Source organism: Oryzias latipes, chromosome 3 (assembly GCF_053564925.1).
Source record: "Oryzias latipes strain Hd-rR chromosome 3, Olatipes_Hd-rR_3.1".
NCBI classification, from domain to species: domain Eukaryota; kingdom Metazoa; phylum Chordata; class Actinopteri; order Beloniformes; family Adrianichthyidae; genus Oryzias; species Oryzias latipes.
Genome location: NC_136239.1, coordinates 10,344,289 through 10,416,377, shown reverse-complemented (window position 1 = coordinate 10,416,377; position 72,089 = coordinate 10,344,289). Strand labels below are relative to the sequence as shown.

General features: G+C 43.5%; 1 long non-coding RNA gene across 1 annotated transcript; it reads left to right on the top strand.

The window, feature by feature from the left end:
* The first annotated feature begins 51,827 nt into the window (after positions 1–51,827).
* Positions 51,828–52,592, top strand: LOC144991094 (uncharacterized). The gene is made up of 3 exons (XR_013654998.1): positions 51,828–51,842; positions 51,957–51,991; positions 52,173–52,592. It is a non-coding gene; the product is annotated as an uncharacterized LOC144991094 (long non-coding RNA).
* Positions 52,593–72,089: the final 19,497 nt, after the last annotated feature.

The following is a 72,089-nucleotide window of genomic DNA, read 5'->3' as shown; positions in this document are numbered from 1 at the left end:
TCTATACATCCAATGAAATTAAACTACAAATCAACAAACACAACTGATAACAAATGTCTCTAAAAAATGATGTGTATATTTGCAGAACCTTAAAAACACCAAACAAATAACAAATGCTTCCCAATTAAAGCACAAAAAATGGAACACAAAATGTAAAACCCAAGTTAGAAATTGCAATTTGAAAAAGATACTTTTTTCAGCAGCTTTTCAAAATCAATCACCAATTCTACTCTTCTGTGGATGAAACAAAGAACTCCAGAACAATGAAGCCATTTCTCTAAGTCTCTCTCACCTTCAGTTTTAAACAAGGTCTGTGAAAATCCACCATACATTGGTCACATGAACTCAGAGACCTACTAAAAGTGCACAATTGTAAAAGCTCTTTTATATAGACAACTGTTTGTTTGCTTAGAGCTCTAAATATAAAAAAAAAATGCTTTTCTATCACCTAGACACAGATGGAGAACCATATCAACTGGATTAATAACAGGGTGGCATGTTTAGACAACATGAAGCTGTCCATCACATTTTTGACCTAAACATGTAAACACATCCTTGGCTCTGCGGTTAGGAAATGGTATTTGGGAATCTCTTTATACCAGGAGCCAGCCTGGCCATTGGAACATCGCCACAGTGCCCATCCAGACTGGGACAGCAACGGGGTCCACTTCAGAGCCGTGAGCTGCTGTGTTTAACTCCAGCTGTCCCAGCAAGGGAGACAACTGCAGCAACATCCACTGACCAAGCTGACAAGCCCTGGCAGAAAAGATCCCCACAAGAAAAACACTGGCTCAGGCAGGCTGGTCAAAGAAAAATAGTTTTGCCATTGTCTTGCAGCTCGCAGATCAAGTGGTTTAGTTTTCCAGTAATGTCAGTCAAGAATGCAAGTTCAGATTCACATTGTTCATATTCACCATATTCAACAGACATCTCCTCCAATAGCACCTTAAAAATCCTGTGCTGTTTTGCTTTGCAGCTGAGGTTGTTTACGATTTTCAGAATAAGAGTCATTATATGTCCAGAGCCAATCACTTCTGCACATAAGGCCTGCTGGTGAATGACGCAGCAGTAATGCAGACATTTTGGAAAGTCTGGGTCAGCTTTACAGTGAGTGATGAAACCTGTTTGTCTATTGATCATAGCAGGAGTCCCATCTGCAGTCACTGCTACCAGCTTTTCTAATTGTACCTTTTTCTGCACAAAAACTCCTTCACCGTGTTATACATTTCAACTCCTCTTGTAGTTGTCTGTTAGGGCAGATGTGTCAGGAGTTCTTCTCTTGTGGAAACCAAAAGCTATGCTGTACTGTTGCCGTCCACAGACTCATCACACTGGACGTTAACCACCTGCACTTTGCAAGATCCCGGTCCAGCTAATTGGCCAAGTTATCAGACATAGCTGACACTCATCTAGACATTGTAGTGGAAATTGAATGAGTTCTATTGTTCTCATCCTTAGGGACAGTGATAGCAATTATCATCATTGCTTGAATTTTTTTCATGCTATATGCAAAAGTCTTTGTCCCTTAAGGCAACAGATTACAGCCCCCCCCCCCCCCCCCCCCCAGGCTGCTGTCGTATTAACAATAGCTTGGAGCTCCAGAATGGACAAGAAAAAACGACGAGAATGGCTCGAGCAGGGCGTTGCTCACGGGGCTGTCGCTCGTGCCGTGCGGTCGCACGTGCTCGGGCCCGCTAAATGCTACTTGTAGCTTTAATTATTATTATTATTAGGGCCCGAGCACGGAGTGCAAGGACCCTATTGTATCTGTTAGGTTTATTATTATTATTATTTTTCTTCTGCCGGAAGAATCGCATTTTTGAGGCCTTTAACATACCCCAAAACTCACCAAATTTGGCACACACATCAGGAGTCAGGAGTCGCGAAAAATTTCGTATTTTATGGGAAATTGGCATGGGTGCGCAAAAATGGCTCGACAGCGCCACCTACAGTGACTTTTGTCCCGACGCCCCGCATACGCTTTAACGTACAAGCTTGATTTTTACAGGGCATGTTCTTCAGATGGAGACCTACAAAAAAGTCTGAAAGGACCCACCTGTCACTCGCACAGGAAGTCTGATATATTGAGGTCAATATGTCATTTTTGCTCTATTTTGGACATTTGCAGGCCTCCTTCTAGAACGAACTCCTCCTAGAGATTTGTGAATAATGACTCCAAACTTTGGTTTTGTAAACTAAACACATGTCCGATGTTAAATTGCAAAGCTTTTAAGTTTTTACAGAAGTTTGTGGTCGTGGCGGCGCGTAGAAATTTGACGTTGTTTCGAAAACACGCCATGAAAAGAAAAATGGCCATAACTCAGCCATGCATAATCCAATCTGATCAAAAATTGATATGCATGATTGTAGTCTGACTCTGAACACATCTGCAGTGAAAGAATCTGGAAAAAGTGTAGCGCCACCTGCTGGCAAGAGGAAATGACATGTTTGACTTGGAGCATCACTGCTCCGAGTAGGATGAGCCGACACACCTGAAAATGACGTCCACCTGTTGAAAAGCCATTGAAGTTTACTCTGACAAAAAACCATAACTTTCAATGCGGGGGTGTGGTCGTGACAGAGCGGCAAAGTTGGGCATCTCGCTATGCACACAAAAGTTGCTCTCACGTGCACATTCCTTGTCCAATCTCACTGAAATTCAATGGATATGATGAAGCTTCTATTCTGAACCCATGGATATGACAATCTTGGACGAGCTCTATAGCGCCACCTAGTTATTGCATTGGGCACATTCTGCCCTGTATTTTCTCTTTGCTTTGTCCGATGTGCATGAAATTAAAACTGGAGATACTCAGAAGGGTCCTCTCTCATCATGTAAAGTTTCATGGGTGTACACCTGACGGTGCCTGCGTAACAGGAAGTGGTCGATTATGTGCACCCAAATAATAGAAATTTATTATAAATCAGCCGTTTGTCTCAGGAAGCTGAGATTTCAGAATTAGATGCCTTTAATAACCTCCAGCTTTGATATGTAACACTATAGGGTCTACGAGAAACTTCATCACTTGATTTTTTTAATGAAATTTTGGACTGAACAAAGATTTTTAGCATAAATTCTGTTTAGGTTATCAGCACCAAGAATTCAACTTTCATAGGCATTTATGTGCTACTGCTTCCTAAAAAAATTCAGAATGATTGAAGTTACAGGTGACATCTTAGAGAGCATTACATCCAAAAAGGTCCGAAAACGTCTTTTTAGGCAAAACTACAAACACCTATTTTTTTTCATAACTTAATCATCATATATCAACACCATTTATTTTTTCAAATGTAGGGATCTGTGTTTGCTGCCTTCCATATTTTTTTCAGAAGTCCAGGTGAAACAGATGATTTTAAAAAAATCCTGATTCATCCCAAAACCTGTGCTTTTTCCGTCTGGACTCCAAACAAGTGTGTTTTAAAATTACTTATGCTTCAAATATCCACACCAAGTTTCACACGCATATAGCTGAACATGTCTAAATGCTTCTTGAATATTCTTTACAGATATAAAATGAACTGGTCAACTGTAGGATGTCATTTCCTCTTACATGCTTAAGTCTTTTCCTCATGCTGCAGCCTGCTCCTCAATCATCCCTGTTGCTGGAGTCAAATTTCACCCCCCCCCCCCCCCCCCCACACACACACACCAGCTGCCAGTTCATATGCTAACTAACCCAGAAGTGAGGTGACAAGAGTTTAGACACAAGAGGGAGGGCAGACTGCTTTTTCATTTGTTTTGTATGTCTTTCATAGATTTTTATGAATAATCATTGCTTTTCTAGTCATGTAAAATGCAATTAACCTAATATTTTATCTTTTTTTTTTACAAACAAAACATATGAATGTGCTCCAAAACAAAACCCAACTCTCAGTACAGTTCTACAGATGTAACATAAGACTTAGACAGTAAATGTCTCTTTTATCCTTTTTTAATCAATGCTGCAACTTCTTTTCCTTAATATAAATCCAATGAAATTAAACTACAAAACCAAAAAACACAACCTATAGCAAATTTCTCTAAATAAATTATGTGTATATACAATATGTAGCACTTTTAAACAAAATAATAACAAATCCTTCCAATACAAGCACAGAAAAATGGAACACAAAATTTAAAACCCAAATTTGAAATGGCAATTTTAAAAAGATAATTTTTTCAGCCTGCTAAAAGTGCACCATTGTAAAAGCTCTTTTATATAGACAACTGTTTGGTTGCTTAGAGCTCTAAATATAAAAACAATGCCTTTATGGACGTGGCACGGATGGCACGGATGTTCAGCAGGGTAAACCCCAGGAAAGCGGCGGGACCTGATGGAGTTCCCGGAAAGGTTCTGCGGGCCTGCGCCGATCAACTCTCCCAGGTCTTCACAAAAATCTTCAACCTGTCGCTAGCTCAGGCTTTCATCCCTGCTTGCCTGAAGTCATCCACTATCATCCCGATACCCAAAAAGTCCTCATCCACAGCCTTCCTCACGGACTTCCGCCCAGTTGCACTCACTGCTGTCATCACAAAGTGTCTGGAGCGGCTGCTCCTGGGACACATCAAAGACTCCCTCCCTCCAATCTTCGTCCCCCACCAGTTTGCTTACAAAGCAAACAGATCAACGGATGATGCCATTTCCATCACCCTCCACACTGCGCTGAGCCACCTGGAACACAGAGACACCTACGCCAGGATGCTCTTTGTGGACTATAGCTCAGCCTTTAACACAATCATTCCTGACATTCTGGTCAACAAACTGTCTGAACTAGGACTCCACCCACTCACCTGCTCGTGGATCAAGGACTTCCTGACAAACAGACCACAGACAGTCAAACTTGACCCCCACCTCTCCTCCACCCGGACGCTGAGCACAGGCTCCACACAGGGATGTGTGCTGAGTCCTCTGCTGTATACACTGTACACAGCAGACTGCAGACCAGCCCACACCAGCAACACCGTGGTGAAGTTTGCAGACGACACTACTGTGGTGGGGCTGATCTCTGGGGACGACGAGACGGCCTACAGAGACGAAGTCCTGAAACTCTCAAGGTGGTGTCAGGCTAATAACCTCATCCTGAACACCACCAAGACCAAGGAGATCATCCTGGACTTCAGAAAAAACAGAACAGATCCACCCCCACTCTACATCGATGGAAACTGTGTGGAGAGGGTCCACAGCTTCACCCTCCTGGGCACCACCATCTCTGCTGACCTCACATGGTCTAACAACACCATGACTGTCATCAGGAAGGCCCAGCAACGCCTGCACTTCCTGAGAAAACTTAGGAGGAACGACGTCAGCCAGGAGCTGCTGGTAACGTTCTACCGCTCAACCATTGAGAGCATTCTGTCCTATGGCATCAAAGTGTGGTTTTCCCACTGCACTGAAGCAGAACGGCAGAGCCTCCAGAGAGTGGTAAAGACAGCGCAGAGGATCATCGGCTGCCCCCTCCCCTCACTGAAGGACATTTACCAGTCTCGCTGCCTCAGCAGAGTGACTAGCATCACCACTAACTCCACCCATTCTGCTTTCCCTCTGTTTGAACTGCTGCCCTCTGGAAGGAGGTACAGGTCCATCAGAACCAGGACAAACAGACTAAGAAACAGCTTTTTTCCACAGGCAATTATCATACGGAATGCACATACGTCCACCAACCACACCTCACTCTAATTTTACTACAATGCGTGCAATATCCTGACTGTCTAACCGGGTCACTGTGCAATAACTTGATATTTATTAAGCTGTGCTCACAGCAACTCATGTAATTCCATTCTATTTTATTCACAAATATTTAATATTTAACAGTTTCTGTCCATATTGTTCATTTTTTGTTAAGAGTTGTAAATACAGTATTTCTTTTTCTATTCTATTTTTATTTTTATTTTATGTAACTCCTTCACTCCAAGGCTGCTGCAATTTCATTGTATCCCCATGTACAATGACAATAAACGATTCTGATTCTGATTATATCACTTAGACACAGATGGAGAACCATATCAACTGGATTGGTAACAGCAACAACCACCGACCAAGCCGGCAAGCCCTGGCAGAAAAGATCCCCACAAGAAACACTGCAGGCTGTTCCATAAAAAATATAGTTTTACCATTGCCTTGCAGATCACAGTTGAAGTGGTTTAGTTTTCCTAAAAAAATTCAGAATGATTGAAGTTACAGGTGAACTTTTAGACAACATTTGATCCAAAAAGGTCCGAAAACGTCTTTTTAGGCAAAACTGCAAACACCTATTTTTTTGCATAACTTATCTTTCAAATATCAGCACAAAAAAATTAAAAACGGTAGGGATCTGTGTTTGCTGCCTTCCATATTTTTTTCAGACTTAAAAGTGTAACAGATGATTTATAAAAAATCCTTTTTCATCCAAAAACCTGTGTTAAATCTGTCTAGACTTAGTATTAAAAACTCTCCAAGATGAATGTGCCTGACTCCACCTGCAGGTGGATCACAGACTTCCTGACGGACAGACAGCAGTATGTGAGGCTGGGGAAGCTCGTCTCAGATACTCGGACCACAAGCACCGGATCCCCCCAGGGCTGTGTCCTTTCACCCCTGTTACTCTCCCTGTACACAAACAGCTGCACAGCTGGTCACCTGTCTGTCAAACTCCTGAAGTTTGCTGACGACACCACACTCATCGGCCTCATCTCTGACGGAGATGAGTCGGCCTACAGGAGTGAAATAGCCAGGCTGGTGTCATAGTGCAGCGCTAACAACCTGGAGCTTAATGCTCTGAAGACAGTGGAGATGACAGTGGACTTCAGGAAGGCCCCAGCCCCCCTCCCCCCTGTCATCCTCTGTGACTCCCCGGTGACCTCTGTGGAGTCCTTCTGCTTCCTGGGAACCATCATCAGCCAGGACCTCAAGTGGGAGCAGAACATCAGCTCCATCACTAAGAAGGTCCAGCAGAGGATGTACTTCCTGAGGCAGCTGAAGAAGTTTCACCTCCCTGAAAAGATGCTGGTAGACTTTTACACCGCCATCATCGAATCCACCCTCACGTCCTCCATCACAGTCTGGTTCGCTGCGGCCACGGCCAGAGACAAGGCCAAGCTGCAACGCGTCATCCACTCAGCAGAGAAGGTGATCGGCTGCCACCTCCCGTCTCTCCAGGAGCTGCACATCTCCAGGACCTGGAGGCGGGCAGCCAGGATTGTAGCCAACCCCTCTCATCCAGGACATAATCTCTTTCGGCCCCTCCCTTCTGGCAAGAGGCTCCGGTCCATCAGGACCAGGACCTCGCGCCACAAGAACAGCTTCTTCCCCACTGCAGCCAGCCTGCTGAACAGAACCCCAACTCCCCCAGGTGACCCCCCTCCCCCCCCCCGCCCACCAAAGGACTGTCGGTGCCACTTACAGGCCCCACCATCCCAGCCCATCTGTGCTCCCACTTTAATTCACCTTACTCTACTGTATATAGTGTGTTGTTGTTGTTAACTTAATTTTTAACTTATTCTTAATTGCACTATACACCAAGTCAAATTCCTCGTTTTGTAAAGTGCGCTCTACTGAACCTGGCAATAAAACTTTTTCTGATTTCTGATTCTATTAATCATTGTTTTTTATTCATTCAAAATGCAATTAAATCAATATTTTATCTTTTTTCTTTTCCTTTTTCTTTTTTTTATCTCTTATATCCTTTTTTATAATCAATGTTTGAACTTCTTTTCCTTTCTATTGTCATGGTTTCAGTTTGTTGTCTTTTTTTTCGCTTTAGTTCTTGTTCTGTCTTGTTTGGTTCTGTTTCCTGTTTTATTTTGAAAGGTTTCCTGTCTTGTCATGTTTTTGAGTTTTACTTCCTTTGGTCCCCATCTGCCCTAATCGTGTTCACCTGTGTCTTGTCTGCCCTGTCTGTATATAAGTCTTGTCTCTGCCTTCCTCCTGTGCTGGTCCATTAACTTCTGCTCATGTTGATCACGTCTTCTTGTCTGGCGTCCATGTCCCTTGCCATGCCACAGTAAGTTTTTGTTTTTAGTTTTGTCATCCTGCTCTGCAGCGCTTTTTGTTAGTTAAATAAACCCACTTGCCCTGAACCCGTTTGCCTCCCGTCTCTGCGCCTGGGTCCTACCTGCTGTCGAGCCTCCCCCCCACACGACATCTATACATCCAATGAAATTAAACTACAAATCAACAAATACAACTGATAACAAATGTCTCTAAAAAATGATGTGTATATTTGCAGAACCTTAAAAACACCAAACAAATAACAAATGCTTCCCAAATAAAGCACAAAAAATGGAACACAAAATGTAAAACCCAAGTTAGAAATTGCAATTTGAAAAGATACTTTTTTCAGCAGCTTTTCAAAATCAATCACCAATTCTACTCTTCTGTGGATGAAACAAAGAACTCCAGAACAATGAAGCCATTTCTCTAAGTCTCTCTCACCTTCAGTTTTAAACAAGGTCTGTGAAAATCCACCATACATTGGTCACATGAACTCAGAGACCTGCTAAAAGTGCACAATTGTAAAAGCTCTTTTATATAGACAACTGTTTGTTTGCTTAGAGCTGTAAATATAAAAAAAAATGCTTTTCTATCACCTAGACACAGATGGAGAACCATATCAACTGGATTAATAACAGGGTGGCATGTTTAGACAACATGAAGCTGTCCATCACATTTTTGACCTAAACATGTAAACACATCCTTGGCTCTGCGGTTAAGAAATGGTATTTGGGAATCTCTTTATACCAGGAGCCAGCCTGGCCATTGGAACATCGCCACAGTGCCCATCCAGACTGGGACAGCAAGGGGGTCCACTTCAGAGCCGTGAGCTGCTGTGTTTAACTCCAGCTGTCCCAGCAAGGGAGACAACTGCAGCAACATCCACTGACCAAGCTGACAAGCCCTGGCAGAAAAGATCCCCACAAGAAAAACACTGGCTCAGGCAGGCTGGTCAAAAAAAAATAGTTTTGCCATTGTCTTGAGGCTCGCAGATCAAGTGGTTTAGTTTTCCAGTAATGTCAGTCAAGAATGCAAGTTCAGATTCACAATGTTCATATTCACCATATTCAACAGACATCTCCTCCAATAGCACCTTAAAAATCCTGTGCTGTTTTGCTTTGCAGCTGAGGTTGTTTACGATTTTCAGAATAAGAGTCATTATATGTCCAGAGCCAATCACTTCTGCACATAAGGCCTGCTGGTGAATGACGCAGCAGTAATGCAGACATTTTGGAAAGTCTGGGTCAGCTTTACAGTGAGTGATGAAACCTGTTTGTCTATTGATCATAGCAGGAGTCCCATCTGCAGTCACTGCTACCAGCTTTTCTAATTGTACCTTTTTCTGCACAAAAACTCCTTCACCGTGTTATACATTTCAACTCCTCTTGTAGTTGTCTGTTAGGGCAGATGTGTCAGGAGTTCTTCTCTTGTGGAAACCAAAAGCTATGCTGTACTGTTGCCGTCCACAGACTCATTACACTGGACGTTAACCACCTGCACTTTGCAAGATCCCGGTCCAGCTAATTGGCCAAGTTATCAGACATAGCTGACACTCATCTAGACATTGTAGTGGAAATTGAATGAGTTCTATTGTTCTCATCCTTAGGGACAGTGATAGCAATTATCATCATTGCTTGAATTTTTTTCATGCTATATGCAAAAGTCTTTGTCCCTTAAGGCAACAGATTACAGCCCCCCCCCCCCCCCCCCCCGGCTGCTGTCGTATTAACAATAGCTTGGAGCTCCAGACGAGAATGGCTCGAGCAGGGCGTTGCTCACGGGGCGGTCGCTCGTGCCATGCGGTCGCACGTGCTCGGGCCCGCTAAATGCTACTTGTAGCTTTAATTATTATTATTATTATTATTCTACCGGAAGAGTCGCCTTTTTGAGGCCTTTAACATACCCCAAAACTCACCAAATTTGGCACACACATCAGGAGTCGCGAAAAATTTCGTATTTTATAGGAGATCGGCATGGGCGCACAAAAACGGCTCGATAGCGCCACCTACAGTGACTTTTGTCCCGACGCCCCGCATACGCTTTAACGTACAAGCTTGATTTTTACAGGGCATGTTCTTCAGATGGAGACCTACAAAAAAGTCTGAAAGGACCCACCTGTCAGTCGCACAGGAAGTCTGATATTTTGATGACAATATGTCATTTTTGCTGTATTTTGGACATTTGCAGGCCTCGCTCTAGAACGAACTCCTCCTAGAGATTTTGGAGTAATGACTCCAAACTTTGGTTTTGTAAACTAGACACATGTCCGATGTTAAATTGCGAAGCTTTTAAGTTTTTATGGATGTTTGTGACCATGGCGGCGCGTCAAAATTGGAGGTCGTTTCGAAAACACGCCATGAAAAGAAAAATGGCCATTACTCAGCCATGCATAATCCAATCTGATCCAAAATTGATGTGCATGATTGTAGTCTGACTCTGAACACATCTGCAGTGAAAAAATCTGGAAAAAGTGTAGCGCCACCTGCTGGCAAGAGGAATTGACATGTTTTACTTGGAGCATCACTACTCCGAGTAGGATGAGCCGACACACCTGAAAATGACGTCCACCTGTTGAAAAGCCATTGAAGTTTACTCTGACAAAAAACCATAACTTTCAATGCGGGGGTGTGGTCGTGACAGAGCGGCAAAGTTGGGCATCTCGCTATGCACACAAAAGTTGCTCTCACGTGCACATTCCTTGTCCAATCTCACTGAAATTCAATGGATATGATGAAGCTTCTATTCTGAACCCATGGATATGACAATCTTGGACGAGCTCTATAGCGCCACCTAGTTATTGCATTGGGCACATTCTGCCCTGTATTTTCTCTTTGCTTTGTCCGATGTGCATGAAATTAAAACTGGAGATACTCAGAAGGGTCCTCTCTCATCATGTAAAGTTTCATGGGTGTACACCTGACGGTGCCTGCGTAACAGGAAGTGGTCGATTATGTGCACCCAAATAATAGAAATTTATTATAAATCAGCCGTTTGTCTCAGGAAGCTGAGATTTCAGAATTAAATGCCTTTAATAACCTCCAGCTTTGATATGTAACACTATAGGGTCTACGAGAAACTTCATCACTTGATTTTTTTAATGAAATTTTGGACTGAACAAAGATTTTTAGCATAAATTCTGTTTAGGTTATCAGCACCAAGAATTCAACTTTCATAGGCATTTATGTGCTACTGCTTCCTAAAAAAATTCAGAATTATTGAAGTTACAGGTGAACTTTTAGACATCATTTCATCCAAAAAGGTCCGAAAACGTCTTTTTAGGCAAAACTGCAAACACCTATTTTTTTGCATAACTTATCTTTCAAATATCAGCACAAAAAAATTAAAAACGGTAGGGATCTGTGTTTGCTGCCTTCCATATTTTTTTCAGACTTAAAAGTGTAACAGATGATTTATAAAAAATCCTTTTTCATCCAAAAACCTGTGTTAAATCTGTCTAGACTCCAAACAAACATTTTTTTATGGTAACTTATGTTTCAACAATCGACACCAATTTTCACAGACCTATAGCTAAACATGTCCCATAGCTACCTGAATATTTTCATAGATATAAAATGAACTGGTCATTCTAACATCTGGCATTCTAACATCTAACATCTTACATGTCAAAGCCTCTCTCAGCCTGGCTCTGCTGAAGGAGTCGTGTTACAACCCCGCCCCCTCCTGCTGGGACCCCTGCTATGTAAATTAGCAAGCAGTGAACAGAGAGATGAGAAGTAAGAATGGCCATTACTCAGGCATGCATAATCCAAAGACAGCCAGTTAAACACTGAAAGACATATTTTTTCGGTATGTCTTTCATACATCTTTAGTATTAAAAACTCTCCAAGATGAATGTGCCTGACTCCACCTGCAGGTGGATCACAGACTTCCTGACGGACAGACAGCAGTATGTGAGGCTGGGGAAGCTCGTCTCAGATACTCGGACCACAAGCACCGGATCCCCCCAGGGCTGTGTCCTTTCACCCCTGTTACTCTCCCTGTACACAAACAGCTGCACAGCTGGTCACCTGTCTGTCAAACTCCTGAAGTTTGCTGACGACACCACACTCATCGGCCTCATCTCTGACGGAGATGAGTCGGCCTACAGGAGTTAAATAGCCAGGCTGGTGTCATAGTGCAGCGCTAACAACCTGGAGCTTAATGCTCTGAAGACAGTGGAGATGACAGTGGACTTCAGGAAGGCCCCAGCCCCCCTCCCCCCTGTCATCCTCTGTGACTCCCCGGTGACCTCTGTGGAGTCCTTCTGCTTCCTGGGAACCATCATCAGCCAGGACCTCAAGTGGGAGCAGAACATCAGCTCCATCACTAAGAAGGTCCAGCAGAGGATGTACTTCCTGAGGCAGCTGAAGAAGTTTCACCTCCCTGAAAAGATGCTGGTAGACTTTTACACCGCCATCATCGAATCCACCCTCACGTCCTCCATCACAGTCTGGTTCGCTGCGGCCACGGCCAGAGACAAGGCCAAGCTGCAACGCGTCATCCACTCAGCAGAGAAGGTGATCGGCTGCCACCTCCCGTCTCTCCAGGAGCTGCACATCTCCAGGACCTGGAGGCGGGCAGCCAGGATTGTAGCCAACCCCTCTCATCCAGGACATAATCTCTTTCGGCCCCTCCCTTCTGGCAAGAGGCTCCGGTCCATCAGGACCAGGACCTCGCGCCACAAGAACAGCTTCTTCCCCACTGCAGCCAGCCTGCTGAACAGAACCCCAACTCCCCCAGGTGACCCCCCCTCCCCCCCCAGCCCACCAAAGGACTGTCGGTGCCACTTACAGGCCCCACCATCCCAGCCCATCTGTGCTCCCACTTTAATTCACCTTACTCTACTGTATATAGTGTGTTGTTGTTGTTAACTTAATTTTTAACTTATTCTTAATTGCACTATACACCAAGTCAAATTCCTCGTTTTGTAAAGTGCGCTCTACTGAACCTGGCAATAAAACTTTTTCTGATTCCTGATTCTGATTCTGATTCTATTAATCATTGTTTTTTATTCATTCAAAATGCAATTAAATCAATATTTTATCTTTTTTCTTTTCCTTTTTCTTTTTTTTTTATCTCTTATATCCTTTTTTATAATCAATGTTTGAACTTCTTTTCCTTTCTATTGTCATGGTTTCAGTTTGTTGTCTTTTTTTTCGCTTTAGTTCTTGTTCTGTCTTGTTTGGTTCTGTTTCCTGTTTTATTTTGAAAGGTTTCCTGTCTTGTCATGTTTCTTGAGTTTTACTTCCTTTAGTCCCCATCTGCCCTAATCGTGTTCACCTGTGTCTTGTCTGCCCTGTCTGTATATAAGTCTTGTCTCTGCCTTCCTCCTGTGCTGGTCCATTAACTTCTGCTCATGTTGATCACGTCTTCTTGTCTGGCGTCCATGTCCCTTGCCATGCCACAGTAAGTTTTTGTTTTTAGTTTTGTCATCCTGCTCTGCAGCGCTTTTTGTTAGTTAAATAAACCCACTTGCCCTGAACCCGTTTGCCTCCCGTCTCTGCGCCTGGGTCCTACCTGCTCTCGAGCCTCCCCCCCCACACGACATCTATACATCCAATGAAATTAAACTACAAATCAACAAACACAACTGATAACAAATGTCTCTAAAAAATGATGTGTATATTTGCAGAACCTTAAAAACACCAAACAAATAACAAATGCTTCCCAATTAAAGCACAAAAAATGGAACACAAAATGTAAAACCCAAGTTAGAAATTGCAATTTGAAAAAGATACTTTTTTCAGCAGCTTTTCAAAATCAATCACCAATTCTACACTTCTGTGGATGAAACAAAGAACTCCAGAACAATGAAGCCATTTCTCTAAGTCTCTCTCACCTTCAGTTTTAAACAAGGTCTGTGAAAATCCACCATACATTGGTCACATGAACTCAGAGACCTGCTAAAAGTGCACAATTGTAAAAGCTCTTTTATATAGACAACTGTTTGTTTGCTTAGAGCTCTAAATATAAAAAAAAATGCTTTTCTATCACCTAGACACAGATGGAGAACCATATCAACTGGATTAATAACAGGGTGGCATGTTTAGACAACATGAAGCTGTCCATCACATTTTTGACCTAAACATGTAAACACATCCTTGGCTCTGCGGTTAGGAAATGGTATTTGGGAATCTCTTTATACCAGGAGCCAGCCTGGCCATTGGAACATCGCCACAGTGCCCATCCAGACTGGGACAGCAACGGGGTCCACTTCAGAGCCGTGAGCTGCTGTGTTTAACTCCAGCTGTCCCAGCAAGGTAGACAACTGCAGCAACATCCACTGACCAAGCTGACAAGCCCTGGCAGAAAAGATCCCCACAAGAAAAACACTGGCTCAGGCAGGCTGGTCAAAAAAAAATAGTTTTGCCATTGTCTTGCAGCTCGCAGATCAAGTGGTTTAGTTTTCCAGTAATGTCAGTCAAGAATGCAAGTTCAGATTCACAATGTTCATATTCACCATATTCAACAGACATCTCCTCCAATAGCACCTTAAAAATCCTGTGCTGTTTTGCTTTGCAGCTGAGGTTGTTTACGATTTTCAGAATAAGAGTCATTATATGTCCAGAGCCAATCACTTCTGCACATAAGGCCTGCTGGTGAATGACGCAGCAGTAATGCAGACATTTTGGAAAGTCTGGGTCAGCTTTACAGTGAGTGATGAAACCTGTTTGTCTATTGATCATAGCAGGAGTCCCATCTGCAGTCACTGCTACCAGCTTTTCTAATTGTACCTTTTTCTGCACAAAAACTCCTTCACCGTGTTATACATTTCAACTCCTCTTGTAGTTGTCTGTTAGGGCAGATGTGTCAGGAGTTCTTCTCTTGTGGAAACCAAAAGCTATGCTGTACTGTTGCCGTCCACAGACTCATCACACTGGACGTTAACCACCTGCACTTTGCAAGATCCCGGTCCAGCTAATTGGCCAAGTTATCAGACATAGCTGACACTCATCTAGACATTGTAGTGGAAATTGAATGAGTTCTATTGTTCTCATCCTTAGGGACAGTGATAGCAATTATCATCATTGCTTGAATTTTTTTCATGCTATATGCAAAAGTCTTTGTCCCTTAAGGCAACAGATTACAGCCCCCCCCCCCCCCCCCCCCCCCCAGGCTGCTGTCGTATTAACAATAGCTTGGAGCTCCAGAATGGACAAGAAAAAACGACGAGAATGGCTCGAGCAGGGCGTTGCTCACGGGGCGGTCGCTCGTGCCAGGCGGTCGCACGTGCTCGGGCCCGCTAAATGCTACTTGTAGCTTTAATTAGGGCCCGAGCACGGAGTGCAAGGACCCTATTGTATCTGTTAGAGTTATTATTATTAGGGCCCGAGCACGGAGTGCAAGGACCCTATTGTAATTCGAATGTTTATTATTATTATTATTATTAGGGCCCGAGCACGGAGTGCAAGGACCCTATTGTATCTGTAAGAGTTATTATTATTATTATTCTTTTTCTTCCGACGGAAGAGTCGCCTTTTTGAGGCCTTTAACATACCCCAAAACTCACCAAATTTGGCACACACATCAGGAGTCGCGAAAAATTTCGTATTTTACAGAAGATTGGCATGGGCGCACAAAAACGGCTCGACAGCGCCACCTACAGTGACATTTGTCCCGAGCCCCCGCATATGCTTTGACATACAAGCTTGATTTTTTCAGGACATGTTCATCAGATGGAAACCTACAAAAAAGTCTCTTGGTACCAAGCTGTCAGTCGCACAGGAAGTCTGCTATATTGGTGTCAATATGTCATTTTTGCTCTATTTTGGACATTTGTAGGCCTCCTTCTAGAACGAACTCCTCCTAGAGATTTATGAATAATGACTCCAAACTTTGGTTTTGTAAACTAAACACATGTCCGATGTTAAATTGCAAAGCTTTTAAGTTTTTATGGATGTTTGTGACCATGGCGGCGCGTCAAAATTGGAGGTCGTTTCGAAAACACGCCATGAAAAGAAAAATGGCCATTACTCAGCCATGCATAATCCAATCTGATCCAAAATTGATGTGCATGATTGTAGTCTGACTCTGAACACATCTGCAGTGAAAAAATCTGGAAAAAGTGTAGCGCCACCTGCTGGCAAGAGGAAATGACATGTTTTACTTGGAGCATCACTGCTCCGAGTAGGATGAGCCGACACACCTGAAAATGACGTCCACCTGTTGAAAAGCCATTGAAGTTTACTCTGACAAAAAACCATAACTTTCAATGCGGGGGTGTGGTCGTGACAGAACGGCAAAGTTGGGCATCTCGCCATGCACACAAAAGTTGCTCTCACGTGCACATTCCTTGTCCAATCTCACTGAAATTCAATGGATATGATGAAGCTTCTATTCTGAACCCATGGATATGACAATCTTGGACGAGCTCTGTAGCGCCACCTAGTTATTGCATGGGGCACATTCTGCCCTGTATTTTCTCTTTGCTTTGTCCGATGTGCATGAAATTAAAACTGGAGATACTCAGAAGGGTCTTCTCTCATCATGTAAAGTTTCATGGGTGTACACCTGACGGTGCCTGCGTAACAGGAAGTGGTCGATTATGTGCACCCAAATAATAGAAATTTATTATAAATCAGCCGTTTGTCTCAGGAAGCTGAGATTTCAGAATTAGATGCCTTTAATAACCTCCAGCTTTGATATGTAACACAATAGGGTCTACGAGAAACTTCATCACTTGATTTTTTTAATGAAATTTTGGACTGAACAAAGATTTTTAGCATAAATTCTGTTTAGGTTATCAGCACCAAGAATTCAACTTTCATAGGCATTTATGTGCTACTGCTTCCTAAAAAAATTCAGAATGATTGAAGTTACAGGTGACATCTTAGAGAGCGTTACATCCAAAAAGGTCCGAAAACGTCTTTTTAGGCAAAACTGCAAACACCTATTTTTTTGCATAACTTATCTATCAAATATCAGCACAAAAAAATTAAAAACGGTAGGGATCTGTGTTTGCTGCCTTCCATATTTTTTTCAGACTTAAAAGTGTAACAGATGATTTATAAAAAATCCTTTTCATCCAAAAACCTGTGTTAAATCTGTCTAGACTCCAAACAAACATTTTTTTATGGTAACTTATGTTTCAACAATCGACACCAATTTTCACAGACCTAAAGCTGAACATGTCCCATAGCTCCCTGAATATTTTCATAGATATAAAATGAACTGGTCATTCTAACATCTGGCATTCTAACATCTAACATCTTACATGTCAAAGCCTCTCTCAGCCTGGCTCTGCTCAAGGAGTCGTGTTACAACCCCGCCCCCTCCTGCTGGGACCCCTGCTATGTAAATTAGCAAGCAGTGAACAGAGAGATGAGGAGTAAGAATGGTCATTACTCAGGCATGCATAATCCAAAGACAGCCAGTTAAACACTGAAAGACATATTTTTTCGGTATGTCTTTCATACATCTTTAGTATTAAAAACTCTCCAAGATGAATGTGCCTGACTCCACCTGCAGGTGGATCACAGACTTCCTGACGGACAGACAGCAGTATGTGAGGCTGGGGAAGCTCGTCTCAGATACTCGGACCACAAGCACCGGATCCCCCCAGGGCTGTGTCCTTTCACCCCTGTTACTCTCCCTGTACACAAACAGCTGCACAGCTGGTCACCTGTCTGTCAAACTCCTGAAGTTTGCTGACGACACCACACTCATCGGCCTCATCTCTGACGGAGATGAGTCGGCCTACAGGAGTGAAATAGCCAGGCTGGTGTCATAGTGCAGCGCTAACAACCTGGAGCTTAATGCTCTGAAGACAGTGGAGATGACAGTGGACTTCAGGAAGGCCCCAGCCCCCCTCCCCCCTGTCATCCTCTGTGACTCCCCGGTGACCTCTGTGGAGTCCTTCTGCTTCCTGGGAACCATCATCAGCCAGGACCTCAAGTGGGAGCAGAACATCAGCTCCATCACTAAGAAGGTCCAGCAGAGGATGTACTTCCTGAGGCAGCTGAAGAAGTTTCACCTCCCTGAAAAGATGCTGGTAGACTTTTACACCGCCATCATCGAATCCACCCTCACGTCCTCCATCACAGTCTGGTTCGCTGCGGCCACGGCCAGAGACAAGGCCAAGCTGCAACGCGTCATCCACTCAGCAGAGAAGGTGATCGGCTGCCACCTCCCGTCTCTCCAGGAGCTGCACATCTCCAGGACCTGGAGGCGGGCAGCCAGGATTGTAGCCAACCCCTCTCATCCAGGACATAATCTCTTTCGGCCCCTCCCTTTTGGCAAGAGGCTCCGGTCCATCAGGACCAGGACCTCGCGCCACAAGAACAGCTTCTTCCCCACTGCAGCCAGCCTGCTGAACAGAACCCAAACTCCCCCAGGTGACCCCCCTCCCCCCCCCGCCCACCAAAGGACTGTCGGTGCCACTTACAGGCCCCACCATCCCAGCCCATCTGTGCTCCCACTTTAATTCACCTTACTCTACTGTATATAGTGTGTTGTTGTTGTTAACTTAATTTTTAACTTATTCTTAATTGCACTATACACCAAGTCAAATTCCTCGTTTTGTAAAGTGCGCTCTACTGAACCTGGCAATAAAACTTTTTCTGATTTCTGATTCTGATTCTGATTCTATTAATCATTGTTTTTTATTCATTCAAAATGCAATTAAATCAATATTTTATCTTTTTTCTTTTCCTTTTTCTTTTTTTTTATCTCTTATATCCTTTTTTATAATCAATGTTTGAACTTCTTTTCCTTTCTATTGTCATGGTTTCAGTTTGTTGTCTTGTTTTTCGCTTTAGTTCTTGTTCTGTCTTGTTTGGTTCTGTTTCCTGTTTTATTTTGAAAGGTTTCCTGTCTTGTCATGTTTCTTGAGTTTTACTTCCTTTGGTCCCCATCTGCCCTAATCGTGTTCACCTGTGTCTTGTCTGCCCTGTCTGTATATAAGTCTTGTCTCTGCCTTCCTCCTGTGCTGGTCCATTAACTTCTGCTCATGTTGATCACGTCTTCTTGTCTGGCGTCCATGTCCCTTGCCATGCCACAGTAAGTTTTTGTTTTTAGTTTTGTCATCCTGCTCTGCAGCGCTTTTTGTTAGTTAAATAAACCCACTTGCCCTGAACCCGTTTGCCTCCCGTCTCTGCGCCTGGGTCCTACCTGCTCTCGAGCCTCCCCCCCACACGACATCTATACATCCAATGAAATTAAACTACAAATCAACAAACACAACTGATAACAAATGTCTCTAAAAAATGATGTGTATATTTGCAGAACCTTAAAAACACCAAACAAATAACAAATGCTTCCCAATTAAAGCACAAAAAATGGAACACAAAATGTAAAACCCAAGTTAGAAATTGCAATTTGAAAAAGATACTTTTTTCAGCAGCTTTTCAAAATCAATCACCAATTCTACTCTTCTGTGGATGAAACAAAGAACTCCAGAACAATGAAGCCATTTCTCTAAGTCTCTCTCACCTTCAGTTTTAAACAAGGTCTGTGAAAAGCCACCATACATTGGTCACATGAACTCAGAGACCTGCTAAAAGTGCACAATTGTAAAAGCTCTTTTATATAGACAACTGTTTGTTTGCTTAGAGCTCTAAATATAAAAAAAAATGCTTTTCTATCACCTAGACACAGATGGAGAACCATATCAACTGGATTAATAACAGGGTGGCATGTTTAGACAACATGAAGCTGTCCATCACATTTTTGACCTAAACATGTAAACACATCCTTGGCTCTGCGGTTAGGAAATGGTATTTGGGAATCTCTTTATACCAGGAGCCAGCCTGGCCATTGGAACATCGCCACAGTGCCCATCCAGACTGGGACAGCAACGGGGTCCACTTCAGAGCCGTGAGCTGCTGTGTTTAACTCCAGCTGTCCCAGCAAGGGAGACAACTGCAGCAACATCCACTGACCAAGCTGACAAGCCCTGGCAGAAAAGATCCCCACAAGAAAAACACTGGCTCAGGCAGGCTGGTCAAAAAAAAATAGTTTTGCCATTGTCTTGCAGCTCGCAGATCAAGTGGTTTAGTTTTCCAGTAATGTCAGTCAAGAATGCAAGTTCAGATTCACAATGTTCATATTCACCATATTCAACAGACATCTCCTCCAATAGCACCTTAAAAATCCTGTGCTGTTTAGCTTTGCAGCTAAGGTTGTTTACGATTTTCAGAATAAGAGTCATTATATGTCCAGAGCCAATCACTTCTGCACATAAGGCCTGCTGGTGAATGACGCAGCAGTAATGCAGACATTTTGGAAAGTCTGGGTCAGCTTTACAGTGAGTGATGAAACCTGTTTGTCTATTGATCATAGCAGGAGTCCCATCTGCAGTCACTGCTACCAGCTTTTCTAATTGTACCTTTTTCTGCACAAAAACTCCTTCACCGTGTTATACATTTCAACTCCTCTTGTAGTTGTCTGTTAGGGCAGATGTGTCAGGAGTTCTCCTCTTGTGGAAACCAAAAGCTATGCTGTACTGTTGCCGTCCACAGACTCATCACACTGGACGTTAACCACCTGCACTTTGCAAGATCCCGGTCCAGCTAATTGGCCAAGTTATCAGACATAGCTGACACTCATCTAGACATTGTAGTGGAAATTGAATGAGTTCTATTGTTCTCATCCTTAGGGACAGTGATAGCAATTATCATCATTGCTTGAATTTTTTTCATGCTATATGCAAAAGTCTTTGTCCCTTAAGGCAACAGATTACAGCCCCCCCCCCCCCCCCCCCAGGCTGCTGTCGTATTAACAATAGCTTGGAGCTCCAGAATGGACAAGAAAAAACGACGAGAATGGCTCGAGCAGGGCGTTGCTCACGGGGCGGTCGCTCGTGCCATGCGGTCGCACGTGCTCGGGCCCGCTAAATGCTACTTGTAGCTTTAATTATTATTATTATTCTACCGGAAGAGTCGCCTTTTTGAGGCCTTTAACATACCCCAAAACTCACCAAATTTGGCACACACATCAGGAGTCGCGAAAAATTTCGTATTTTATAGGAGATTGGCATGGGCGCAGAAAAACGGCTCGATAGCGCCACCTACAGTGACTTTTGTCCCGACGCCCCGCATACGCTTTAACGTACAAGCTTGATTTTTACAGGGCATGTTCTTCAGATGGAGACCTACAAAAAAGTCTGAAAGGACCCACCTGTCACTCGCACAGGAAGTCTGATATATTGAGGTCAATATGTCATTTTTGCTCCATTTTGGACATTTGCAGGCCTCGCTCTAGAACGAACTCCTCCTAGAGATTTGTGAATAATGACTCCAAACTTTGGTTTTGTAAACTAAACACATGTCCGATGTTAAATTGCGAAGCTTTTAAGTTTTTACGGATGTTTGTGACCGTGGCGGCGCGTCGAAAATGGAGGTCATTTTGAAAACACGCCATGAAAAGAAAAATGGCCATTACTCAGCCATGCAAAATCCAATCTGATCCAAAATTGATATGCATGATTGTAGTCTGACCCTGAACACATCAGAAGTGGAAAAATCCAGAACAAGTGTAGCGCCACCTGCTGGTAAAAGGAAATGACATGTTTTACTTGGAGCATCACTGCTCCAAGTAGGATGAGCCGACACACCTCAAAATGATGTCCACCTGTTGAAAAGCCATTGAAGTTTACTCTGATAAAAAGCCATAACTTTCAATGCGGGGGTGTGGTCGTGACAGAGCGGCGAAGTTGGGCGTCTCGCCATGCACACAAAAGTTGCTCTCACGTGCACATTCCTTGTCCAATCTCACTGAAATTCAATAGAGGTGATGAGGCTTCCATTCTGAACCAATGGATATGACAATCTTGGACGAGCTCCATAGCGCCACCTAGATATTGACAAATACATTTTATGTCACATTCTGACCTATCTTTTCTCTGTGCTTTGTCCGACATTCATAAAATTACAACAGGAGATACTCATAAGGGTCTTCTCTCATCGTCTAAAGTTTCATGGGTGTACACCTGACGGTGCCTGCGCAAGCCACCACCAAACAGGAAGTGGTTGATTGCGTTGCAGTCAGATAATTAAAAATTCATAAAAAATCAGCCGTTTGTATCACGAGGCTGAGATTTCAGAATGAGAGGCCTCTTACATATCTCCAACTTAGATACACAGCACTTGCATGGGTGAACAAAAAACGGCTCAATAGCGCCACCTACCATGTTTGTTTTTGAGAGCCCCGCCATGTTCTTTAACATACAAGCTTGATTTTTACAGGACATGTTCATCAGATAGAAACCTACAAAAAAGTCTCTTGGGACCAAGCTGTCAGTCGCACAGGAAGTCTGCTATATTGGTGTCAATATGTCATTTTTGCTGTATTTTGGTCATTTGCAGGCCTCGTTCTAGAACGAACTCCTCCTAGAGATTTTTGAACAATGACTCCAAACTTTGGTTTTGTAAACTAAACACATGTCCGATCTTAAATTGCGAAGCTTTTAAGTTTTTACGGTTGTTTGTGACCGTGGCGGCGCGTCAAAATTTGAGGTCGTTTCGAAATCACGCCATGAAAAGAAAAATGGCCATTACTCAGCCATAAATAATTTAATCTGATCCAAATTTGTTGTGCATGATTGTAGTCTGACTTTGAACACATCTGCAGTGGAAAAATCCGAAACAGGTGTAGCGCCACCTGTTGGCAACAGGAAATGACATGTTTTACTTGGAGCATCACTGCTCCAAGTAGGATGAGCAAACACACCTCAAAATGACGTCCACCTGTTGAAAAACCATTGAAGTTTACTCTGATGAAAAACAAATCTTTCAACGCGGGGGTGTGGTCGTGACAGAGCGGCGAAGTTGGGTATCTCGCCATGCACAAATGTTGCTCTCACGTTCACATTCCTTGTCTGATCTCACTGAAATTAAATAGATTTGATGAAACTTCCATTCTGAACCCATGGATATGACAATTTTGGACGAGCTATATATGTTCATAAATGATCATGAAGCATGATCATATAATCAAGCTTCATAGGAAATCAGCCGTTTGTCTCAGGAAGCTGAGATTTCAGAATTAGATGCGTCTTACAAAGCTCCACGTTTGAAAAGCAGCACTATACGTACGAGAAACATTTAACCACCTTAATCACCCTATTGTGCTGAAAGCAAATTTTTGGACATTTTGACTCAAGCAAATATTTTTATCATAACATCTGTTTAGTTTATCAGCACCAAAATAAAAAATATTTACATTTATAAAATGAACTGGTCAACTCTAGGATTTTATTTATTCAATCTTACATCCTCAAGCTTTTCATCAGTCTCCCCTGCTGCAGGAGTGGAGTTAGCCCCCCCCCCAACCCCCGGCTGTGTGCTCACATGTAAATTAGCCAGGAGTGGCAGACAGAAAGTAGAACAGTTAGAAAGCCTAGTTCAACACTAAAATACAGCAATTTCCTTTGTTTTGTTTGTCTTTTATACATCCTTAGCACTAATCATTGCTTTTTTATTCATCCAAAATACAATTAACTTTATATTTTATCTTTTTTTTTTTTACAAACAAAATATATGAATGTGCTCCAAAACAAAACCCAGCCTCAGTACACTCCTACAGATGTAACATCAGACAGTAAATGTCTCTTTTATGCTTTTTTAATCAATGCTGCAACTTCTTTTCATTTCCTTTCAATACATCCAAAGAAATTAAACTACAACGACAACAAACACAACACATAGCAAATGTCTCTAAGAAGATTATGTATATACATTATGTACCACCTTTAAACACCAAATAAATAACAAATCTTTCTAATACAATCACAAAAAATGGAACACAAAATGTAAAACCCAAATTAGAAATTGCAATTTTAAAAAGATACATTTTTCAGCAGCTTTTCAAAATCAATCACATATTTTACTCTTCTGTGGATGAAACAAAGAAGTCCAGAGCAATGTAGCCACTTCTCCAAAGTCTCTGTCACCTTCAGTTTTACACAAAGTCTGTGAAAATCCACCATACATTGGTCACATGTATTCAGAGACCTGCTAAAAGTCCACAATTGTAAAAGCTCTTATATAGACAACTGTTTGTTTGCTTGGAGCTCTAAATATAAAAAAATGCTTTTCTATCACCTAGACACAGATGGAGAACCACATCAACTGGATTAGTAACAGGGAAACATGTTTAGGTTTAAACTTACATCAATAGACAACATGAAGCTGTTCATCACATTTTTGACCTAAACATGTAAACACATCCTTGGCTCTGCGGTTAGGAAATGGTAATTGGGAATCTCTTTATACCAGGAGCCAGCCTGGCCATTGGAACATCGCCACAGTGCCCATCCAGACTGGGACAGCAACGGGGTCCACTTCACAGCTGTGAGGCTGCTGTGTTTAACTCCAGCTGTCCCAGCAAGGGAGACAACTGCAGCAACATCCACTGACCAAGCTGACAAGCCCTGGCAGAAAAGATCCCCACAAGAAAAACACTGGCTCAGGCAGGCTGGTCAAAAAAAAATAGTTTTGCCAATGTCTTGCAGCTCGCAGATCAAGTGGTTTAGTTTTCCAGTAATGTCAGTCAAGAATACAAGTTCAGATTCACCATATTCATATTCACCATATTCAGCAGACATCTCCTCCAATAGCACCTTAAAAATCCTGTTCTGTTTTGCTTTGCAGCTGAGGTTTTTTATGATTTTCACAATAGGAGTCATTATATGTCCAGAGCCAATCACTTCTGCACATAAGGCCTACTGGTGAAAGAAGCAGCAGTAATGCAGACATTTTGGAAAGTCTTGGTCAGCTTTACAGTGAGTGATGAAACCTGTTTGTCGGTCAATCATAGCAGGAGCCCCGTCTGCAGGTATGGCTACCAGCTTTTCTAATTGTACCTTTTTCTGCACAAAAACTCCTTCACCGTGTTATACATTTCAACTCCTCTTGTAGTTGTCTGTTAGGGCAGATGTGTCAGGAATTCTTCTCTTGTGGAAACCAAAAGCTATGCTGTACTGTTGCCGTCCACAGACTCATCACACTGGACGTTAAACCACCTGCACGTTGTAAGATCCCGGTCCAGCTAATTGGCCAAGTTATCAGACATAGCTGACACTCATCTAGACATTGTAGTGGAAATTGAATGAGTTCTATTGTTCTCATTCTTAGGAACAGTGATAGCAATTATCATCATTGCTTGTTTCTTAATCTGATAAAAACCTTCTTCTACTTGATGAGAAAATGAGCAGGTCTAAACGAGGCTTAGATTTAAGAATTTTTTTCATGCTATATGCAAAAGTCTTTGTCCTTTAAGGCAACAGATTATAGTCCCCCCCCCCCCCCCCACAGGCTGCTGTCATATTAACATTAGCTTGGAGCTCCAGAATGGACAAGAAAAAACGACGAGAATGGCTCGAGCAGGGCGTTGCTCACGGGGCGGTCGCTCGTGCCAGGCGGTGGCACGTGCTCGGGCCCGCTAAATGCTACTTGTAGCTTTAATTATTATTATTATTCTTTTTCTTCCGACGGAAGAGTCGCCTTTTTGAGGCCTTTAACATACCCCAAAACTCACCAAATTTTGTATACACATCAGGAGTCGCGAAAAATTTCATATTTTATAGGAGAACGGCATAGGTAAACAAAAATGGCTCGATAGCGCCACCTGCAAAATTTGTTTTCGCGAGCACCTCCATATGCTTTATAGTACAAACCTGATTTTAACAGGGCATGTTCATCGGATAGAAACCTACAAAAAAGTCTCTTGGGACCAAGCTGTCAGTCGCACAGGAAGTCTGATATTTTGATGACAATATGTCATTTTTGCTGTATTTTGGTCATTCGCAGGCCTCGCTCTAGAACGAACTCCTCCTAGAGATTTGAGAGTAATGACTCCAAACTTTGGTTTTGTAAACTATACACATGTCCGATGTTAAATTGCAAAGCTTTTAAGTTTTTATGGATGTTTGTGACCATGGCGGCGCGTCAAAATTGGAGGTCGTTTCGAAAACACGCCATGAAAAGAAAAATGGCCATTACTCAGCCATGCATAATCCAATCTGATCCAAAATTGATGTGCATGATTGTAGTCTGACTCTGAACACATCTGCAGTGAAAAAATCTGGAAAAAGTGTAGCGCCACCTGCTGGCAAGAGGAAATGACATGTTTTACTTGGAGCATCACTACTCCGAGTAGGATGAGCCGACACACCTGAAAATGACGTCCACCTGTTGAAAAGCCATTGAAGTTTACTCTGACAAAAAACCATAACTTTCAATGCGGGGGTGTGGTCGTGACAGAGCGGCAAAGTTGGGCATCTCGCTATGCACACAAAAGTTGCTCTCACGTGCACATTCCTTGTCCAATCTCACTGAAATTCAATGGATATGATGAAGCTTCTATTCTGAACCCATGGATATGACAATCTTGGACGAGCTCTATAGCGCCACCTAGTTATTGCATTGGGCACATTCTGCCCTGTATTTTCTCTTTGCTTTGTCCGATGTGCATGAAATTAAAACTGGAGATACTCAGAAGGGTCCTCTCTCATCATGTAAAGTTTCATGGGTGTACACCTGACGGTGCCTGCGTAACAGGAAGTGGTCGATTATGTGCACCCAAATAATAGAAATTTATTATAAATCAGCCGTTTGTCTCAGGAAGCTGAGATTTCAGAATTAGATGCCTTTAATAACCTCCAGCTTTGATATGTAACACTATAGGGTCTACGAGAAACTTCATCACTTGATTTTTTTAATGAAATTTTGGACTGAACAAAGATTTTTAGCATAAATTCTGTTTAGGTTATCAGCACCAAGAATTCAACTTTCATAGGCATTTATGTGCTACTGCTTCCTAAAAAAATTCAGAATGATTGAAGTTACAGGTGACATCTTAGAGAGCATTACATCTAAAAAGGTCCGAAAACGTCTTTTTAGGCAAAACTACAAACACCTATTTTTTTTCATAACTTAATCATCATATATCAACACCATTTATTTTTTTAAATGTAGGGATCTGTGTTTGCTGCCTTCCATATTTTTTTCAGAAGTCCAGGTGAAACAGATGATTTTAAAAAAATCCTGATTCATCCCAAAACCTGTGCTTTTTCCGTCTGGACTCCAAACAAGTGTGTTTTAAAATTACTTATGCTTCAAATATCCACACCAAGTTTCACACGCATATAGCTGAACATGTCTAAATGCTTCTTGAATATTCTTTACAGATATAAAATGAACTGGTCAACTGTAGGATGTCATTTCCTCTTACATGCTTAAGTCTTTTCCTCATGCTGCAGCCTGCTCCTCAATCATCCCTGTTGCTGGAGTCAAATTTCACCCCCCCCCCCCCCCACACACACACACAAACACCAGCTGCCAGTTCATATGCTAACTAACCCAGAAGTGAGGTGACAAGAGTTTAGACACAAGAGGGAGGGCAGACTGCTTTTTCATTTGTTTTGTATGTCTTTCATAGATTTTTATGAATAATCATTGCTTTTCTAGTCATGTAAAATGCAATTAACCTAATATTTTATCTTTTTTTTTTAAAAACAAAACATATGAATGTGCTCCAAAACAAAACCCAACTCTCAGTACAGTTCTACAGATGTAACATAAGACTTAGACAGTAAATGTCTCTTTTATCCTTTTTTAATCAATGCTGCAACTTCTTTTCCTTAATATAAATCCAATGAAATTAAACTACAAAACCAAAAAACACAACGTATAGCAAATTTCTCTAAATAAATTATGTGTATATACAATATGTAGCACTTTTAAACAAAATAATAACAAATCCTTCCAATACAAGCACAGAAAAATGGAACACAAAATTTAAAACCCAAATTTCAAATGGCAATTTTAAAAAGATAATTTTTTCAGCCTGCTAAAAGTGCACAATTGTAAAAGCTCTTTTATATAGACAACTGTTTGGTTGCTTAGAGCTCTAAATATAAAAACAATGCCTTTATGGACGTGGCACGGATGGCACGGATGTTCAGCAGGGTAAACCCCAGGAAAGCGGCGGGACCTGATGGAGTTCCCGGAAAGGTTCTGCGGGCCTGCGCCGATCAACTCTCCCAGGTCTTCACAAAAATCTTCAACCTGTCGCTAGCTCAGGCTTTCATCCCTGCTTGCCTGAAGTCATCCACTATCATCCCGATACCCAAAAAGTCCTCATCCACAGCCTTCCTCACGGACTTCCGCCCAGTTGCACTCACTGCTGTCATCACAAAGTGTCTGGAGCGGCTGCTCCTGGGACACATCAAAGACTCCCTCCCTCCAATCTTCGTCCCCCACCAGTTTGCTTACAAAGCAAACAGATCAACGGATGATGCCATTTCCATCACCCTCCACACTGCGCTGAGCCACCTGGAACACAGAGACACCTACGCCAGGATGCTCTTTGTGGACTATAGCTCAGCCTTTAACACAATCATTCCTGACATTCTGGTCAACAAACTGTCTGAACTAGGACTCCACCCACTCACCTGCTCGTGGATCAAGGACTTCCTGACAAACAGACCACAGACAGTCAAACTTGACCCCCACCTCTCCTCCACCCGGACGCTGAGCACAGGCTCCACACAGGGATGTGTGCTGAGTCCTCTGCTGTATACACTGTACACAGCAGACTGCAGACCAGCCCACACCAGCAACACCGTGGTGAAGTTTGCAGACGACACTACTGTGGTGGGGCTGATCTCTGGGGACGACGAGACGGCCTACAGAGACGAAGTCCTGAAACTCTCAAGGTGGTGTCAGGCTAATAACCTCATCCTGAACACCACCAAGACCAAGGAGATCATCCTGGACTTCAGAAAAAACAGAACAGATCCACCCCCACTCTACATCGATGGAAACTGTGTGGAGAGGGTCCACAGCTTCACCCTCCTGGGCACCACCATCTCTGCTGACCTCACATGGTCTAACAACACCATGACTGTCATCAGGAAGGCCCAGCAACGCCTGCACTTCCTGAGAAAACTTAGGAGGAACGACGTCAGCCAGGAGCTGCTGGTAACGTTCTACCGCTCAACCATTGAGAGCATTCTGTCCTATGGCATCACAGTGTGGTTTTCCCACTGCACTGAAGCAGAACGGCAGAGTCTCCAGAGAGTGGTAAAGACAGCGCAGAGGATCATCGGCTGCCCCCTCCCCTCACTGAAGGACATTTACCAGTCTCGCTGCCTCAGCAGAGTGACTAGCATCACCACTAACTCCACCCATTCTGCTTTCCCTCTGTTTGAACTGCTGCCCTCTGGAAGGAGGTACAGGTCCATCAGAACCAGGACAAACAGACTAAGAAACAGCTTTTTTCCACAGGCAATTATCATACGGAATGCACATACGTCCACCAACCACACCTCACTCTAATTTTACTACAATGCGTGCAATATCCTGACTGTCTAACCGGGTCACTGTGCAATAACTTGATATTTATTAAGCTGTGCTCACAGCAACTCATGTAATTCCATTCTATTTTATTCACAAATATTTAATATTTAACAGTTTCTGTCCATATTGTTCATTTTTTGTTAAGAGTTGTAAATACAGTATTTCTTTTTCTATTCTATTTTTATTTTTATTTTATGTAACTCCTTCACTCCAAGGCTGCTGCAATTTCATTGTATCCCCATGTACAATGACAATAAACGATTCTGATTCTGATTATATCACTTAGACACAGATGGAGAACCATATCAACTGGATTGGTAACAGCAACAACCACCGACCAAGCCGGCAAGCCCTGGCAGAAAAGATCCCCACAAGAAACACTGCAGGCTGTTCCATAAAAAATATAGTTTTACCATTGCCTTGCAGATCACAGTTGAAGTGGTTTAGTTTTCCTAAAAAAATTCAGAATGATTGAAGTTACAGGTGAACTTTTAGACAACATTTGATCCAAAAAGGTCCGAAAACGTCTTTTTAGGCAAAACTGCAAACACCTATTTTTTTGCATAACTTATCTTTCAAATATCAGCACAAAAAAATTAAAAACGGTAGGGATCTGTGTTTGCTGCCTTCCATATTTTTTTCAGACTTAAAAGTGTAACAGATGATTTATAAAAAATCCTTTTTCATCCAAAAACCTGTGTTAAATCTGTCTAGACTTAGTATTAAAAACTCTCCAAGATGAATGTGCCTGACTCCACCTGCAGGTGGATCACAGACTTCCTGACGGACAGACAGCAGTATGTGAGGCTGGGGAAGCTCGTCTCAGATACTCGGACCACAAGCACCGGATCCCCCCAGGGCTGTGTCCTTTCACCCCTGTTACTCTCCCTGTACACAAACAGCTGCACAGCTGGTCACCTGTCTGTCAAACTCCTGAAGTTTGCTGACGACACCACACTCATCGGCCTCATCTCTGACGGAGATGAGTCGGCCTACAGGAGTGAAATAGCCAGGCTGGTGTCATAGTGCAGCGCTAACAACCTGGAGCTTAATGCTCTGAAGACAGTGGAGATGACAGTGGACTTCAGGAAGGCCCCAGCCCCCCTCCCCCCTGTCATCCTCTGTGACTCCCCGGTGACCTCTGTGGAGTCCTTCTGCTTCCTGGGAACCATCATCAGCCAGGACCTCAAGTGGGAGCAGAACATCAGCTCCATCACTAAGAAGGTCCAGCAGAGGATGTACTTCCTGAGGCAGCTGAAGAAGTTTCACCTCCCTGAAAAGATGCTGGTAGACTTTTACACCGCCATCATCGAATCCACCCTCACGTCCTCCATCACAGTCTGGTTCGCTGCGGCCACGGCCAGAGACAAGGCCAAGCTGCAACGCGTCATCCACTCAGCAGAGAAGGTGATCGGCTGCCACCTCCCGTCTCTCCAGGAGCTGCACATCTCCAGGACCTGGAGGCGGGCAGCCAGGATTGTAGCCAACCCCTCTCATCCAGGACATAATCTCTTTCGGCCCCTCCCTCCTGGCAAGAGGCTCCGGTCCATCAGGACCAGGACCTCGCGCCACAAGAACAGCTTCTTCCCCACTGCAGTCAGCCTGCTGAACAGTACCCCAACTCCCCCAGGTGACCCCCCCCCCCCCCGCCCACCAAAGGACTGTCGGTGCCACTTACAGGCCCCACCATCCCAGCCCATCTGTGCTCCCACTTTAATTCACCTTACTCTACTGTATATAGTGTGTTGTTGTTGTTAACTTAATTTTTAACTTATTCTTAATTGCACTATACACCAAGTCAAATTCCTCGTTTTGTAAAGTGCGCTCTACTGAACCTGGCAATAAAACTTTTTCTGATTTCTGATTCTATTAATCATTGTTTTTTATTCATTCAAAATGCAATTAAATCAATATTTTATCTTTTTTCTTTTCCTTTTTCTTTTTTTTTATCTCTTATATCCTTTTTTATAATCAATGTTTGAACTTCTTTTACTTTCTATTGTCATGGTTTCAGTTTGTTGTCTTTTTTTTTCGCTTTAGTTCTTGTTCTGTCTTGTTTGGTTCTGTTTCCTGTTTTATTTTGAAAGGTTTCCTGTCTTGTCATGTTTCTTGAGTTTTACTTCCTTTGGTCCCCATCTGCCCTAATCGTGTTCACCTGTGTCTTGTCTGCCCTGTCTGTATATAAGTCTTGTCTCTGCCTTCCTCCTGTGCTGGTCCATTAACTTCTGCTCATGTTGATCACGTCTTCTTGTCTGGCGTCCATGTCCCTTGCCATGCCACAGTAAGTTTTTGTTTTTAGTTTTGTCATCCTGCTCTGCAGCACTTTTTGTTAGTTAAATAAACCCACTTGCCCTGAACCCGTTTGCCTCCCGTCTTTGCGCCTGGGTCCTACCTGCTCTCGAGCCTCCCCCCCACACGACATCTATACATCCAATGAAATTAAACTACAAATCAACAAACACAACTGATAACAAATGTCTCTAAAAAATGATGTGTATATTTGCAGAACCTTAAAAACACCAAACAAATAACAAATGCTTCCCAATTAAAGCACAAAAAATGGAACACAAAATGTAAAACCCAAGTTAGAAATTGCAATTTGAAAAAGATACTTTTTTCAGCAGCTTTTCAAAATCAATCACCAATTCTACTCTTCTGTGGATGAAACAAAGTACTCCAGAACAATGAAGCCATTTCTCTAAGTCTCTCTCACCTTCAGTTTTAAACAAGGTCTGTGAAAATCCACCATACATTGGTCACATGAACTCAGAGACCTGCTAAAAGTGCACAATTGTAAAAGCTCTTTTATATAGACAACTGTTTGTTTGCTTAGAGCTCTAAATATAAAAAAAATGCTTTTCTATCACCTAGACACAGATGGAGAACCATATCAACTGGATTAATAACAGGGTGGCATGTTTAGACAACATGAAGCTGTCCATCACATTTTTGACCTAAACATGTAAACACATCCTTGGCTCTGCGGTTAGGAAATGGTATTTGGGAATCTCTTTATACCAGGAGCCAGCCTGGCCATTGGAACATCGCCACAGTGCCCATCCAGACTGGGACAGCAACGGGGTCCACTTCAGAGCCGTGAGCTGCTGTGTTTAACTCCAGCTGTCCCAGCAAGGGAGACAACTGCAGCAACATCCACTGACCAAGCTGACAAGCCCTGGCAGAAAAGATCCCCACAAGAAAAACACTGGCTAAGGCAGGCTGGTCAAAAAAAAAATAGTTTTGCCATTGTCTTGCAGCTCGCAGATCAAGTGGTTTAGTTTTCCAGTAATGTCAGTCAAGAATGCAAGTTCAGATTCACAATGTTCATATTCACCATATTCAACAGACATCTCCTCCAATAGCACCTTAAAAATCCTGTGCTGTTTTGCTTTGCAGCTGAGGTTGTTTACGATTTTCAGAATAAGAGTCATTATATGTCCAGAGCCAATCACTTCTGCACATAAGGCCTGCTGGTGAATGACGCAACAGTAATGCAGACATTTTGGAAAGTCTGGGTCAGCTTTACAGTGAGTGATGAAACCTGTTTGTCTATTGATCATAGCAGGAGTCCCATCTGCAGTCACTGCTACCAGCTTTTCTAATTGTACCTTTTTCTGCACAAAAACTCCTTCACCGTGTTATACATTTCAACTCCTCTTGTAGTTGTCTGTTAGGGCAGATGTGTCAGGAGTTCTTCTCTTGTGGAAACCAAAAGCTATGCTGTACTGTTGCCGTCCACAGACTCATCACACTGGACGTTAACCACCTGCACTTTGCAAGATCCCGGTCCAGCTAATTGGCCAAGTTATCAGACATAGCTGACACTCATCTAGACATTGTAGTGGAAATTGAATGAGTTCTATTGTTCTCATCCTTAGGGACAGTGATAGCAATTATCATCATTGCTTGAATTTTTTTCATGCTATATGCAAAAGTCTTTGTCCCTTAAGGCAACAGATTACAGCCCCCCCCCCCCCCCCCCCCCCAGGCTGCTGTCGTATTAACAATAGCTTGGAGCTCCAGAATGGACAAGAAAAAACGACGAGAATGGCTCGAGCAGGGCGTTGCTCACGGGGCGGTCGCTCGTGCCGTGCGGTCGCACGTGCTCGGGCCCGCTAAATGCTACTTGTAGCTTTAATTATTATTATTATTTTTCTTCTGCCGGAAGAATCGCATTTTTGAGGCCTTTAACATACCCCAAAACTCACCAAATTTGGCACACACATCAGGAGTCGCGAAAAATTTCGTATTTTATGGGAAATTGGCATGGGTGCGCAAAAATGGCTCGACAGCGCCACCTACAGTGACTTTTGTCCCGACGCCCCGCATACGCTTTAACGTACAAGCTTGATTTTTACAGGGCATGTTCTTCAGATGGAGACCTACAAAAAAGTCTGAAAGGACCCACCTGTCACTCGCACAGGAAGTCTGATATATTGAGGTCAATATGTCATTTTTGCTCTATTTTGGACATTTGCAGGCCTCCTTCTAGAACGAACTCCTCCTAGAGATTTGTGAATAATGACTCCAAACTTTGGTTTTGTAAACTAAACACATGTCCGATGTTAAATTGCAAAGCTTTTAAGTTTTTACAGAAGTTTGTGGTCGTGGGGGCGCGTAGAAATTTGACGTTGTTTCGAAAACACGCCATGAAAAGAAAAATGGCCATAACTCAGCCATGCATATTCCAATCTGATCCAAAATTGATATGCATGATTGTAGTCTGACTCTGAACACATCTGCAGTGAAAGAATCCGGAAAAAGTGTAGCGCCACCTGCTGGCAAGATGAAATGACATGTTTTACTTGGAGCATCACTGCTCTGAGTAGGATGAGCCGACACACCTGAAAATGACATCCACCTGTTGAAAAGCCATTGAAGTTTACTCTGACAAAAAACCATAACTTTCAATGCGGGGGTGTGGTCGTGACAGAGCGGCAAAGTTGGGCATCTCGCCATGCACACAAAAGTTGCTCTCACGTGCACATTCCTTGTCCAATCTCACTGAAATTCAATGGATATGATGAAGCTTCTATTCTGAACCCATGGATATGACAATCTTGGACGAGCTCTATAGCGCCACCTAGTTATTGCATTGGGCACATTCTGCCCTGTATTTTCTCTTTGCTTTGTCCGATGTGCATGAAATTAAAACTGGAGATACTCAGAAGGGTCCTCTCTCATAATCTGAAGTTTCATGGGTGTACACCTGACGGTGCCTGCGTAACAGGAAGTGGTCGATTATATGCACCCAAATAATAGAAATTTATTATAAATCAGCCGTTTGTCTCAGGAAGCTGAGATTTCAGAATTAGATGCCTTTAATAACCTCCAGCTTTGATATGTAACACTATAGGGTCTACGAGAAACTTCATCACTTGATTTTTTTAATGAAATTTTGGACTGAACAAAGATTTTTAGCATAAATTCTGTTTAGGTTATCAGCACCAAGAATTCAACTTTCATAGGCATTTATGTGCTACTGCTTCCTAAAAAAATTCAGAATGATTGAAGTTACAGGTGACATCTTAGAGAGCATTACATCCAAAAAGGTCCGAAAACGTCTTTTTAGGCAAAACTGCAAACACCTATTTTTTTGCATAACTTATCTTTCAAATATCAGCACAAAAAAATTAAAAACGGTAGAGATCTGTGTTTGCTGCCTTCCATATTTTTTTCAGACTTAAAAGTGTAACAGATGATTTATAAAAAATCCTTTTCATCCAAAAACCTGTGTTAAATCTGTCTAGACTCCAAACAAACATTTTTTTTATGGTAACTTATGTTTCAACAATCGACACCAATTTTCTCAGACCTAAAGCTGAACATGTCCCATAGCTCCCTGAATATTTTCATAGATATAAAATGAACTGGTCATTCTAACATCTGGCATTCTAACATCTAACATCTTACATGTCAAAGCCTCTCTCAGCCTGGCTCTGCTGAAGGAGTCGTGTTACAACCCCGCCCCCTCCTGCTGGGACCCCTGCTATGTAAATTAGCAAGCAGTGAACAGAGAGATGAGGAGTAAGAATGGTCATTACTCAGGCATGCATAATCCAAAGACAGCCAGTTAAACACTGAAAGACATATTTTTTCGGTATGTCTTTCATACATCTTTAGTATTAAAAACTCTCCAAGATGAATGTGCCTGACTCCACCTGCAGGTGGATCACAGACTTCCTGACGGACAGACAGCAGTATGTGAGGCTGGGGAAGCTCGTCTCAGATACTCGGACCACAAGCACCGGATCCCCCCAGGGCTGTGTCCTTTCACCCCTGTTACTCTCCCTGTACACAAACAGCTGCACAGCTGGTCACCTGTCTGTCAAACTCCTGAAGTTTGCTGACGACACCACACTCATCGGCCTCATCTCTGACGGAGATGAGTCGGCCTACAGGAGTGAAATAGCCAGGCTGGTGTCATAGTGCAGCGCTAACAACCTGGAGCTTAATGCTCTGAAGACAGTGGAGATGACAGTGGACTTCAGGAAGGCCCCAGCCCCCCTCCCCCCTGTCATCCTCTGTGACTCCCCGGTGACCTCTGTGGAGTCCTTCTGCTTCCTGGGAACCATCATCAGCCAGGACCTCAAGTGGGAGCAGAACATCAGCTCCATCACTAAGAAGGTCCAGCAGAGGATGTACTTCCTGAGGCAGCTGAAGAAGTTTCACCTCCCTGAAAAGATGCTGGTAGACTTTTACACCGCCATCATCGAATCCACCCTCACGTCCTCCATCACAGTCTGGTTCGCTGCGGCCACGGCCAGAGACAAGGCCAAGCTGCAACGCGTCATCCACTCAGCAGAGAAGGTGATCGGCTGCCACCTCCCGTCTCTCCAGGAGCTGCACATCTCCAGGACCTGGAGGCGGGCAGCCAGGATTGTAGCCAACCCCTCTCATCCAGGACATAATCTCTTTCGGCCCCTCCCTTCTGGCAAGAGGCTCCGGTCCATCAGGACCAGGACCTCGCGCCACAAGAACAGCTTCTTCCCCACTGCAGCCAGCCTGCTGAACAGAACCCCAACTCCCCCAGGTGACCCCCCCTCCCCCCCCAGCCCACCAAAGGACTGTCGGTGCCACTTACAGGCCCCACCATCCCAGCCCATCTGTGCTCCCACTTTAATTCACCTTACTCTACTGTATATAGTGTGTTGTTGTTGTTAACTTAATTTTTAACTTATTCTTAATTGCACTATACACCAAGTCAAATTCCTCGTTTTGTAAAGTGCGCTCTATTGAACCTGGCAATAAAACTTTTTCTGATTCCTGATTCTGATTCTGATTCTATTAATCATTGTTTTTTATTCATTCAAAATGCAATTAAATCAATATTTTATCTTTTTTCTTTTCCTTTTTCTTTTTTTTTTATCTCTTATATCCTTTTTTATAATCAATGTTTGAACTTCTTTTCCTTTCTATTGTCATGGTTTCAGTTTGTTGTTTTTTTTTTTCGCTTTAGTTCTTGTTCTGTCTTGTTTGGTTCTGTTTCCTGTTTTATTTTGAAAGGTTTCCTGTCTTGTCATGTTTCTTGAGTTTTACTTCCTTTGGTCCCCATCTGCCCTAATCGTGTTCACCTGTGTCTTGTCTGCCCTGTCTGTATATAAGTCTTGTCTCTGCCTTCCTCCTGTGCTGGTCCATTAACTTCTGCTCATGTTGATCACGTCTTCTTGTCTGGCGTCCATGTCCCTTGCCATGCCACAGTAAGTTTTTGTTTTTAGTTTTGTCATCCTGCTCTGCAGCGCTTTTTGTTAGTTAAATAAACCCACTTGCCCTGAACCCGTTTGCCTCCCGTCTCTGCGCCTGGGTCCTACCTGCTCTCGAGCCTCCCCCCCACACGACATCTATACATCCAATGAAATTAAACTACAAATCAACAAACACAACTGATAACAAATGTCTCTAAAAAATGATGTGTATATTTGCAGAACCTTAAAAAACCAAACAAATAACAAATGCTTCCCAATTAAAGCACAAAAAATGGAACACAAAATGTAAAACCCAAGTTAGAAATTGCAATTTGAAAAAGATACTTTTTTCAGCAGCTTTTCAAAATCAATCACCAATTCTACTCTTCTGTGGATGAAACAAAGAACTCCAGAACAATGAAGCCATTTCTCTAAGTCTCTCTCACCTTCAGTTTTAAACAAGGTCTGTGAAAATCCACCATACATTGGTCACATGAACTCAGAGACCTGCTAAAAGTGCACAATTGTAAAAGCTCTTTTATATAGACAACTGTTTGTTTGCTTAGAGCTCTAAATATAAAAAAATGCTTTTCTATCACCTAGACACAGATGGAGAACCATATCAACTGGATTAATAACAGGGTGGCATGTTTAGACAACATGAAGCTGTCCATCACATTTTTGACCTAAACATGTAAACACATCCTTGGCTCTGCGGTTAGGAAATGGTATTTGGGAATCTCTTTATACCAGGAGCCAGCCTGGCCATTGGAACATCGCCACAGTGCCCATCCAGACTGGGACAGCAACGGGGTCCACTTCAGAGCCGTGAGCTGCTGTGTTTAACTCCAGCTGTCCCAGCAAGGTAGACAACTGCAGCAACATCCACTGACCAAGCTGACAAGCCCTGGCAGAAAAGATCCCCACAAGAAAAACACTGGCTCAGGCAGGCTGGTCAAAAAAAAATAGTTTTGCCATTGTCTTGCAGCTCGCAGATCAAGTGGTTTAGTTTTCCAGTAATGTCAGTCAAGAATGCAAGTTCAGATTCACAATGTTCATATTCACCATATTCAACAGACATCTCCTCCAATAGCACCTTAAAAATCCTGTGCTGTTTAGCTTTGCAGCTGAGGTTGTTTACGATTTTCAGAATAAGAGTCATTATATGTCCAGAGCCAATCACTTCTGCACATAAGGCCTGCTGGTGAATGACGCAGCAGTAATGCAGACATTTTGGAAAGTCTGGGTCAGCTTTACAGTGAGTGATGAAACCTGTTTGTCTATTGATCATAGCAGGAGTCCCATCTGCAGTCACTGCTACCAGCTTTTCTAATTGTACCTTTTTCTGCACAAAAACTCCTTCACCGTGTTATACATTTCAACTCCTCTTGTAATTGTCTGTTAGGGCAGATGTGTCAGGAGTTCTTCTCTTGTGGAAACCAAAAGCTATGCTGTACTGTTGCCGTCCACAGACTCATCACACTGGACGTTAACCACCTGCACTTTGCAAGATCCCGGTCCAGCTAATTGGCCAAGTTATCAGACATAGCTGACACTCATCTAGACATTGTAGTGGAAATTGAATGAGTTCTATTGTTCTCATCCTTAGGGACAGTGATAGCAATTATCATCATTGCTTGAATTTTTTTCATGCTATATGCAAAAGTCTTTGTCCCTTAAGGCAACAGATTACAGCCCCCCCCCCCCCCCCCCCCCCCCCAGGCTGCTGTCGTATTAACAATAGCTTGGAGCTCCAGAATGGACAAGAAAAAACGACGAGAATGGCTCGAGCAGGGCGTTGCTCACGGGGCGGTCGCTCGTGCCATGCGGTCGCACGTGCTCGGGCCCGCTAAATGCTACTTGTAGCTTTAATTATCATTGCGTTTAAAAAATAAATGGGGAAATATTTTCCAAAAAACAATTTTACAAGTTCTTCTGTCTTAAAGTTTGATATATCGTGAGTTGTTAGAGACAAGATATATTGATTATCACAATATCGCCATATCGTGATAGATAGATAGATAGATAGATAGATAGATAGATAGATAGATAGATAGATAGATAGATAGATAGATAGATAGATAGATAGATAGATAGATAGATAGATAGATAGATAGATAGATAGATAGATAGATAGATAGATAGATGACTTTATTAATCCCACAATGGGGAAATTTCATTTATCTGTGGCAGCAACACGACATACAGAAATAATCTATATAATATAACATCAATAAAGGACATCACAAATGACATTTATATAAAATAATTAAAAATACTACTAAAATTATTATGAAAAATTATTATCAAAAATGATATTCTTATTAAATACAGAAATAAATATTAAATATTAAATAAATACAGCTGCAGGGGGGGCGCTGTTGGACACCATGGCGTGAAGACGTGTTTCCCGAGGCTCCCCAGAGCAGCAACATAAATATTATTTTAAAGCACATTTATCCCATTTTATTTCTTTTTTCCACCAGCCTGAAGCATGTTTTTGATGTTTAAATAACCAAGAGGTCCATAACGTAACTTTTCGAGCCAGGAAGAGAACTTTTTTTTCTCTACTTTTGTAGCAGAGGCGCCGCTTTTTCCTCCGGATTCCCGGTCGGTTAGCAGTGCTAGCCTCAGCACGTTCCTCTGACTTGGATCCCATAAACAACCCTCACAATGCAACCGGCCCCCTACGACTTCACAATCTTCCACCGGGACAGCCGCTGTGTGAGTTACGCATGAGAAAGCAATATACGGAACTTTTCCCTAAAACTTGGCCGTCGCAGCTAAAGCTAATCATATCCGTGCCAAGCTAGTGTCGACTTCACTGGGGAATTAATCCGATTTGCAAATTCGCATCTGCGGTCAAAATGGGAGATAATAAAGATCTTCGAAAGAAACTGGGACAATCTGAGGCGGGTGGTTCCCAGCGGCAGACTCCTGACCGGGGCTCTGTGTCTGAGGCTCATGTGGATGCAGTTATGACGGCGGCGGCCGACGGGGAACCCAATGCGGGTGCGCCGCTCAATGAAGCCACATTTACCAGGGCTCTGGAAGTTTTGAAGCGGGACATTTGTGATAAGCTGGACAGTAAGATCGATGCAGTTACTCATACGTTGCGGTTTGAAATCTCATCCGTGAAGGAGGAGTTTAAAGCTGCTGTATCTTCCCTACAAGCCACTGTCAACTCTCAGGGAGCCACCATCAAAGATCTGGAGGTCTCAGCCACAACATGCAGTGATGACCTGAGCTCTCTGCAAGCCACTGTGAAAACTCTAAAGGAGGAGGTCAAACACCTGCAAACCAAATGTGAAGATCTAGAAGGAAGATCACGCCGTAACAACATCCGTCTGATTGGTGTTCCAGAGGGTGCGGAAACCCCCGATCCCAGGGAATTTACCTCCCAACTGCTACAGGATCTATTGAAATTGGATGAACCCCCCCTGCTGGATCGCGCTCACAGAGCTCTTGGCCCAAAACCCAAAACAGGGGCCCCCCCTAGACCTCTGCTGGTCAGGGTGCACTATTTTCACATTAAAGAAAAGATGCTACGTCAGGCGGGGGCCAACACACCTCTCCTTTTCCAGGGCAAAAAGATCTCCATCTTTCCTGACTTTACACCTGCAGTGGCCAAGAAGCGCTCAGAGTTTACCAGTGTCAAGCGTCTACTGCACACCTGTCCGGGTGTCAAATTTGGTCTGTTCTATCCTGCAGAACTGAGAATTACCCTTCCGGACGGGGCGGTGCGTAAGTTTACTGAGCCATCAGCAGCTACTGACTTTGCCAATAAGATTCTGGGAAACTCTACCTCCTAAGATGCACAACCACTTTTCATCTCACTAAGGTTTATGTGTGGGCTGCGTATTTTTTTTTTTTTATTTCTAAGCTTTTATTTCCTAACAATTTTTTATTTTCTTAGTTCTAATATTATTCTGTTTATCTATGTTATTTTCTAGTTTTATCTATTTATATATGTATATACATATATTTATATATATATATATATATATATATATTATTTTTTTTACTTATTTATATTTTTATAGTATTTTCTTAAGCTTTAATTAGAAGAGGGGTGCCTTATTTTTTTTGTTTTTATTTTATTTATTTTTTTATTATTTTTACTGAAAAAACACAATTTTTACTTGTATCTGTTGCTGCTCTGAGCCGACAGGAGCAGGAGCTCTGCTGGGACTTCAAGAGGTGCGAAGGAAGTGCCTAGTAGTTTGTAATGAGAGGGGTGCGCGCATCTTGTTTGGGAAGATGCTCCAGCATTTTGGGGTATGTTTATTTGGTTTTTTTTTGTTTTTGTCTTACTGTTTTGTTTCTCTTGGTCTTCAGATGTTTATCTTGTTCAGTGTCACACTTTATATACTACCTATCGTTTTGTTATGAGTGGCACAAGTAACCGGCCAGCAGGTCGCTCTTATAAGTTTTGTAGTTGGAACTGTAAAGGTTTAAATCAGCCTATTAAAAGGAGCAAAGTTATTCGCCATCTGCAACACATGGGTGCTGAGATTGTGTTCCTACAAGAAACACATTTAAAAATCTCAGACCACTCAAGGCTCCGTAGATGTTGGGTGGGCCAGTTATTTCATTCTGCATTTCCATCAAAAGCCCGTGGTGCAGCCATATTAATACATAAATCTGTTCCTTTTGTTCCCTCCAGTGTTATTGCTGACCCTAATGGTCGATACATTATTGTAAAAGGAAGCATATTTAACACCAAATTCATTTTTGCAAATGTTTATGCACCCAACTGGGACAATCGTAACTTTTTTAGTTCCTTTTTCTCTAAAATCCCAGAGTTAACTTCCCATTTCCTCGTTCTTGGGGGGGACTTTAATTGTTGGCTTGGTCAACTAGATCGATCCTCAAATAAGCCTAGCAGACAATCAAATTCATCTAAAGTTATTAATACTTTTCTTCAGGAATTCTCAGTTATTGACACATGGCGTTTTCTTAATCCCTCACGCAGAGAATACACTTTTTTTTCTCCTGTACACCACACATATACTCGTATTGATTATTTCCTTTTAGATAGTCGGCTTGTGTCGCATATTCGCTCTTGCTCCCATGATGCTATAGTCATATCTGATCATGCTCCAGTGATTTTAGACCTGGCAGTTGGCAAAAATTTCTCATTTCCTCCATGGCGCTTGAACACACGACTACTTGCAGACGAAAAATTTACAGCCTTTGTGGCATCTAAGATAGACCTCTTTATTGCCACTAACGTCACACCAGGTATATCTCCCTCCCTTCTGTGGGAAACTTTTAAAGCTTTCATCAGAGGGCATATCATATCCTATGCTGACTATGAGAGGAGGTTTTGGAGATCACCACGCGAATATTACAACTTGATGAGCTTTATGCTGCCTGCCCATCACCCGAGATCTATAACAACAGGTTGTCTTTACAGGCTAGGTTTGACCACTTATCATCAACTCAAGCTGAGGAATCTTTACTTAAATTGCAACACTCTCAGTATGAGTACGGAGACAAGGCTAGCAAATTACTCTCCCATCAGCTTCGTAGTGCAGCAGCAGCGCATCTCCTTTCCCAAATTCAGACACCAGATGGAATCTCCACTGATCCTCAAATAATTAATAACCAATTTTGTGAGTTCTATTCATCACTTTACACCTCGGAGTGTACACCCAGCACTGCATCCCTGGACTCCTTCTTTAACTGTCAGAATTTTCCGGTAATTGAACATACATATAGCGATCGATTAGAGGAGCCCATAACGATTGAAGAAATTTTGCAGGCTATAAATAAGATGCAATGTTCTAAATGTCCTGGACGGGATGGGTTCCCTGTTGAGTTCTACCGAAAATTTATGCCTAAATTGGCACCTTTAATACTTAATATGTTTAAACACTCACTGGAAGTGGGTTCCCTCCCATTATCTCTCCGACAAGCAACTGTATCCCTTATCCTGAAAAAGGAAAAGGATCCTTTATCCTGTGGCTCATATCGCCCTATCTCCCTATTAAATGTGGATTATAAAATTCTTGCCAAGCTTCTAGCTATGCGTATTGAGGGAATTTTGCCATCAGTGATCAGTCCGGACCAAACAGGATTTATGAAAGGGAGATATGCCTTTTCCAATCTCAGACGGTTGTTTAATGTTCTCTATAACTCTTCAGACACCATCGAGCCTGAGTTTGTCATAAGTTTAGATGCTGAGAAGGCTTTCGACAGAGTTGAATGGGATTACCTTTTCTATGTCTTGGAGAAATTTGGATTTGGTAAAATGTTCACTTCTTGGGTCAGGCTTTTGTATACCTCCCCACTTGCCTCAATCAAAACAAACAACACTCACTCTTAATTTTTTCCTCTTTTTAGAGGTACGAGGCAGGGATGTCCTTTGTCGCCATTGCTCTTTGCTATTGCTATAGAACCTTTGGCCATCTCACTTAGATCCAACTGCCAGATTGCTGGAGTAACAAGAAATGGAATGGAACAGCGAATTTCATTATATGCTGATGATTTGCTTCTTTATATCTCGAAGCCCACTCTCTCTTTTCCTACTCTGCTCTCAACTCTTCACCAGTTTAGCCTTATTTCAGGCTATAAGCTGAACCTTGGGAAAAGTGAACTTTTTCCTGTGAATGTTGCTGCTCAAGCATATCCAACTGCCGTTCTCCCATTTCAGGTTTCACTAGATAGTTTCACATACTTGGGGGTGAAGGTTACCAGGAAATTTGAGAACCTTTTTAAGTCAAATTTTGACCCACTCTTAATCAAAATTAAGAGTGATTTGGACAGATGGTCGCTACTTCACCTGTCAGTAGCTGGCCGAATTAATACAATCAAAATGAACGTGCTCCCAAAGTTCTCTTTCCTTTTTCAATGCGTCCCTGCCTTTATCCCAATCTCTTTTTTCTGTAAGCTTGATCAGACTCTGTCTAGATTCATTTGGAACAACAAGCCTCCTAGAATTCGTAAAACATATCTCCAACGACCCAAGTGTGCAGGAGGGATGGCCCTGCCAAACTTTATGTTTTATTACTGGGCATGCAATTTTCGCGTCATTAGGTATTGGCTACAGGCAGATGGCTTAGAGAGTGCCCCAGCATGGTTGAGCCTTGAGGCCTCTTCTTGTGTCTCGTCTTCTTTAAAATCACTAATCTATGCTCCTAAGCAATTACCGAGCCCTGAATATCACGATAACACTGTTATCAAAGCCACATTGAAAATTTGGTATCAATTTAGACGTTACTTTAAAATAAAATCTCTTTCCTTACAATTCCCCATTGCAAAGAACCCTTCATTTCGGCCCTCAACAGTGGATGGAGCATTCTCCGTTTGGGTCTCCTTGGGTATCAGATCGCTCAAGGACCTCTATATTGAGGGCACGTTTGCCTCCTTTGAACAACTTACTTCCAAATTCGGTCTTCCAAAGAACCACTTTTTCCGCTACTTACAAATCCGTAGTTTTGTCAAGGAAAACACTCACCAGTTTCCATCCAGACCACCCGACCATGATTTTGACAATCTTCTGATTCCACCACCACTATCAAAAGGGATGATATCATGTCTGTATGAGAGGATATGTTTTATGTGCGAGTCTTCAACTGCGACGGTCAAAATGGCATGGGAACAGGATTTGGGTTTTGTGATCCAGGACGACCTTTAGGACAAAATCCTGAAGCGTGTCCATAGCTCCTCATTGTGTGCTAAACATGGATTGATTCAATGTAAAGTTTTGCACCGAACACACTGGACTAAATCTCGACTCTCTCGGATATACCCAGATATTAATCCTGAATGCGATCGTTGTCACCACTCCCCGCCTCTTCTACTCATATGTTTTGGTCATGTCCATCACTTGCACAATACTGGACTAACGTCTTCGGATTCTTATCGCAGACCCTCAAATTGCCCCTCAAACCTGAGCCGTTAACTGCCTTGTTTGGGGTCATCCCCAATATGACAAACTTGCCAACACTACAATCTGATTTTGTGGCATTTCTCACTTTTTTGACAAGACGCAGGATTTTGTTGTGTTGGAAGTCTCCCTGTCATCCTACGCTAGAAATCTGGATCAAGGATGTTTTGCACTATAGTAAACTTAAGATAAGATTAAGTTTACTCTACGTGGTGCCACGGGCAAGTTCTTTAAAATTTGGCAACCCTTTTTTGGACATGTTAACACCTTACAATCACGTAACATACCCACCTAGCTGGCTCTCATTTTCCTAAAAAATATACTTTTAGGTATTTCGATTATTTCGTTTGCGCTCACTCATTGTTACTTTAAAATATCACTGACCTGAACTATTTGTTCTCTATTTATGAAGACCCTCTTTATGTTTTTTTTTCTTTTTTTTTTTTTTTTTTCTTTGTGTGTTCTAATGCTTTACACATCTCCTATTCGTGATCCCTGGAGAGTTTCTTTTGATATATCACACATGTGCTGCCATTTTATTTTCTTAATTTTAATGATTCATTACTATTATTGTAAGTCTTTGGTGTATATTAGGCTTAGTGATGGGATGTGTATTGCCTTTCTGTTTGGGTTTTTTTTTTGCTTTTGTTCTAGGTTTCAATGGGGGGGAGGGAAAAAAAAGTGTAATCATTGTTGTTATCATGTGTTTACTATTGCTGCTCTAAAATCCAATAAAAAAAATTTTGCAAAAATAAATAAATAAATAAATAAATAAATAAATAAATACAGCTGCAAAAGTGTAAAAAACATGCGGTCTGCAAAACATGTAAACTGTAAAAAGACATTACAAATTTTTTTCAAAATACAGAAATAACTAATGAAGTTCACACCAAAAACAGACAACTGTTCAGGAATAAAAAAATAATTAAAAATTGAAAAACAACAACTACAACAAAAGAAAATAAATAAATTAGTGAATGAAAAAACACCCTGGGACCGTGGAGTGTCACTGTAACACAGTGTTGTACAGTCTGATGGCTGTGGGGAGGAATGACCTGCGGTAGCGCTCCTTCTTACACTGAGGGTGCAACAGTCTTGTGCTGCAGGATCTGGTCAGTTTGGTGCAGGGGGTGTGAGGGGTTTTCCATGATGGATGTCAGCTTAGCTAACATCCTCCTGTCCGCCACCTCCTCGATGGACTGAAGTGTGCAGCCCAGGACAGAGCCGGCCTTCCTAACCAGTTTGTTAAGCCTCTTCAAGTCTCTGCCTGCACTGCCCCCCGCCCAGCACACAACTCCATAAAGGACCACTGAGGCCACAACAGTGTCGTAAAAGGTCCTCAGCAGCTGTCTGCACACGCTAAACGACCTCAGTCTCCTCAGCAGGTGAAGGCGACTCTGACCCCTCCTGTACAGAGCATCCGTGTTGTTGGACCAGTCCAGTCTGTGGTTCAGGTGAACACCCAGATATTTAAATGTGTCCACGACCTCAATGTCTGAACCCTGGATGTTCACTGGTGACTGTGATGGTGAGGACCTCCTGAAGTCCAGGATCAGCTCCTTTGTCTTGCTGGTGTTAAGCAGCAGGTGGTTAACTTCACACCAGCCAACAAAGTCAGAGATGACCCCCCTTTACTCCTGCTCATCCCCCCCTGATACACAGCCCACAATGGCACTGTCATCTGAGAACTTCTGCAGATGACAGTGGTGGGAGTCGTACATGAAGTCTGATGTGTACAGGGTAAACAGGAATGGGGAGAGCACAGTCTGCATAGTATCGTTATCGTGAGCAATGTATCGCAAATCGTATCGTATCGTGAAGTACCGAGTGATTCCCAGCCCTACTAGCCAGACAGAGAGACAGAGATGGGAAGGACGTGCAACAGATAAGGGTGATTAAGGACAGAGATGGGAAGGTGCTAACAACCCAGGAGAGTGTACAGGAAAAATGGAAGGAGTTTTTTGAGGAGCTGATGAACGAGGAAAATGACAGGGAAAGAAGGGAGGAAGATGTGGTTGTTGTGGAGCAGGAAGTAGCAGAGATTGGAAAGGGTGAGGTTAGGAAGGCTCTGAAAAGGATGAAGAGCGGAAAGGCCGTTGGTCCTGATGACGTACCTGTGGAGGTATGGAAGTGCTTAGGAGAGACAGCAGTGGAATTTCTAACGAGTTTGTTCAATAGGATTTTAGAGAGTGAGAAGATGCCTGATGAATGGAGGAGAAGCGTTCTAGTCCTTATCTTTAAGAACAAGGGTGACACGCAGAACTGCAGCAACTATAGAGGAATAAAGTTGATGAGCCACACAATGAAGCTGTGGGAAAGAGTAGTGGAAGCCAGGCTTAGTCAGAGTAGTTCAGGACATGTATGAGAGAAGTATGACGGTGGTGAGATGTGCTGTAGGTCAGACAGAGGAGTTGAAGGTGGAGGTGGGACTACACCAAGGATCAGTTTTAAGTCCCTTTTTGTTTGCTATGCTGATGGACAGGCTGACAGATGAGGTAAGACAGGAATCTCCCTGGACAATGATATTTGCGGATGACATTGTAATTTGCAGTGAGAGTAGAGAGCAGGTGGAAGAACAGCTAGAGAGGTGGAGGTTTGCTCTGGAAAGAGGAGTCATGAAGGTCTGTCGTAGTAAGACAGAATACATGTGTCTGAACGAGAGGGATCAAGATAGCGTTTGGTGAAGAAGGTGCAGGAGTTTAAGTACTTGGGGTCAACAGTTCAGTGTGATGGGGAGTGTGGAAAAGAGGTGAAGAGGCGAATGCAGGCAGGTTGGAGCTGGTGGAGGAAAGTGTCAGGAGTGTTGTGTGACAGAAGAGTATCAGCAAGACTCAAAGGAAAGGTGTACAAGACAGTGGTGAGACCAGCTCTGCTCTATGGGTTAGAGACGGTAGCAGTGAGACAGAGACAAGAGGCTGATATGGAGGTAGCGGAGATGAAGATGTTGAGGTTCTCCTTAGGAGTGACCAGGTTAGACAGGATAAGGAACGAGTACATCAGAGGGACGGCTCATGTTGCCTGTGTTAGCGACAAAGTCAGAGAAGCCAGACTGAGATGGTTTGGACATGTTCAGAGGAGGGATAGTGGATATATTGGTAGAAGGATGTTGGAGATGGAGCTGCCTGGCAGGAGGGCAAGAGGACGGCCAAAGAGGAGATATATGGATGTCTTAACAGAGGACATGAAGTTGGCTAATGTTAGGGTAGAAGATGTCCATGATAGAGTGAGGTGGAAAACGATGATTCGCTGTGGCGACCCCTGATGCGAAAAGCCGAAAGAGAAAGAAGAAGCTACTTTTGAATCGACAATGTCTTGAAGATCTACCTGTAAATGATGAAGAACTACACAGTAAGATTACACAAAGATACTTTTGTGTTAACAGATGAGGCGTTTTATTACAAAGACAGAAAGCAGCGACTATCATTTGTCATGCTCTGCTGTAAACCGTGCAATGGGGGGAGCATGGCATTTCAACGGCGCTGCTGGCTCCGTAGTGCCACGGGAAAACAGCGCTTCTTAATGAGCTCGTGAGGTGGAAAAGGATTATTCGCTGTGGCGACCCCTGATGGGAAAAGCCGAAAGAGAAAGAAAGAAGATTAGAAAGCAGCTGTTAGTTTGTTGCGGGTCTTGAATCATAAGCTTTGAGTCCCTAACCGGATGTTGTTTCCCCGCGTGCAACCCCCCCCCCCTGTTCACAGGCAGCGCTACATATGGTCATCGTAGCAGCAAGGTGACAGGATGGTAGGGGCTCCTTGACGCACACTTAGTAAATTTTGCGCCGAAATGGGTGTTCTTAGTCTAGGGCACATGTGTCAAACTCAAGGCCCGGGGGCCAAATGTGGCCCTCCATGTTATTTTATCTGGCCCGCGAGAGCATAAAAGTTTTTAATTTCTTTAAATTAAATAAAAATTTGGTGTGTATTTATTCATATCTAGGGGGAATCGGACTTGAAATATATGATTGGACTTAAACACTGTCAATATAACCTAACCTGACAGAATCAAATTTAAAAGGATTTATGGCAGAGAAGCAAGCAAACATATTTTTTCTATGCAACTGTAATTGTCACTTTAAAAAGTTATAATAAATAAATAATGAGTTATTTAAAATTAAGGAGTAGTTACATTTATTTTTCATTACATTTAGTTACATGAAGAAGTTTTGTGTGGCCCTTTGTGGACAGCCACTATGCTGATGTGGCCCTCGGTGAAAATGAGTTTGACACCCCTGGTCTAGGGCGATAAAAGGATTTTTTTTTGTGGGGCGCTCACGTGTCATGATCAGAACACGAAGGGGACCCAAGTGCTGGAACCCAGAAGGAAAAACAGGTAAAAGGTTGGTAAGAAGGATTTATTTTACTGATCCAGACAGGGCAGTGAGCAGACGTGACAGTAGATGTGGAGGGTGGCTGGTGTAACTGACGAGGAGCGTGGCATAGGCTCTTGAGGCTGGAGTTCTTGGCGAGTGGCGAGGCTGGAGTTCTTGGCGAGTGGCGTGCCTGGAGCTCTTGACGAGTGGCGTGGCTGGAGTTCTTGCGGAGCGCTGAGACTGTGGATCTTGAGGAAGGAAGGCGTCAGCCTGGAGATAGAGACAGCTGCTGCTCGAGGTGGTGTAGACTCAGGACTCACGTGGCTTGAGATTAACCTGAGGCAGAGGAAACAAGGTTCAATTAGCGAGGCACAAGACTAAGGGAGCCAGACGTGAATCACAACATGACTAAGCACCATCAGGGTTAACAGACTGGCGATGAATGCTGGAGCTGGGTCTCCTTATGAAGAGCAGAGGCTTGATGAGAAGATAGGATGCAGCTGAGAGTCAGGAGCAGAGCAGAGCTGGGAGGGGGAGGAGTCAGACCGAGGCACCATGACAACGTGTCCCCTACAAGATCGGCACTGACTGTGTGTGCGCTGCCTTGTCTTGTGTGTGTGTGTGCGCATGCCGCGTACTGTCTGAACAACAGCCCCGCCCCCCATGCACACAAATAGCCAGACAGACCTCTCCTCTTCAGCGAGAATACCGAAATTAATATCATCATTAATTAACGGAAAATTGACTGACTTGGTGAGTTAAATATGGCAGGTAACGTTTGTGGGACACAAAAAAAATCCCATTTCTCCAGAACCGATAGCAGAACCGTTCAGGTCAGATCTTAACGATACTGCGGTCTTGAAGAATGTTGCCCCGGGGCTCGTTCAATACCGGCCACGGTACCCATCCCTACTTACACCTCACTCTAGCTGTTAATGAGGTGCGAGTAGTGGGCTCTTACTGATAGCACATGAAAGCTTCAAGCACGAGATGTAGGCATGACATGTAACCTTAGGATGTCAACACTAACTATGCTCTGATTGCTTAATTTTCTTAATTGTAACAGTCAGGCGTCATGCAAGGAACCCAGAAGGAGCCTGCAACTATCACATGAAAACCACTCACGGGCCCCTGCGCAGCCTATACGACACACCTGTGTCTAACCTACTTCCTACTTCACTCATACTTACCCTTACATGTTTAACCAGTTGTTCACTACGATGAACGCTCTTCATGGTCACAGAGTGGTTAACAATCTTGATCATTCGTACGACTAATCTGTGTGCCCCGTAGGTTTGCCCATTTTTTCCCGCAGACAGCCCATATCCACCTGCAAGGACGGTTGTGACTAAGGTTGTATCTGAAAGTTATCAAGGTTCCTCATTTAAGTTATTGCTTGGAGTACTTTTGTATGAATCATGCATGGCTACTCTAAGTATTAAATTAAATTATATATTTCTCCTGTTTGATGCCAACTGATGAGCAGCTGGTCTTAAATGTGTACCTGAAGTGTCCTGCTGTGAACTGCTATCCTGTTCCCAACACTTCCAGTCTGTCTGCCAATCTCAACTAGAGGATGCCAGTCAGTGCCATTTATTACATTGAAGAAGTTGTCAATACATTTCTACCAGACCATAAACCAAATTTAGAGATATGAAGTAACTGATACACAATTTAACTATATTGAATCAGGTTGCAGAATACAAACGCACCACATCCCCACAATGTCATTCACCTCATATGGGGACCGCTTTGATTTCATTTTTGCCAGCTTTGACATCTCCTCAAAAAGATAAAATATACTCTCTCAGTATCTTCTAATTGGCCTGCCAGACGGAAGTGGGATTTTAGAGGATAATGTCAGGATATGCATGATCCACTTTACAAAAATGATTCCACCACTGAAGCATACAACGATGACCAAATGAAAAGCTGAATTCCTTAACCACACACAAGCAAGACTCAAGCTTCTGCTGCAAACAAAACTGATAGCTAAGGTAAAATGCCTTGAGGCAGGAATATGTGAGTAATTTTAAAGAGCATGTACATTAGACCATTTAACCCTCATGGGTTTATCAGAAAAAATTTACACAAAGTCTACTGGTAGGGCTATGTGTCTTACGGATGTAGCAGTGCAATTTTGCATTTTCACTCCTATTTCTCTGTAGACAGTTGTCAGAATGAAAAGCTGCAACAAGAGTGTTGTTAAAGACTCACTCCAATCAAAATTTTGTTTTAAACATCTTGTAGTCTTTTTCTTACGATGAAAGGCATAAACAAGGAAAAATAAGCTTAAATTGCATTTCTGAGTATTTCTTTATCAAAATTGTTGAAGTAGATCCAAATAAATGTTGTTGGAAAAAGCTTGTAGCAATGACCTAGATGCTTCAATAAGTGGGCCACAATCTCCCTGATCCGCTCCATTCTGATGCATCCATTTGTTGACGACTATATCCATGTACGTCTTTTTTTTCCTTGTCTAAGATGCCATCTGACTCAAAACTGTTCGGAAGGGTAGCTCCAATATTAATCAAAAATTTTATGTAACTGTGACAGACAGGGCTGTGGGTGGTAGTTTGTCCCTCATGGTGTTCCATAGATGAACATTCATGGCCAGCACCTGTCTGTTGAGCTGTTGGCTCACAAGGCTGATAAATAGCAGCAGTGGGAGTTCCATCTAGGTGCTGGTTTCCTGGTTTGGCCTTGGTGGGTGAGCTTGACATGTGGACCTTTTTTACTAAAGCTTTTAATCATTTGAGTCCTTTTAAAGTTTTTAAGCATTTGAGTTTGCAAGATTTTAAACTCTATTTATATTAACAGGTGGTGGCATGAGTTCTGACCCTGGGGCATGAGAGGTAAAATAAGGGTTTGCAAAACATGTGTTTGTCCCAGGGGAGAACTAACTTATTTTTATTTCTCCAGCAGAGTTGCCACTGCTGTTTTGCTTAGTGTTTTTAGTCATTGTTTTTAATGTTTTAATCAAACTTGAGACCCTTGCTTTTATCCATTTTTAAACTGTTTTGTGCTAATTTTTAGTATCTTGGTGTCTGGACCTGACTGAAGGTGGCTGCCTCCTCCTTTTATCCTTATGGTAGCTGGTGGGTGCCATATTTAGTATTGTGTAAGGGGGACCCCCCTGTTTTCAGCCCATAAATTAGTGGTGACCTGCTCAGGTGCACCTTTTCTGTTTTGTATTTTCTTTTAATCACTGTTTGGGTTGTGGTGTGTTTTGTTTTTGTGTGCATTTGGGTCCTGAGCAGGTACTCCTGGTGAGAGTTGGATCAGAGATCCCCCTTGGTGGTGTTTGTGGCTACCCGCCAGTGCAGTGGGGCTGAGGCAATCCTGGAGGCAGCCGCCCTCATGCAGTGTTGGAGTGCGGTCCAACTGTCCGAGTCTATTTTAACTTTCTCTTTTATGGAATTTGTGTCAAGTTTTTAATAAATTGTATATTCTTAACCTTTATGAAATCCAGTCTCCATTTGGGGTGCACATGTAAGAGGGCGTTGGGTCACAAAGTGGCGTTGTCTGCAGGATTGGATTCCTCTACTGAATTTAAGGCTTGGATCTGGATTTTTGTTTTTTTAAATGTCTTTTTAGTTTGTTTGTTTTAAAAGCAAAACAGCAGTGGGCACACTGTGGGACTTGAATAACGAGGGTGCTACATTGCCAGCCCAGCGCTTCAGAGAGACTCCATCTCAGCGATGTCAGATGAAGTGGAGCAGTTAAGAGACCAGGTTCGCCAGCTTCAGGAGGCCAATGATCGGCTGCTACAGCACCAAGCTTCAGCCGGCCCAGCTAATCCCAGAGACTTTGTGGACCCACCAAGCCCGGCTTTGTTGGACAGATTGATGTACCTCCCCAGGGAGTGAAAGTGTCCAGTGTTCCGAGGGCGTGTGGGGGTGGGTATCGATGACTGGGTGGAGGAAGTTGAAGCTTGTGTACGTGCTAGATGCCTAGGTGCTCTTGATAAAGCATTTTTCATCTTTGACCATTTAGAGAATGAGGCTAAAGAGGAGATACGATATAAGCCGAGATGTGAGAGGGAAGACCCAGAAAAGATTATCAATATTCTGAAGGCGCTGTATGGGTGTTCAAGTTCTTATGTAGCCTTGCAAGAGAAATTTTTCTCCAGAACACAACAGGAGGGTGAATCCCTCCAAGAGTATTCTCATGCCCTGCTCTCAGTCATGGACAAGATTAAGCAGACCTCCCCTGAGTCTGTGCCTCAATCAGACAAACTCTTGCGCGACCAGTTTATTGAACATGTCCTGGATCCAGACCTTCGTAGGGAGTTAAAAAGGCTGGTGCGTTTAACCCCGCAAATGTCTATGTGGGAGGCACGGACTACAGCAATTCAGTGGGAACGTGAAGGTAGACCAGGGGAGGATCGTCGTGGTGGCCTTTATCCAGTCCCTTCTATTTGTGCTATGCAAGGTTCAAATGTGAAGCCTGACGCCCCTCCTCCCTCAGTTGGTGTCATTGGCCCTAAACTGGTGGAGTTGCGTGCTCTAATCTTAAAGCAACAGGAGCAGATTAATAAACTGACTGATGCTATGGCTACATTACAGAGAGCACCGCGGCAAACTCGGCCAAACTGTGCAGCCATCATTTGTAGGCGATGCCAGCAAGTGGGTCATTATGCAAAAGAATGTGATAATGAACGCGTTCGCACTCGGAGCCCTTCTACCCCATCCCCCCAACAGGCGGATAGTGTTCTTAATTCCCAGGTTGTGGGAAACTAGTTCCCTCCAGCATGCTGAGCCACACGTTGGAAGGGGACCTTACTGGCTCTAACAGTGAGAATTCAGTTGACCCTAACTTGACCTCCCTTGTTGCACAGTGCCCTAAGGTAGCTGTTAGAGTGGGAGGGGTAATTGTGAACTGTCTGTTAGACACAGGTTCAATGGTGTCTACAATGGTGGAGAGCTTTTTCTTGGAGCATTTTAAGGATGACCTTCAGCGCTGTCATTGGTTGCACCTACGTGCGGCCAATGGTTTGGACATTCCCTACACAGGCTACGCAGAGTTCACGGTTGAGGTGCTGGGAAAAGTAATTCCGCAGCGAGGGTGGCTAGTGGTCAAAGATCCCCCCCCCAGGCCAGCCTCGTCCTGCGGTGCCTGGTGTTTTAGGGATGAATGTAATCAATCAGTGCTATGATGTGCTATTTTGTCAGCATGGGCCTTCTTTGTTTGATCTCCCACCCTTAGTGCATGCTTCACCTCCATGGCAACAGGCGCTACAGTTTTGTCATCAATCCCGGCGTCATCCAGTCAGAACAGGCCTGGCCAAGGTCAGAAGCCGCAGACCTATTTTAATACCGGGAGGTACAGTTAAGTTGGTAGCAGCCACTTGCGCACCACACTTTGGCAATGTCTCGTCTGTTCTGCTGGAGCCAGCTAGTAGCCCGTTACCGGATGGCCTTTTGGTTTCACCTTGTTTGGTCCGTGTAGAGAATGGCACAGCCTTTATTCCAGTTGTGAATGTAGCGCTCACGCAGACAAAACTGTACCCCCCCAGCATTGTGGGTAATCTGGTCCAAGCCACAGTTCAAGGGCTCCCTTCAGGGATTTGTGAGATTCCAGAGGAGTCTGGGGTTACAGCCTCTATCAAGGTCCACGAGGGTCACGTTAGTAGTGTTGGCGAACAGTTGCAGAACATTGATCTGTCTGAGCTATCGGAAACCGAACAGGAACAAGTGAGGACATTTCTGTTGAGGCATGAGTCAGTTTTCTCTGCGTCTGAAAGTGATCTCGGCTGCACTAACCTGATTTCACATGAAATCCCTTTGCTCGATGACAAGCCTGTTAGACAGCGGTATAGGCGGTTGCCCCCCTCTGATTATGAGGCGGTGAAGGCCCACTTGAGACAGCTGTTGGATAGTCAGGTTATCAGGGAGAGTAGTACCCCTTATGCCTCTCCTGTTGTGCTGGTGCGAAAGAAGGATGGTTCCCTCCGAATGAGCGTCGATTACCGGCAGCTTAACCGCAAGACTAGGAAAGATGCCTTCCCTCTTCCCCGCATTGAGGAGTCTTTGGATGCCCTTTGTGGGGCCAAATGGTTTTCCACACTCGACCTGGCTAGCGGCTATAACCAAGTGTCGGTGAATGAGAGAGATCGCCCAAAGACTGCTTTCTGCACACCATTTGGGCTATTTGAGTTTAACCGGATGCCCTTTGGTCTGTGCAACGCGCCAGCTACTTTTCAGCGGTTGATGGAGAGGATGTTTGGGGCAGAACATTGTCAATCCCTCCTACTATATCTGGATGATATTATTGTGTTCTCTTCCAGTGTGGAGGACCACTTAAATCGTCTGGATCGGGTGCTGAGTCGACTGCACAGAGAAGGACTAAAAGTTAAGCTGGAAAAGTGTTGTTTTTTCAGGAAGGAAGTCAATTACCTTGGCCATCTGGTCTCCCGTGAAGGGGTATCTACAGATCCATCCAAGGTGTCAGCTGTGGCCAATTGGCCACACCCCACAACTGTCTCTGAGCTTCGGTCCTTCCTTGGATTTGCCAGTTATTACAGGCGGTTCGTGGAGGGGTTTTCAAAGCTGGCTGCGCCATTACATCGCCTGGTTGCTGAATTGGCAGGCAGAAAAGGAAAAGAACCACCCCTGGAGAGCCACTGGAGCAATGCATGTGAGGCAGCTTTCAATGAGCTTAGGAGGAGACTGGTGAGTTCACCCACTCTGGCATTTGCCAATTTTAACCTCCCGTTTATTTTGGAAGTGGATGCAAGCCATGCAGGCCTTGGAGCAGTTTTGTCTCAAGAGCAGGATGGCAGGGTTAGACCCATCGCCTATGCCAGTCGAAGCCTCAGCCCAGCAGAGAAAAACTATAGTTCCATGAAACTAAAGTTTCTTGGAATGAAGTGGGCTATGACTGAAAAATTTCGGGAGTATTTGTGGGGCCAACATTGCACCGTGTGGACTGATAACAATCCATTAAGTCATTTGGAAACAGCCAAGCTGGGGGCAACTGAGCATCGTTGGGTGGCTGAGCTGTCGGCATTCAGCTATGACATAAGATATCGACCAGGGCGGGCTAACACAAATGCAGATGCATTGTCCAGGCAGCCACCCACAGCAATGACAAGGATGAGCACTGGGTCAATGTTGGAAGGAGTAGCCATTCCGGTTGCTATACACCAAGCTGTTCGACAGGAGCCGCAGGTTACCCAGTATGCCGTCTCTGCTTTTCCCTCGTATACTGTAAACGATCTCAAATTGTTACAGGAAGCAGACCCAACTATTAGTGCCTTTCTTCAATTCTAGAAAGCACAGGAAGCCCCAAGTTTCAGTGCTCGGGACAAACTGTCAGGACCGGTTTGAGTACTGTTACGGCAGTGGGACAAGATCACAAGTAAGGATGGTTTGATCTTTCGCAAGGTACAGCGGCCGGATGGAGGGGAGGAGGTCCTACAGCTGCTGTTGCCTATGTGCCTCAAAGAAGAAGTCCTGCAGCAGCTGCATGATGACCATGGCCACCAGGGGATTGAACGCACCACTGATCTAATAAGGCAGAGATGTTATTGGCCAGGAATGAGCGATGACATTAAACAATGGTGCAAAGATGTATACGCGATGTATCCTGGCAAAGACCTCTCAGCCCAAGCTCAGTGCACCCATGGGGCATTTGTTGGCTTCCCGCCCAAACCAAATATTAGCAGTGGACTTTACCCTTCTGGAGCCAGCTACTGACGGGAGAGAGCATGTCTTGATAATGACTGATGTGTTTTCTAAATTCACACAGGCGGTGCCTACCAGAGACCAGAAAGCCGCAACGGTGGCCAGCGCCCTTGTTAGGGAGTGGATTTTCCGTTTTGGTGTTCCCGCTCGCCTCCACTCCGACCAAGGACGCAGCTTTGAAAATGCTGTTGTCGGTCAGCTGTGTAACCTGTACGGAGTGCAGAAATCCCGGACTACACCATACCACCCCCAGGGAAATGGGCAGTGTGAGCGGTTCAATCGGACAATGCATGACCTGTTGCGCTCACTGCCAGCAGAGAGGAAAAGACACTGGCCAGAATACCTGCCTCAATTGGTGTTCTGTCACAACACCACTATTCATCAGTCAACAAGTGAGTCACCGTACTACTTGATGTTTGGCCAAAAACCTCAACTGCCGGTCGATTTCCTTCTGGGCAGGATTGAAGAGCCAGAACAGGGGGAAGTGACTGACTGGGTGCGAGAACATCAGCGCCGCCTTGCAGTGGCCTTCCATGGTGCCAGGGAACGTCTACAGGCAGCTGCCCTGAAACGCAAAGACCGGCATGACCAACAAACCCTCTGTGATCCATTAGCAGAGGGGCAGCTAGTGTACCTGAAAAACTGTACCATGCGCGGTCGCACCAAGATTCAGGATGCCTGGAGTCCTGTTTTACATAAGGTAATACAGGCCCCTGCACCAGATGGAGTTGTGTACTCAGTTGCACCCGTTCAAGATCTGGGTAGGATTCGTCAAGTCCACCGAACCATGATGAAGGCAGCCAATGTGGATCGGGCCTCAGAGCTGCCTCACATGCAGGAAGTGCCTCAGGTAACCAGAATGCAGTCTAGTGGTGAGGATGACGACCATGCATGGATCATGCTTGACCACAGAGGAGGCCAACCTGAACCATCCTATGCACAAACCCTCCTTCAAGGTGACCTTGTGAACAATGTTACACCTCAGGAAGAGTGCGTCCCTGCTACAGAACCTTTCCAAGCTCCTGTGTTACCCACTGGGTCTGACGCAGAAGGTCCGAGGAGGTCTACACGCGCCACAGCAGGACGACATAGAAACCTGCATCACCTACCAGCATCAGTGTTAAATCAGGCAGATGGGGCTACGAACTCCCAGGTAGCTGAGCTAGAGGGTTGCATTACTGCCATTTTTCGACCATGGTGTTAAGTAGGTAGATTTGTTTTGTTTTTGTTATTTTTTGTTTTGTTTTTTTTATCCGTGGGGCACGGATACAAAAAGGGGGGGTAAATGTGACAGACAGGGCTGTGGGTGGTAGTTTGTACCTCATGGTGTTCCATAGATGAACATTCATGGCCAGCACCTGTCTGTTGAGCTGTTGGCTCACAAGGCTGATAAATAGCAGCAGTGGGAGTTCCATCTAGGTGCTGGTTTCCTGGTTTGGCCTTGGTGGGTGAGCTTGACATGTGGACCTTTTTTACTAAAGCTTTTAATCATTTGAGTCCTTTTAAAGTTTTTAAGCATTTGAGTTTGCAAGATTTTAAACTCTATTTATATTAACAGGTGGTGGCATGAGTTCTGACCCTGGGGCATGAGAGGTAAAATAAGGGTTTGCAAAACATGTGTTTGTCCCAGGGGAGAACTAACTTATTTTTATTTCTCCAGCAGAGTTGCCACTGCTGTTTTGCTTAGTGTTTTTAGTCATTGTTTTTAATGTTTTAATCAAACTTGAGACCCTTGCTTTTATCCATTTTTAAACTGTTTTGTGCTAATTTTTAGTATCTTGGTGTCTGGACCTGACTGAAGGTGGCTGCCTCCTCCTTTTATCCTTATGGTAGCTGGTGGGTGCCATATTTAGTATTGTGTAAGGGGGACCCCCCTGTTTTCAGCCCATAAATTAGTGGTGACCTGCTCAGGTGCACCTTTTCTGTTTTGTATTTTCTTTTAATCACTGTTTGGGTTGTGGTGTGTTTTGTTTTTGTGTGCATTTGGGTCCTGAGCAGGTACTCCTGGTGAGAGTTGGATCAGAGATCCCCCTTGGTGGTGTTTGTGGCTACCCGCCAGTGCAGTGGGGCTGAGGCAATCCTGGAGGCAGCCGCCCTCATGCAGTGTTGGAGTGCGGTCCAACTGTCCGAGTCTATTTTAACTTTCTCTTTTATGGAATTTGTGTCAAGTTTTTAATAAAACTGTATATTTTTAACCTTTATGAAATCCAGTCTCCATTTGGGGTGCACATGTAAGAGGGCATACGGTCACATTACTACTAATGTGAACCCCAGAAAGGCAGCTTGCCCAGATGGAGTTCCTGGCAAAGTGCTCAGGGCATGTTCTCCTCAGCTCGCACATATCTTCAAAGAGATCTTCAACCTCTCCCTGGCTCAGGCAGTGATACCTTCCTATCTGAAATCTGCCACTATCATCCCAGTGCAGAAGTAGTCTCCCATCTCCAGCCTCAACGACTACCGTCCAGTGGCGCTCACTCCAGTAATCATGAAGTGCTTTGAGAGACTGGTCCTCCGGCACATCAACGATCACCTCCCCCCCAGACCTCGAACCCCACCAGTTTGCATACCGCACAAACCAGTCTACAGAGGATGGCATCGCCTTAGCCCTGCATGCTGCGCTGAGCCACCTGGAGGAGCAGCAGAGCTATGTTCGGATGCTCTTTGTGGACTATAGCTCTGCCTTCAATACAACCATACTTATCAGAAAACTGGACACTAGGCCTGCCCCCACTCACATGTGCCTGGATAAAGGACTTCCTGACCGGCCCCAGGCTGTGAGGCTGGGCCCCCACCTGTCCCCCACATGCACACTAAGCACTGGCTCCCCACAGGGCTGTGTGCTGGGCCCACTCCTGTACTGCCTCTACACTCAACTCAACTCAACTCAACTTTATTTATAAAGCACTTTAAACAGAACAAGGTTCCCCAAAGTGCTGAACAATACAAAAATTAATAAACAACTGCAGTCCGCAGCACGACAGCAACCTCATCATGAAGTTGGCTGATGACACCACAGTCATCTGACTCATTTTAAAGGGACTTCAGGAGGCACAACACCGACCTAGCTCCCCTCTACATCAATGGAGAGCGTGTGGAGAGGGTCCACACCGTCCGGTTTCTGGGAGTCGTATTTTCCAACAACATCTCCTGGACAGAAAACATCACAGAGGTCATAAAGAAGACCCAGCAGAGACTCCACTTTCTGCGGGTCCTCAGAAAGCCCAATCTGGACCCCAGCCTAATGACAACCTTCAAAAGTGCGTCCATTGAAAGCCTTCTGACGTACTGCATGACAGTGTGGTATGACAGCTGCACCATGGCGGACAGGGAGAGACTGCAGAGGGAGCTCAGAGGATCATCGGCTCCCCTCTCCCCTCTCTGTCAGACATCTACTCTTCCCTCTGTCCAGCAGAGCTGGAAAGATCACAAAAGACAGTTCCCACCTGGCTCTAGACCAGGGGTCGGGAACCTTTTTGGCAGAGAGAGCCATAAACGCCACATATTTTTAAAGTAATTCCGAAAGAGCCATACAATAATGTAGTGTCCCTTTCCCACACTGAGGCACGGAGACTTAACGTCTTTTAAGGTTCTTTATTCTGGTTACTGTAGACTGCAACCAACGCCGTACAATTAATTCAGCAACTCCTCAATCTATTCCATAGCTGAACCCCATTGGTCCAAACTCCCCAACGACAGGCTGAGCGACAGAACTGAGGACCAATCAGCATCTCTGCATGATGCGTTGAATCAACTCTGGAATTTATAACGCGACCCAACAGCCACCCAGTTAAACTCAGTCAGCTACAATATGTGAATGTGTGCATTTGATGTAATTTCAACACTTTTAAGTACAATAGGTCTGTGGATTATTTTTAATAACGTTGTTATGCTGTTGCTAATAAATAATGAGTATTTCTTAGCATTAATGTGACTTCTGGTGCTGCGTGGTGGTTTTGCTGATGATCTTGTCCGGTTGATACGTGGTGAGTTTAAGCTTCATTCAGGCGTTGAGACTTCCATCCGTTAATTAAGCGTGATCATAGGTTGGTCTAAATGTTCTTTACATGTGACTAAGACTGCTCACATGCAGACGTGGAGCCAAACACACACTCACGCTGCAGTGAGTGACAGGTTGTGTGGTTTAATGTATGACAATGTACCCACTATCCCCTCCCTTTCTTTCTCACACATCCCGTCCCCGCAAATGCGTCTCTCAGAGACGGGAGCGCGCAGTTGCAGGCACGGCGATTCAGAGGTTTTCGGCTGGCACAAACTGTGTGAAATAATAGATAATAGTAAACTGATAGTGCTGGCACAGATTTTTTTTCTGCAAGCACCGATACTACTGCGCGCCCCTCTGGCATCGAATCGCGCCCGAGAAGGTGTAGTCTAATGAAAAAATGATATTATAATTAAAGATTTGTCTGTGAGCCAGATATGACCATCAAAAGAGCCATATATGGCTCGCGAGCCATAGGTTCCCGACCCATGCTCTAGACCAGGGGTCGGCAACCTTTTTTACTCAAAGAGCCATTTGGGACCGCCCCTAATGAAAAGAAAGCACCCGGAGCCACAACCCGTTTTGACGTCATTATATATATTATGCATGTATATATTATAATTATCAAGGGTGCTCATTACGTCGATCGCGATCGACCGGTAGGTCTTCAAACACATGAGCGTAGATCGCGGGCCAGAAAAGATAAAAAAAAAGTACTTCTTAAAAATCCACAAGACAATCAAAATCCTCACTGAGAAGTACGGGACTGGATTGATATGTAGATTGGCCAATCGGACATCCTCTGATACATACGTCACTGCAGATATGAGCCTCACATGCAGACGCGTGTTTAAAAACCCTGAGCACAAACTCTGTCATCAGAGAATTGCTCTCTGTACCGCAGCACGTCAAGTTCCCGGCAGAAGACCACTGCGGACAACCGGAGTGTTTATTAAAGCCGCCCCGCGTGCCTTCTCCTGCTATCAGCTCTGCAGTTCTCGCCGATAAATACGAGCTCATTAAGAAGCGCTGTTTTCCCGTGGCACTACGGAGCCAGCAGCGCCGTTGAAATGCCATGCTCCCCCCATTGCACGGTTTACAGCAGAGCATGACAAATGATAGTCGCTGCTTTCTGTCTTTGTAATAAAACGCCTCATCTGTTAACACAAAAGTATCTTTGTGTAATCTTACTGTGTAGTTCTTCATCATTTACAGGTAGATCTTCAAGACATTGTCGATTCAAAAGTAGCTTCTTCTTTCTCTTTCGGCTTTTCGCATCAGGGGTCGCCACAGCGAATCATCGTTTTCCACCTCACTCTATCATGGACATCTTCTACCCTAACATTAGCCAACTTCATGTCCTCTGTTAAGACATCCATATATCTCCTCTTTGGCCGTCCTCTTGCCCTCCTGCCAGGCAGCTCCATCTCCAACATCCTTCTACCAATATATCCACTATCCCTCCTCTGAACATGTCCAAACCATCTCAGTCTGGCTTCTCTGACTTTGTCCCTAACACAGGCAACATGAGCCGTCCCTCTGATGTATTCGTTCCTTATCCTGTCTAACCTGGTCACTCCTAGGGAGAACCTCAACATCTTCATCTCCGCTACCTCCATCTCAGCCTCTTGTCTCTGTCTCACTGCTACCGTCTCTAACCCATAGAGCAGAGCTGGTCTCACCACTGTCTTGTACACCTTTCCTTTGAGTCTTGCTGGCACTCTTCTGTCACACAACACTCCTGACACTTTCCTCCACCCGCTCCAACCTGCCTGCACTCGCCTCTTCACCTCTTTTCCACACTCCCCATCACACTGAACTGTTGACCCCAAGTACTTAAACTCCTGCACCTTCTTCACCTCAGCCCCCTGTAACCTAACGCTTCTACCTTGATCCCTCTCGTTCAGACACATGTATTCTGTCTTACTACGACAGACCTTCATGCCTCTTCTTTCCAGAGCAAACCTCCACCTCTTTAGCCGTTCCTCCACCTGCTCTCTACTCTCACTGCAAATTACAATGTCATCTGCAAACATCATTGTCCAGGGAGATTCCTGTCTTACCTCGTCTGTCAGCCTGTCCATCAGTATAGCAAACAAAAAAGGACTCAAAGCTGATCCTTGGTGTAGTCCCACCTCCACCTTCAACTCCTCTGTCTGACCTACAGCACATCTCACCACCGTCATACTTCTCTCATACATGTCCTGAACTACTCTGACATACTTCTCTGCCACTCCAGATGACCTCATACAGTACCACAGCTCCTCCATCGGCACCCTGTCATACGCCTTCTCTAAATCTACGAACACACAATGCAGCTCCTCCTGACCATCTCTGTTCTTTTCCATCAACATTCTCAAAGCAAAAATGGCATCAGTGGTGCTCTTACGGGGCATGTAAGAGCACCACTGTAAAAACTATATAAAAGCTTTACTAATAAGATGTGTCTTAAGTTTTTTCTTTAAAAGCTCCACAGTGGCTTAAGCCCTCACGTCCTCAGGCAGGCTGTTCCACAGGCAAGTCCCACAGTGCTGAAAGGAGGCCTCGCCGTGGGTTTTAGTTTTCTGACCTTTGGGACCACCAGCAAATCTGCACCTGGGGGCTCTGGGAGGGTCATAGACTAAAAGTAAATCTGATAAAAATGAGGGTCCAGCTCCATGTAAACTTTTATAAACTAGTAAAAGAACCTTAAAATCAATCTTAAAGCTGACTGGGAGCTAGTGCAAAGACTTCAAATTGAAGTACCGTAATTTCCGGACTACAAGCCGCTACTTTTTTCCTGCGCTCACAGCCCTGCGGCTTATTCTGTGACGCGGCTAATTTATGGATTTGATTGGCGGCCGCCATCTACGAACATTCGGGCTCGGTGAATGGTTTTGTATGCGCCATCCACCACCAAGCACAAGTCATTTTTTTTAACACACCTCTGAGCAGCCAAACAGCATGGATGTCACTTCAGGTCTTAGACACTTCAGTCATGGTTCAACAAAAAGAAACACGCATGCCCGGCTGCATCCTAGAATCCTTTGGTGCCATTAGACCCAACGTGCACTTGATCGCCGCTACAATATGATAAAGCTTTCAAGTTAAAAGCAATCGTTAAAAGCAGCGTGAAAAAATCCCCCATCAGTAAATGGAAATGCCGGTCAGCTGCGTGACGGAGATAACAGCGCATGCTCAGAAGTGTATTTACCTCTGAGTCATAGTGACTCGGCTGGCTGCACGTAAATATGTGTGAATAACATCAGCCTTTATTTTGTCGGGACACGACTGGAAACACAAATCCATTTGGTCGTTTTTACGGTTTCTGACTGATCGGAATTTTGCATTGAAAAGCTCACAGCCACCATGTGAGCTTTTCGGATAGGAAGGGGAGACAAGGAGCCCGCTTGGCGAGCGCGGAGCGCAGAGGCGTCCGGGGAGCAACAAGTGTTTGTTGTGAAAGGAAGCTTCTGACGAACGCGCCGCGCTGAGGCGCGCGTATCGCGCTGAGGCGCGCGCTATTTTACAGATGTTTTTTAACCAGCCCCGTTAGTACCATAATGCTGCCGCGACACAAGTGGAAGGAGAGCTGTTCCTTTTCACCCCTCCATGCACTGCTGCTCCTTGCTCATTCTTAAACACGAACAACAGTATGGCGAGCCGGGCGTTGGCCCCGCCTTTAGCCCCTAAGACTCATGGGAAATGGGGGATCGCGGATGTAAATTTCCTCATCATAACTGAGGGATGTAATGTTGATTATATGGTTACTGTTAGTAATTTTATGTATGATACCTAGTTTGTCAATAAGTAAAAAAAAAAAAAAAATCAAATAAAAAAACCCATAACTGAGGAACTTGTGAACAGAATAGAGGTGCATGCTGTTTCAGATGTGGGTGTAATTAGATACATGAGCTTGAGACAAGGCCAGTACCTGCTCAAAGTGTGGTAATGAGCCATGCACACTCTGGTAGTCAGGACGCGCTTTGTCGAGGCAGCGGCTTGTATACTGATGCGGCTTGTGTATGTACAAAAACATTTGAGCACGTTAAAATAGGTGGGTGCGGCTTGTAATCGGGTGCGCTTTATAACCCGGAATTTACGGTAATGTGCTCCTTCTTTCTGGTTCTGGTTAAAAGGCTTGCAGCTGAATTTTGAATAAGCTGCAGCCGGTTGATAGTATTTCTCTTAGCACCAGAAAGAAAAGCATTACAATAGTCTATCCTAGATGTTATAAAAGCATGGATTAATATTTCAGCACTGGCTTGTGAGAGAAAGGGTCTCACTCGGGCAACATTTCTAAGATAATAAAATGCAGTCTTTGTAACTTGGTTTGCGTGTGCTTCAAAGTTAAGATCTGCATCTAAAATCGCACTGAGGTTTTTTACTTTATTGCACATATTCAGATTAAAAGTTGATAAATAAAAAATTGGACCCTTTCTCTCTCAGCTTCAGGACCAACAACTAAAATGTCAGCTTTGTCTTGATTGAGCTTTAAGAAGTTCTTTCCCATCCATGTTTCAACATCTAAAACACAACTTAAAAGGTCATCAATTGGTTCCATGTCATCAGGAGACACAGCCACATATAACTGGGTGTCATCAGCGTAACTATGAAAGTTTATTCCATGTCACCTGATGACATCACCTAGAGGTAGCATGTAAAGGTTTAAAAAGTGTGGGGCCAAGGACCGAACCTTGTGGCACACCACATGTCAGTCCGTGCCTCTCAGATGATGCATCATTTACACTGACAATAAAATCTCTTCCTGTGAGGTAGGATTCAAACCAGCTGTACACAGTTCCAGTGATTCCAACCATGTCATGCAGTCTGTTTAGAAGAATGGAGTGGTCAACTGTGTCGAAGGCTGCACTCAGGTCCAGCAATACTAAAACAGATGTTTTCTTTTCATCAAAATCGGACCTGAGATCATTTATAACCTTGACCAGCGCCGTCTCTGTGGAGTGATGTGATCTAAAACCAGACAGAAATTTTCTAAAATATTATTTTAATTAATAAAATCAGTTGGATAAAAACTAGTTTTTATAAAATCTTACTTAAAAATGGTAGAATTAACACTGGTCGGTAATTATCTTGATTTGAAGCATCTAAACCACTCTTCTTCAGAGTGAGTCTCACTAAAGCAGTCTTTAAGGATGTGGGAAAGATCCCAGTCTGAAGAGAGCAGTTAACGATGTTTAGGAGCTCCTCCTCACAGGATGAACACACCGACTTAAAAAGAGAGGTGGGGATAGGATCCAGAGAACAGGTTTTACTTTTAAGTTGGAAAATCACTTAACGAAGCTTTGTAGCATCAATCAAGGCAAAACTCTCTAGTGTGTTCTTAAAAGGCAAACAGAATGCAACAGACTGAACTGTTAGTGGTCGTTGGGTGATATTAAATCTAACGTTATTTATCTTATCAGTGAAGTGGACTGCAAACTCTTCACATTTGAAACTGCTAAGAATAGAACATGGGCTGGAAGAGATTGGATTGATTAGTCGGTCAATGGTGGTAAAAAGAATCTTTGGATTAGAAAAATTGTCGGCTATTAATTTTGAATAGTATTCCTGCTTTGCATGTTTAATAAATTTGTTGTATTGTGTTAGTTTTCCCTTAAACATTTGGTAATGAATTGTTTTTGTTTTGCGCCAATTTCGTTCTGCAACCCTACAGATTTTCTTAAGTCTCTTGGTTTCCTCTGTTCTCCAAGGAGGGGGTGCTTTGCTTTGACCGTTTTTATTTTTAAGGGAGCGACTTTAAGGCAGCGTCCGTAGTTATGCGGTCGCTCTATCGGTCCGTCGTGGTGAAGAGAGAGCTGAGCCGAAAAGCAAAGCTCTCAATTTACCGGTCGATCTACGTTCCAGTACTCACCTATGGTCATGAGCTATGGGTCATGACCGAAAGAACGAGGTCCCGAATACAAGCGGCTGAAATGAGCTTCCTCCGCAGGGTGGCTGGGCGCTCCCTTAGAGATAGGGTGAGAAGCTCGGTCACCCGCGGAGAGCTCGGAGTAGAACCGCTTCTCCTCCACATCGAAAGGAGCCAGTTGAGGTGGCTCGGGCATCTAGTTCGGATGCCTCCTGGACGCCTCCCTGGAGAGGTGTTCCGGGCATGTCCCACTGGGCGGAGGCCCCGGGGAAGACCCAGGACACGCTGGAGAGACTACGTCTCTCGGCTGGCCTGGGAACGTCTCGGGGTCCCCCCAGAGGAGCTGGAGGAAGTGGCTGGGGTGAGGGAAGTCTGGGCATCTCTGCTCAGTCTGCTGCCCCCGCGACCCGGTCCCGGATAAGCGGAGGAAGATGGATGGATGGATGGATGGATGGAGCGACTTTGTCCATTATTGATGTGAGCTTGTTATTGAAATTTTGGACAGATACATCAACGGACAAACTTAGAGTGTTTGGTTGGTTGTGTTCCAGATATGAGGTGAAGTTTGCAGCCACTTCAGAGTGTAGTCAGGCCACGAGTGATTAAAAGATCCAGTGTGTGACCCCTGTTGTGGGTGGGAACACTGACATGCTGAGTAAATCCATTGTTGCTAAAGTGTTTAAAAACTCTTGGACATATGGATCCGATGGATTGTCCACATTGGTTAAAATCGCCCCAAATAATTATTCTACTAAAATCTAAGTGTATAATTGAAAGCAGCTCTGCAAAGTCAAAATTAAAAGATGAGTTACACTTTGGGGGTCTGTACACTATCAAACACAACACAGTGGGATTATTAAAAACAATGGCCTGGTATTCAAAAGATGTGTAGTCGTGAAACACTTTGTCTGTAGAACTAATAAAAGCAGACAGGATAGCAGCAGTTCCCCCACCCCTACCTTGTTTTCTGTGTTTGTTTGTAAAGTAAAAAAGGGGTGGAGTCGCTTCAGACAGTGAACCAGTTGAACCACAATTCCAAGTCTCTGTTAAAAACAGGCCATTTAGTTTATGATCTAAAATTAAGCCGTGGATAAGATATGATTAATTTGATAGTGAGCGTACATTTAAAAGTGCCAGATTCAATTGAAACAGATTATTGTTTTCAGGTTCATGAAGGGTTTTCAAATTCTGGATATGGACTCCTTTTAGGTTTTTATAATTCCTGTTAGAAATTTTGAATTGAGTTCTAGATCGGTTTGTTATTATAGTTTGTATGGGAAACGTGGCAGGTGTTATTGGGGGTTTGGATGATAACCCATGAAGCGGGCCTAGGGGAAGGACAGAGATTTGGTGTGATCCAGGTTCAGGTTCTGGAGAAGTTAAGGGAGCTGGCAGTCAGTCCTCTTTAAAACAATGAACAGTATGTTGAATGTTAGCTGTTAAAATACTACCACCAAGCAGACTAGGGTGAAGTCCATCTGGTCACTTTGAATTTTAAGCAGATAGGTACATGATGATAATGACCACAAATGACAATATTTGCTATATACTTGTTCATTGCTTATTCGATTTGTCATTTTAAGTGTTGTTGTTTTTTAGTGTTTTACTAAATGACATTCTTTCAAACCTTGTTGTACTGTCCAGTCTGAGATTCTTTGTTTTTTTACTATTTTTACGCAATTCATTCAGAGCCTTCCATCTGCAATGATAAATAATCTGGAAGGAAGAACTTTCCCAATTGTTGGGCTTTAATCCTATTCGTCAAACGACATCTAAACCATTTGAGCTTTAAACTAAAGCCTCTAAAAGAAGAGGTAAAACCTCTTCAATATTATTAAACCAGGTATATCAACCAATAAACAGATATTTGCTTGATTTTTTTTTAGATTGGATCCCATTTCATTTTCATGCTTTTAATATTTGGTTTGAACATCTTTAGGTCACACTTCAATTAATACCTTCTTCATGCTGCCTGAAGTGGGTTTACTGTATTAGGCAGAAAAACAAACTTTTTTTTCCCACAGATCTACAATTCCACATGGATTATTGAGATGTCAGCAAGAGACACGGAGATCTATTTGAATCTCTGATTCAACATTCGAGCATTGTTGCCTGAAACAAGGTTTTTCCATAGCAGGGCACATTTCAAGGCCTTGATTATTGAAGTTGGTTATTCTTCCTTCTGATCACACCTCTCTTCTTTTCTTTATTAGAAAGCTAAAAACCCTTTATTTAATATTATATTAAAGTAGCCTAGGACAGTCTAAGCCACTTTTAATATCTAGATATCTAGATACTTTTTCAAACACTCAAAATTAATTTTGAACTTAATTTCAAAAAAAGATTTAATTATTTACTATATCACTGAAGTATCTAGGCTTTAGTGTTTGTTACTTTGGAATAAGAAATAAAATGGTGATGAAAGGATAATGAGCACAAGATCCCACACCATGGCTTTTGAGCGAAGCTTTTCCAATTTTTGCATCGTCAACAGTCTGTTTTTTTTTCTTTTACTTTTTCCACCATTAAATTGTTAAATAAGATCATCAGAAAAAAATGGGAAAAAATAACCTAATAGACTAATAATTGCAGGATTTAAAAACAAAAAAGAACTGAACTTAAAAAAAATTAGGTTGGCTAAATGTTTTTCATATAGCATAAATGATACGTTAACACTGCACTCTGCAAGGCATGTTCATGCGACCACTTCCAGTAAAAACTCTATGTAAACATAATTGCATATCTCGGGTTTAAAACTCTCACATTCATGTGTACTTATCCACATTTTCAAGACCGTTTTAGAACTCGACATACAAGATACACGGCCATTGAATGTGGTTAAACCAGGTCAAACTTTGACCAATCAGGGACTTGGATTTCATATTTACGTTTAGATGACGTCCTCTTTAATTCACAGAAGCGCCAACTGTTTGTAAATGTAAATTGATCACGGAGTAGAAATTAATTAATGCGCGTTTTGTCCAGTTGGAATTATACAAACACCAAGTCTTTCATACATCTGAATAGAGCTGTGAAAGTAAAAGTCTGGGGTAAGATTTACGACATTTGCACCATTTTAACATTTCACGCCAAACCTGTAAGTGGCGGACATGTGCTAATAAATATTAGAAAAAAGAAGAAGAATTAATTCCCTGCTCGTCCAGTGTGAACACCACTGGCTATACTTGCGTTCTAGAACCCGTGTTTAGCGCAATTTGCCCTATGTGCAATTTTATAGTGAAACATGACTGGATTCTCTCCACCACATGCGATTCATTGTTCAAGCGTGTCAAGTCACTCGGTCATGTGTGGAAGACACATCCGCCACTAAAACCACTAAAACAACCCCCCCTAGCTAACAAAGTTAACAAAACAAAATGTTAATGTTTGGAAAGTTTTTCTCAGAAAAGATTCTCCAGCGAGGAAAAATAAAAAAGGCCTTTGACTTCAAAATAAAAGAAAGTTGCATTTAACAGACAAAAACCAGCAGTCTTCCCTCTGTTAAGACTCAACCCTTCTGACCACCAGAGGGAGCCATCCCCTGAATATTGACTTGTTTTTTCTCCTGCATTATATCTCCCATCAACCACCGCCCTCTGTCCTCAGACCTTCCACCTCAGCTGTTTTGCATTCTGTAATCACTGCTAGTGTATTTAACCCTTGTGCTATCTTAGATGGCCCCACCCTTACTTTGACGTCTTCTTTCTACCATGACAAAGGTGGATAAAGGTGAAAAGATTTCATGCAATCCATGGACACCAGTGAAGATCACAAATCATTAAGGAAAAAAGGTTCAACACACTGTCTAGTGGGTTTAGATGACCCAACTCACAATGGTAAAGTGCCTAGGATAGCACAAGGGTTAATCAGGCACAGAGCCTTGATTGGTGTAGAGTCTTGTTTAGCCATTGCTATCAGTCTGAGCTGGTCAGTGCTGTTGTTTTTTTGCTGTTTTACTATTATCTCCTTGACCATTATCTTGACCTATGATTGTTTGCTAAAAAACACTGTTGCAGGCGGATACAAATGCCTCTGCCTCAGTGTTACATACTCTTATTATGATTTTATTGTGACAGTTGTTCACACACCATAATAACAAAAATGCATAATATTCAGCAACTGGCTGTCTAATGTTGTGAGGGTGCTGCTAATAAAGCTGCTCAAATTTTTCATTCATGTGTCCACATTCATGTGGATTCATGTGTCTTAATATTTTTAGAAAATACAGTTTTAGGGGCCTTTTGGGGTTTTTTTGTTTGCTTTTTTAGCTGTCACACATAAGTCTGATTAGGCTGGCAACTGATTTTTAGCTTCCACTTTGATGGTTAAGGGAAAATCTATGGCACATTTTAATGGTTCATACACGAATTCTAGTGTACAAATAAAGTTTAAAGTGGCTGCAGATATTTTACAGAGAATAAAGATACACTTTACTCCTAAAGATTAAGGGAAACTGGAGACAAAATGCCAGTCAGTCAAAATGTTCTCAGACATTAAACCGGTACGTAGCCTGAAAAAGGTTGGGGACCACTGTACTAGGGTTCCAAAAAGTCAGATAAACCTTGAGGAATTCGGGGTTTACATTTTATAGCCTATAGTGCTACTGACCTTTTTTTCCCCACAATATTCGTTAAATCTTTGTTACAATGGTAATGATATTTTATACAAAAAACTTCAGTTACCCTCTAAAATTCCTGTATGCCTCCAAAATAAAAATAAAATACTCAAATAATGTCTATGCCAATATACATTGGTATGTGTGAATGTGTTTTTCATGTGTATTCACTTGAATTAGTGTTTCCTATATATTTACTGTCTTTGAACATGTATGCCCCCCAAGCGCTGTTTGTCAATGGCTTATTCCTGTCTCCATCACCCCATGAAGCTTGTCAGTCTTCACTCCCGATGCGGTTCACTGTCTGCAACCATGCAGCCCCTCATTGTAATGTTCTCTAAGCAGATGGGGGCCCATTCAAGAGCTTCAGCTGCAGCTTCAGCCCACCAATGCCTTCAGGCTTCCAGGGACACAAGAGGGCTAATTGGAAACAGATCACACACTCACACACACTCACACTTCTGGTTAGATTTACACATGAAATCATGCTGGCATGGGAGTGAATACATACAAAGTATGTTGCACATGCACACATTATCACACAGTAAATTACTGGTCCCTCATCTAATAGACTGTGGCACAATAAGTCATACACACTTGCACTTCTGTCTTTCAGAGGCCTCTCCGTCCTCCCAAAGAAAGCACCTCAGGGTGGGAGGAAGGGGGTCAGTTTATTGTTTCTTATGAAGAGCTTGGGAAACAACCAAAGGCCTCCATGGATTGGTAATGAAAGAGCAATACCGACACTGAAGGAAAGAGAGAATGAGAATCCTCCACCTCTAATAATGTGGCCTCTCCT